The 64,827-nt window shown below is 36.9% G+C and overlaps 1 protein-coding gene across 1 annotated transcript; it reads right to left on the reverse strand.

Annotated features, from left to right (window-relative positions):
* Positions 1 to 5,143: 5,143 nt before the first annotated feature.
* Positions 5,144 to 60,573, reverse strand: SLCO1A2 (solute carrier organic anion transporter family member 1A2). Its single transcript, XM_029205870.1, has 16 exons — positions 60,514 to 60,573; positions 53,579 to 53,768; positions 53,112 to 53,233; positions 48,110 to 48,251; positions 45,979 to 46,111; positions 41,458 to 41,564; positions 38,378 to 38,524; positions 35,619 to 35,717; positions 34,834 to 35,052; positions 32,169 to 32,333; positions 30,438 to 30,633; positions 26,087 to 26,252; positions 18,621 to 18,793; positions 12,883 to 12,947; positions 12,212 to 12,329; positions 5,144 to 6,236 (listed from the first exon to the last, which is right to left on the reverse strand). Exons 3-16 carry the CDS (start codon positions 53,169 to 53,171, stop codon positions 6,020 to 6,022), a joined length of 2,007 nt encoding a protein of 668 aa, XP_029061703.1. The 5' UTR covers positions 53,172 to 53,233; positions 53,579 to 53,768; positions 60,514 to 60,573; the 3' UTR covers positions 5,144 to 6,019.
* Positions 60,574 to 64,827: the final 4,254 nt, after the last annotated feature.

Here is a 64,827-nt window from a genome sequence, read left to right on the forward strand (position 1 = left end):
AGGAAGGGTCTATTAGTCGGGTTTTCCAGAGAAACAAAACCAAGAGGAGATAGATGATAGATAGATAGATAGATAGATAGATGATAGATAGATAGATATAGATACATAGATAGATAGATAGACAGATATAGATAGATAGATAGATAGATAGGTTGTAGGGGGGTAGCCTAGAGACCCAGGGAAGGGTTGGTGTTACAGTTTTAGTCCAGAGGCAGTCTGCTGGGAGAATTTCTTCTTCCTCAGGGGAAGCCAGTCTTTTTTTATTAAGACTTTTGACTGATTGGGTGAGGCCCACCCACACTACGGAAGGTAATCTGCTTTACTCAAAGTCTACTGATTTAAATGTTAATTTCATCTAAAAAAGTCTTTCACAGAAATATCTAGAATAATGTTTGACCAAATATCCAGATATTATGTCCCAGCCAAGTTGACACATAGCACCAACCATCACAGGAGTATAAGGGGGACATCACACATGGGGCACCCTGCCGTGGGTGTCAGACCTGAATATGGTGAAGAAGACATCACTGTGGGGGAGAGCAGAGTGAAGGCCGGATGTGAGGTGTTGGAACCTGAAAAGGGTGAGAAGGGTTTCCGGGTAGGAAAAGAGCAGCCCAGCACCACATGGTGTCGGACTCTGCATGGGGTGAAGAAGGTCTCTGCAAGGAAGAGAGTGGCACCAGGGATGGGAGACTGGTTGTCAATATCACACTGGCTTAATTCCTTTAGCTTTATAGGTCTTAATATCTGGTGGTGGGCTTCTCCAACTTTACCCTTCAAGATTGCTTTGATTTCTTCTTGGCCCTTTACATTTCCATGTAAAGGCCAAATTAATCTTGTCAATATCCACATTTCAAAAACTACTGGGATTTTGTTTGAGATTTCACTGAACTTATAGATAAAATTTGGGAGAACCAACATCCTTAAAATATTAAATCTTTCAAGAAATGAACATGATGTAGGTCTTAATTTCTCTGAATACTGCTTTGCAGTATTGGAGGATAGAGGTCTTAGACACCTGTTATAAGATTTATTGCTAGGATTTCAATGTGGTTTTATTTTTTGTTTTTTGTGTTTTTTTGATGCTACACTAAATAATATGCTTTACTAATATCATTTCCTAATTGCTATTGATATATGAACAGCTGCATTTGATTTTGTGGATTGCCCTTGTAACCAGTGAACTTTGTTAAAATTCACTTAATCATGTTGATAGCTCATCTATAGTAACTTGTGGATTTTCTGCAATACAAACATGTCACTGATAGTTTTATTTTCTGTTTCTTTTCTTATCCTTACAAATTTTAATTCTTTTTCTTCCCATTTCTGTGGCTAGGACATAATGTTGAATAGAAATGGCAATAGTAGCAGGAAAGCTTTATTAAAATTAAATATCCCATTTAACTCTAATGTTTGCAGTAGTGCTTTTTTTAAAAAAGAAATCATGATCATGTCTGAAAGCATATCACATGGAACTTGTGAATTTTTTTTCTCATTCTAAGTAAATTATCACTTTTAATTTTATTTTGTATTCATCATTTTGAAATTTTTTATAGGCCTTCCTCTCACATTTGGTAAACTTAAAAGCCCACAAAACTCAGCCCTGCCACTGCTGGTGGCCGGGCTCTCCCTGTCTTCCTGCTACACCGTGTTTCATCATCTTTCATCCCTACGCTTTTGCCTCTTGGTGGCAAGATGGCTTCTTGCTCCTCCTTAAGGCCTAATATCTTCACTTCCAGAAGGAAGAAGGAAAAAGGGCAAGGTGTCTTCCTAGAAAGCTTTGTCTTCTTCTCTTGGAAAGAAATCCCTTACCAATTAGCATGCTTCTGCAATGTTTCCCAAAAACAGAATGGGAAGTTTTTGCAAAAAACTCTGATTACTTAGTGACTCACCATATGTCCACAGGGTTTGAAGTTACTGTGTGCTGTTATTTGTCGTTCTGTCATTGTCTTCTGTGTATGTTTATTCACCCTAATAAAATGACACCCGCTTGAATTTTACAGCCTACAACTTAGTTCATCACCACTTTCCTTACATACACACACCAAGACGCATATCCTCTAGAAACAAGGACAGAAATGAGAAAAAAATTGCTCAATAAACATCCATTGGACGAAGTGAGAGAGTGACATGGACATATATACACTACCAAATGTAAAATAGATAGCTAGTGGGAAGCAGCCGCATAGCACAGGGAGATCAGCTCGGTGCTTTGTGAGGACCTAAAGGGGTGGGATAGGAAGGGCGGGAGGGAGACGCAAGAGGGAGGAGATATGGGGATATATGTATATGTATAGCTGATTCACTTTGTGATACAGCAGCAACTGACACAATATTGTAAAGCAATTATACTCCAATAAAGATGTTAAAAAATAATAAACTAAAAATATAAGTAAATAAATAAGCACCCATTGGAGAACCTTTGAAAATCTCACAACTGGAGGACTCAGTTCTTCCCTTTCTGTAAAATGCCCTATTTTATTTCTTTTATTATTATTGTTTTTGCTGATGTGTATTCTTTATGAAAATTTTTTTCATTTTATTTTACATGCACAAGAGAAAAGAAATCAGAGTACAAAAGGGACAAAAATGAAAGGCAAATGCATTGTTCTTTGCTTTTCTTCCTGCTTCCAGCGCTACAGAGACAACCACTTCTCAGCAGTTCTGATAAGATGTGTTTGCCAATTTTATCTGAATTTATTAAGCTTAAAATATATTTTAACTCCATGCTATAAAATATGAAGCATTCCTCTCCTTCCCTTTATGTTTTTTCCCAATTTTTGTGGTTTTTCTATGTACTTATTTTTAAAGTTCCCATAAATATCAATTATATTGAGAATTATAAATAATATATTAAACCATTTCTAATTCCATAAACTTAGACTCCTCACAGTATTAAATAAGACAATGAACGATCCTAGACTTCCCACTACCAGTTTTCCTGCTGTTTCTCTCCTCTACTTCCGTCTGCTGTGCCTTTACTTCTACCCTATCCTGAGGGAAGACAAATGCTCAGAATAATAACTGACTTCCCCAGGCCTCATGGACTTGAACAACAGAGGTCAGGAGAGGTCACAGAGCACTCCAATACTCACTTTCTCTGATTTTCTTTCCTCCACCAAGAAGTGTCAAAAGAGAACCCTAGAGTAAAATGCCATCATTCCCAGCAGGGGATAAGAGTGAGCCCAAGACACTGGGTCCAAAATCATGTCTCTCTGGGCCTACCCTGCTCCATTGAGGGTATTCAAGTGGGTGAACTGTGCACAGAGTTAAGACTCAGCTTTCTCTGATCAACTTAAACCCATCAATAGAAGTCAAGAAAGAGCCACAGGTACTCAAGTAAGATTTTGATTCTCCAGTTTGCCTCCATGACAAGGGGTCATGAGGAAGCCCAGTCACGACCCCTCCTAACTTTGACACTCACAGTGTCACCAGCACTATCTGCCTTGAAATCTATCGGGACTAACCTCATTATATCAGTTACCTAAAAAGTCCCAGAATTCCAGATGATCTCTCGTTCCCCTTCTTCTAATTTTCATTCTCTAATTTCCATATACCTCTAATTATCAATTTTTTCTCTCAGACTCCAATTTTGAAATCTGCCCCCTTTCAGTTTGTCCCCTGGAACTCAGAGTCCCTCATCTCTAAAACTGTCCATATTCTCAAACTCATAAACCAGCATTCTCTTCACGGCTGCAGCCTCACCAAAATCTGGGTTTCTCCTGAGGACAATGCTTCCCCCAAAAGCATCTCATGTGGTAACTGTTGACTTTTTCTCACAACTCTCTGGATATAGGGTGAGTCCTTGCTCCTCTTTTAGCTTCCAGAGCATTCTCCCCATTTCCTCCCTTCCCAAATAAAGCAGCTCCAAGTTTCATGTCATCTGACCCTAACACACAACTGTCCCTCATCTGCCACACGTCCCCTGAGTTGGAACTCCTCACTTCCAATGGTTTTAGCTCCTCTCTCCAGTGTCAACACTGTTCCTGTCTTGAATCACAGTCTTGATGAAGTCTCAGACTTCGTGAGCAGAGAACTGAACTCTTAAATCTTCCCCTCAAACCTGTTCTACCCAGTCCTCTCTGTTGCTTTCTCCTTAAATGATGCATCCAATTCTCAGGAAATCATATTGGTCTGCAAAGTATACGTAGACAGTCCTTCAGTTAACTGGCCTATTTCCTGTCTAGCTTGTGGTCTATTTTCTGTCTAACTTGTATTCTTTGAACTTTCAATTCAGAGGTTCCTACCTACATCCCAGGCTCCTTCTAAGTGCATCCTGAATGACAGCTCCTGCCACCCTGTTCTATCCCTGGAGACACTGCCATTCCCTTTATATGACACATAAATAATCAGTATATTGATTACTCTGAGTAAATACACATAAAAAATCAGAGTATATTGATCACCCACTTCTCCAATCCTCCCTCTCCACATCTTCCTCACCCTTAAGGGAGTTGTATCATTGCATCTATATTGACTGTCCTTTCAGTGGGAGGGAGAATAAGAAGTAGATAAACATGGCTGTTCATTCTACTCTCTTGAACCAGAAACTCCATATCATCCATAAGTCCTCTGTGTCTCTAAAATCGTTTCATACTTTTATTGTATCCCTAAGCCACAAAATAATAATAAGGGTAGATTTAGTTTTAAATGTACATCTTGAATTTTATTAACCTCAGTTCCATAACAGAAGCTACTTTTTAAACACTTCATTCTCTAAGAGGACGTAAAGAAAACTCGTGTTTGTGTTCTAACTTAGGACACCTTGGGTGACATAAACATTAGACTAAGGAGGCCTCCTGAATCTGGGAAACTGATTTTTTGGATAACATCTGGCAATACAAACAGCCTTTAAGGACTAGTGTCTTTCGGGACTTCCCTGGTGGCACAGTGGTTAAGAATCCGCCTGCCAATGCAAGGGATACGGGTTCGAGCCCTGATCTGGGAAGATCTCACATGCCACGGAGCAACTAAGCCCATGCACCACAATTACTGAGCCTGCACTTTAGAGCCCGCCAGCCATAGCTACTGAGCCCACGTGCCACTATTACTGAAGCCCACGCACCTAGAGCCCATGCTCTGCAGCAAGAGAAGCCACCGCAATGAGAAGCCCGCGCACCGCAACCAAGAGTAGCCCCTGCTCCACACAACTAGACAAATCCCATGCACAGCAACGAAGGCCCAACACAACCAAAAATAAATTAATTAATTAATTAAAAAATACTGAAAAAAAAGGACTAGTGTTTTTCTAATATTGACCTTTCACACTTTGACTTAGACATTTGTTTTTAAGAGAGAGTTCAGTTGCCAGGTTTGAATTGCTGAAAAAAAAATCCAACAATCTTTGCTACATGATTTTTAATTACCTGATTAAGTTTGTCAGTACTCTGAACAAAATGAGCAAATATATGACATGAGTCAAAAAGCAGGGAATGAATTGAAATCAAGTGATGGCATATTAGTGAGTAATCTATTTTTAAAAGAATCATGTCTGGAATGAATAGGAAGAGGTAAAGAACAATTCCAAAATAGATTTAAAAGATTTACTCCTCTTTCACATGAAGTGATAAATTTGAATAAAATACTTAAATATTCACATAAGGAGATAAGAATTTCAGTCTCGAAATAATCCTGATATCAAAGCAGAAATTCAATGGAATTAAATAGATTTTCATAATAGGAAATTTTTAGAATCACTTGGCAAAGATGTGGGAAATATGCCCTTATTTTGCATGAGTGAAAAGAGAAATTGCTGTTTTAACAATTTAACATAAAAATAAAGCTGGTTCTAATATCCTACTTTGAAGGTTGTTTATAAATGTCCCTCTGAGGAAAATCTCAAATGCCATTGTTCCTTCAGAAATACCATCAGTGAACATTTTTTTACCTTGAGTAAAGAAAAATGTTGAGGTTCTTAAAGACAAGGAAATATTACCTGCAGTAAGTACCTCTATTGATTTTAAAAACAATTAAGTTGTAGTGTGTTCTCCAATTCTGCGAAGCATGATATAAAAGAGCGTTATAGTTTAGTTTTCAATTCATCATCATTCAAAACTTTGGAATTTTGGTCCGTCTCTTTGCCCTCATTTTCCTTCCCTGTAAACTTGGCCTCAAGCATAGTTTCTGAAGAGGCATTTTCCTCTGGCAGATGATACTTCCTCAAAATAATGAGGATTAAAAAGGCTGGAATATAGCTTGATCCTCTTAGCGCTGCTGGCAATCCAAGGTAGATGTATCTATCAAAAAAAGTTAAAACATATTAAAACTTATAAAGATAGTTTTGCATATTGTTAATTATTAATATTTTACTCTCATAAGGAGAGCAGCAGCTAATTGTTTTGCACGTCAACCTTATGAATTAACCTCATGAACTCACTTAGGAATTCTAATGTTTGTTAAAATGAGTTTTGGGATTTTTTATCCAGACGATCGAAATTTATTTCCATCTTTGCTAATCTTTTGTTACTGTTTTTATTTTATCTTTTTACATTGAATAGACTCCTCCACTTAAATTTAATACTGACAGGGATAGCAGTTTTATTCAATATTTAATAAGGATGCTTCCAAAAATCACCACTAATTATAATATTTACTCGTGTGTTTTCTTAGATGATCTTAATCAGGTTAAGGAAGTTTCTTTCTCCTCTTTTGAGTTTGCTCAGAGTTTTAGTTGTGAATTTGTAAAATATCACTAAATCATTTTTCTGTACGTAATTAGCAGAATATCCAAGATTATTATTATAATTCTATAACAAACTCTATTTGTTAGTTTTTATATCTTATTGGATTCAATTTGATAATTTTTTGCATGTATATTTACAAGTAAAATCAGCTTATGCTTTTTTCCTTATACTGAACTTGTCTAATGTCAATATCAAGGTTGCACTAGCTTTGTAAAATGAATTGGGAAATTTTCCCTCTTTTTCCGTTTCTAGGAATAACTTGTATAATGCAGGAATCATCAGTTCATTGAAGGTTTGTAATACTTGCCTTAAAAGCTTCTGGACTTGATGTCTTTGGAAGATGAGAATTTTTGATTCAAATTTTTTAAATGGCTATGAAAATATTCATGTTTTCTATATATTTATAGTAAAATTTGATAATACATATTAATCTAGAAAACTATTTAACATGTTTCCAAATTATTATGTATAAAATTCCTAAGTATCTGTACTTACATTTCCTTTTTAGTTCCTAATAGTGTTTATTTATGCCTCTTCTCTTTCTTTATTTGCCTTTCCAGATTATTGTTATTATTATATTTCAATCTTTTAGAAAACACAGGTTTTTTGGGGTTACCTCTATGGTGTGTAGTCTATTTATTAATTTCTGCTTCTTATATTCATATTCTACTTCTAAAATTTTCTTTTATTAGGAAACATTTCAAGAATACAGGGAAAAAAGAGTTAAGCATACTTGTACTCACCTTCCAGGTTTTTTAAATGATTAAATTTTGCCATTTTTGTTTCAGACCAGGTTAAAAGAAAATATTTAATTCCTGTGATCCTACTACATTCTAACCCATCCCAGGTGTAACACTATGTTGAATTTTATGGATTTTGTTCCTAGTTTATTTTTATAGCTTTACAAAGTATGCATCTATCCATTCGTAATTTATACAATTATTGTATATATTTTTACATTTTAAATAATTGGCATAATACTACATTTTTATTTTGAAAGTTTTTCTATCAGCCCACCATTTTAAAACTAGGCACATACATGTAGTTCTACATCATTTATTTTTAACTGTTGAACAACATTGTGATGTATGAACATGAAAGCAACTCTTCTGCCCTTTTCCTGTTTACCCATTTCTGTCCCCCTCTAACTTTAAAACCCTAATTATAGGAATGAAATCACTAAACAATTGAAACTAACTCCTGACTTAAGGCTTTCTTTAACGCACACCATGCTGTGCCTAGCCTGTTGATTCTTTTCCTAGTTAAAAAGAAGTAAGAGTGAAGAATTAAATAGATAAAGAATGGTTAGCTCTCTGCTCTCAACAGCTCGCTTAGCAATCCTGCAGGCAGATCATTCAGGCAAGATAACATCCGAAGACAGAGTCAGCCAGTCTGCACTCGGTGGGAATGATGCAGAACAATCTCCTGCCTCCATGATTCACTGAGATTCTTCCCACCCTCCCACCCCCCCACCAACACTTTTTCCTTTAAAAACTGTCATGGCTAAGCAGAATCTTCGGAGTTGGTCTCCGGACACGAGTCCACCTTCTCCCCAGATTGGCAGCTTTTCTGACTAAAGCACCTTTCCTTTCTACTGACACTGCCTCTCGGTGTATTGGCTTTTGAGTGGCTAGCAGCTGAACCTGAGTTCGGTAGCAAACACACCACGGCTTATTATCCATTTTCCTGTGGGACGCTTTTGTTCAAAAGTTTTTAAATATCAACAAAACTGCAACAAACCTTTGTTGCCATGTCTCCTTGTGCATGTGAGGAAGAGTTTCTCGAAAATATGTGTAAGCATCTTAGAGGATGCGGCTTAGTAAATATTGCCCAAAGGTTCTTTTCAATAGTTTTTATTCACCGCCAGCAGTGTATGACAGTTCCAGATGCTTCCAGTTTGTGTTCTATCATTCTTCACTGTCTATGGTGTTTTCTGTTGCAAACATTTTAAAAAATTTTATATGTAGTCACATTTGATAATTTCTTGCTCTCTGGTTTGTGTTTTTGTTTCAACCCAAACCCAAAGCAATAAGGATCATAAAGATATTAGGATCTATGGTTGTTGACGACCTATCTGCTATTGGTCTAATTGTTATTTCTTTATAAGCCACATATTTATTTCTCTGGGTAGTGTTTATGTTTTTTCTTTATCTTGAGCATTTGTAATTTCACTCTGATATGTCTATTTAATTTATTCCATTAGGCATTTGAAGTGCACTTTTGATCTGAAAATGTATGACTCTATTAATTCTAACGAATTCTAAGCCATTAGTTCTTTAATTTATCTCTGCCATTTCCTCTATTCTCTGTTCTAGAAAATTTCTGAGATATATCCTTTAATTGCTAATTGGTCTTTAACATTACTTATGTAGTTCATTTTTGTTGAATCAGTTCAAATCATTGATTTACATTCTAGATAAATTCTTCTGTACTCTCTTCCATTTCACCAATTCTTATGTTGACTCGAAATTTATTATGTATTTAGGATTCTTTTTATTTCACTGCTATCCATTTAATCTCTAATATTTCCAAGAGTTCTTTTTGATATTCTTATTTCTGCTAGAATTTTTTCATAATTTCTTATTAATTTTTTAATGGGTATTATGCCATCAATTTATTATTTTTAAACCTATCGAGCTGGTTAAACATACTTATTTTAAAGTCTTTGTCAGATTCTTATCTTAGATTAAATTTAATCTGGAATCAAGTCATGTTTCAATTGGTAGTTTATGTGCTTGTCTTTCTTACTGTTGGATTTATTCATGTATTTTAACATTTCAGTTTACAAGCTCTTCTTGAGTCTTTTGTTGTTGTTCTTTGTTTATTTTGGTTTTCTTTGCTGTTCCATTTCTCTGTATTTACTCCTCCAAATTTGATCATTCTCCCTTTGCTTTTCCCTGTCCCCCAGGTTCTTAGGCCTTTCCTAGTTCTTTTCATAGTGATACTGGGAATAATCACAGAGGGAGTAGATCACTCGGTCTAGTTCTTGGGTGTATCTGTATCTTATTCCCTCCTTAGAATCACAGCAATAACGTGCAAAAGGGTTTCTTTTTAAATCTCTTTTACAATGAGGTTTGCATTATTTTCCCATGGTTGCTGTTAGTTGGGTTAAAAAAAATCACGATAGGGCTTCCCTGGTGGCGCAGTGGTTGAGAGTCCACCTGCTGATGCAGGGGACATGGGTTCGTGCCCCGATCCGGGAAGATCCCACATGCCGCGGAGCGGCTGGGCCCGTGAGCCATGGCCGCTGAGCCTGCATGTCCGGAGCCTGTGCTCCGCAACGGGAGAGGCCACAACAGTGAGAGGCCCACGTACCGAAAAAAAAATCACAATATATCTACCAATAGATAATTTTTGCACGATTGGATGGTTCAATCTTCTATATTCTCACTAATTTTTCATCTGTATTTTATATTCACTTGTTGTAGAAGTGTGTTGAAATTTTCCTAATTGTAGATTTCTTCTTGTAATTTTGTGAATTTTTGTTTTATATATTTGAGTTTATGTTGACAGATTTATATGGATTCATGATTGCTATATATTTTTGGTGAAGTGCTTTTTTTATTATTAAGTAATACCCTTCTTTAATTCTATTAATTCTTTTCACTTTAAATTCTACTTTGTCTTACAGTCATTAATATAACCACAGAAGCTTGATTTAATATTTGTCTGGTATACATTTTCTGACCTTTATCTTCAACCTTTCTTTGCATTATATTTTTAGGCTCTCTCTTGTAAACAACATGTAGCTGGAATTTGGAAAACTTCAATATGAAAGACATTATCTTTTAAGAAGCGAGTTCAATTGGTTTACACTTATTGTGAAACCTGGTATATTTAGGCTTTATTTTCAATTATTTTGTGTGTTTTTATTTTCCTATGCCTTACTTCCATCAAATTTTCCTTAATCCTTTCCCCACTTTTCATTAGATAGTAATAAATGTAAGTGATCATCCTTACATTTTTGGCCAATTTTTAAGTTAATCAGTATTTTGTTCTCAAGAACTGTAAAAGAGTCCTAGATCTTACCTGGATTTTAAGCTAACAAGTTAGCCTGCCAGAGCTGCATGGAAACTGGCAGAAGATACAAGCCTCCTTGGTCAGAGACAAAGGACTTTTTTACAGTAATCAGCACAAGCTTCATGTTCAGGTTAGTTTTCACCCCCCAAGTCCCGAAGTGGGGACACAGGAGACCCAGGTGGATGTTGTGCACACACTGCATTCGGGTCACAGCTAAGCAATCCTGAGTTTAGGAAATCCCTATCATTTAAATGGGTTGCAAGCAAATCTGCCAACATTTGCCCCAGAGGGGGATGCTACCTTTATCATCCTGGACAGAAAACTCTGCTCCAGAGGAAAAGACCATTTTTATCTTCCAAGGTCACTTACTGTTCAAACATCTTTGAAAAGATAGTTCAGAACAAAAGCTTCTGCTGACAAGATATGCCAAAATTCAAGGAACCCATGAAGAATTGTCCATCAACATGTAACTCTTGTTTCTACATTGTATTAGTTTCTGATGAATTTTCTCATGAGTTCACTTCATTGGTCACTCTAATTCACCTGACTGACAGAGGATGGTACCAAATATAATAATTTTGTCTGAAATATCATTTAATCAAAGCTACTATAAACAGGAATCAAAGCAGCAGGATGAGGCCAACCTACACTAGGGATCCTTGGCTTTCCTCAATTGTGATGCAAACCCATTGCATGCACAGCATGTATCTGTGCCCACCTCCGTATTACCCCTGTGGAACTTTAGGGGAAAGGGGAACTGATGAAAACATGAATCACATTCTGTCTGCTCTCTTCACAGTTCTTGACATATATCCTTTTACTGATCAAGAGAAGACCTTAGACTATTTTAAATAATGCTAAATCATTTTTAGAAAATGAGTTTTCTTACCTCCCCATAAGGAGAAATTAATATAAATTTAAACAAAATCCAGGTCTCCAAATGGAAAAGAATGTGAAAATAAAAAGAGAAAAATGGAAGAGTTTTGTTAAAAAACAGGTTAATATTATCATATGAGGTTTGTTCAAAATCACGTCTGTTATTAAAAAAAAATAAAGCTTTAAGAGACATGAAGAATATTGTGTCAGTGAAATTTAATAAGGGAGAAAAAATACCATTTTAGAGATCAGAAGTGGATAGTGAAAGGAAGTAAGGATTTAACCTAGTAAGATGTTGAAATGATGTAGGATTAAATGGGGATACTTGAGAGTAATATAATTTAGATAGGTAGCTTTTGTACAGCCATGACCTTCAACAATATATTGATTGCAACCAATTTAAGGAACAAGCTTTTGAAAGCCACCCATGCTTATATTTATCAAGTACTTTGAAAATATTGAGGAAATAAAATTCTAGTATATAAATAAGAATTGGAGATACAGTACCACTATCTATTCTGGAAACAAAGGCAAAAGTAATCTAGTCCCTTGACAAAGAAAATGTTAGATATGAATGGTACCGTTTTACACACTGCCCATGCTTAGAAAGCAATTTAAAAAATTATCTTTACCTGAAGTTGGTGGAATCATATATCCTACATGCCCCTGACTCACCACATTTCAAAGTACCCCAGTGTAAACATGTGGAGTCCACTAAAGCTCCAAAATATATAGGTGCGGGAATTCCAGCTACAGTTAAAAGGGAGAAAGAAGAATCCGTTAGCAAGATAAGAAGATATATTTTGTTTGGAAACATTTTAACTTTATTCGTAGAACAAATAAAGTTTAACAAAATATACATCTATTGCTTTAAATTTTACTTTTAGAAACTGGAAGTTACTTTTACTGTAAAGTTTTTAGATTATAAAAAATAAGTAATCTGAAGGATAAATGCAAAATAAAAATCATCAGTAGAGAAAAACACTGAATTAATGATTCTTTACATTTTTTTCTGCAATGTTTTGGGCCAATCACATGCACATTATACTTTAACAAAGCATTTCTTGTTCCTTTGCTTTTCAAATTGCATTGATGAAAAGTAGAATTAAGGTCAGATAGGTCTTTTTCAAATAAAAAAGAGAAGTTCTCTATTTCTTTTTGTTCTTCATTCTCACACTAATTACAAAGTGCTGTTTACAAGCAGAAGGGATATTTGCTAGACTGTTACTCCGAGGGAGTGATTTCATCTACTTAGTATTTAATAGTGGTCTGATGTGATGTTGGGAAAAATAACTATTTTTACCTAATACCCTTGTGCAAAATGCATGTAATCCCACACCAAGAGACTTCTCTTCAGGCTTGATACACCTAAAAAATAAATGAATTCATAAATTTAAAAAGTAGACATTTAAAATCTACCACAGTTTCTTAAAAGAACTCTTTGTGTGCTAGTAACACACTGAGCCTTAGAAAATTTTCCTGCCTGCTCAGGTCTTGGTTATTCAAGGCCTGATTATCCAGTTCATAACCTTCACAGGAGCCCCACCTCTGGTCCTTGGCATTTTATCCATCACTTTTTGCTCATTCATTTCTATCATAAAGTTATCAAGGAAGAAAATGTTTCATATCAGTTGATTTCTACCCCAGTATCCTCTTCTTGAATAGTATTTCTTGATTCTGATGGTTAAAACTTTAGCTTAAAACAAGAACAGTACAACCCTAGGTGTATTTAAATGATTTCTATTAACAAAATACAGAAAAGCCAAGAATTTAAAAACATAAATGTAAGGAGAAAAGAAAGCCAGAATACAAATTTTCAAAGGAAAGTGATGAAAACAATCCAAAGCAAACATATTTTAAGTGACTTGGTATCTTTTCAAGAGTGGCACAGATTCCTCCATTCTCTCCAGAAATTCCCTGATGTTTTCACTGTTGCCTGAAATTCCTATGAGTAGAAATGAAGACTATAATTCCCCAATGGCACTTTTTGTGCTCCACTCACTTCATCAGCAGCATGGCTACCTGCTCCAAGAACTCACTTGGAGAGTTCCTCTGTATTCCCTTCCCTTCTTTGATTAACTCAAAGCTGAGAAAATGAAAGCAGCTTTCTTCACAAAAGGACGTAGTACATTTTTAGCAAAAACATCATATTATTGGCGTTTTCTTGGCATAAGTATTTTACCAATTCAAATAACTCTTCAGCTGAGATACAGTTGATCTGGTCATTATCTATCTAACACGTAGGTTATTTAGACAGCATCAAGGATTTTACTGAGAAGGAAGTAAGAAAGGCCAGGAGACCTAGCATGACCCTCTTGCTCCCATAGTTACCATTTAATACAGAAAATAGGGCATTTAAATTTCACTGAAGAATTTTTCTTTCTCCTCTATTTCTAATATACCACCTTATGATCTCACAAAAGTATGAAATCCTTATAGCTAAGAAATTGTAAACATTTAAACTGTTCTCCAAACGCTGTCACTATTTGACATTGATAACAACATTAATTCTAGAATCCAGAAATAAGAAAGAAAAATTAAAATGCAAATTATGGGAAAATGCTGAGAGAAATTAAAATAGTTCTTAAAAACTGGCAGAGTAGCATAGATGTTGCATCCCTCTACCATCATGGTAGGAGATCCATGAAGATTCCACAAAAATAGAGAAAAGCATAAGTATATCCATAAAAATTCAGGGGTTAAATCCAACAATGTGATCTTGGCAAGAGCTGGAGGAAGAGAGTAAAGATATGAAGAGATATGAGAGCATGATTAAGTATTCATCTTAATAGAAAGTAGATATTATTACTGAAAAGTTTTGAAATTGATAAGTAAAACAGAAATGTAGCTAAGAATTTCAATAATCAGGCTGGCCATTGGAAAGATTTGACTTTTAAAGCAGCAGAAGAAAATCCAATAAATACAATGGAAAGCAAAAACAGAAGCAAAAAGTCAAATAAACAGAATATATGAAATAAAGTGGCAAAAGAGCCCTATCACATTAATTACAATAAATATAAGTGGGTTAAACTCACCAATCTGAAATTACAAAATCAGATCCAGCATATTGTCTATAAAGTGAAATAGAAGATTGAAGATTGAAAAGAAAGGGAAGGAAAAAGGTGTAACAGGAAGCAGTGAACCAAAAGAAAGCCAGTACTGCAATTTTAATAAGAGACAAAATAGAATTGCCTGAAAGAAATGACTAAAAGATAAAGAAGAAAATTAAGTGCTGCTAATAATAGAAGTATAATGATAAAGACACATTTACATCCTACAATATAGCCTCCAAATATATAAATTAAAAAACTGACAGAATTATAGGAAGAAATACATCAGCAATTTTAAAAGATTTTAACATCCATCTTCAAAAAACTGTTGAATTAAGCAGACCAAAAACAAGCATAGATCTACAAAATTTAGATAACACAGTGATTAACTTCAATCAAAGAAATATGGAAACTGTATATCCAAAATGCAGAAGTTACACTTTCTTTTCAGAAACACATGAAACACTCAAAAATTGAATATGCATTATGCCTCAAAGAAAGCCTCAATATTTCCCCCCAAACCCCACATCTGTCAGATTATATTCTCTGAACGTGAAAATGAAATAACAATAATAAAGGATACCTACAGAAATTTCTCATAGATATGGAAATTATATAACACATAAATAAATTTTTGTGTGGTGGAGCAAATATAAAAGATATTACAAAAGAGTTAGAAGTAAACTTCATGGAAAATACTAGTTCAGATATAACTAAAGCAATACTTGCAAGGAAATGTATGATTTTATTTACATTAATCAAAATGAGCAAATTATCTAAGTGTTAAACTCAAATAGTTGAATAAAGAAAAACAGAGCAAGCCCAAAAGGAAAAAATTTTTTAAATAAATAAAATAAAGAGCAGAAATAGATGAAATAAAGATTATCAAAGCCAAAAACTGGTTCTTTAAAAAAGAAATATATATATATATATATATATTCTCTGATATATATATATATATATATATATCAGAGAATATCAGAATGATAAAAGAATATTATAAACACCATACACTAACAAGTATACAACTGGTGTAAGCAGATATGGAAAATATGAATAGACACTAACATTAAATAAATGAAAATAATAACCAAGTATCACTGACCAAATAAGCCCAAAGTACAAATAGTTTTACAGGTGAATTCATAAAACTTTCAACAAGCAGATATTTAATGCAAGTTGTTCCAGAAGTTTAAAAATAGAAAATTTATTAATTTATTTTGTGGGCCTAGAAAGATTCCAAAAAACAAACAAAAGAGAATAGAAAATAAAAGGTACGTTTTACTTATCAACATAGATATAATAATTTTAAATAAATTATTATTTAAATCAAATCATATATAAAAATATATTGTGATTAAGTACGGTTTTTCTTAGATATGCAAGCAGTTCAATGTAGAAAAAAACTATCACTTTTTTCCACTACACTAAAAGTACTGAGTTGGAAGATTATATATAAATTTTTTCCTAGATGAAGAAAAATATATTGATAGTTGAATACTGATTCTATTATTAAAAACTCAGAAACTAGATGAAAACTCATACTAAAAATCTATAGCAAGCATCATATTTAATGGAAAAATTTTACATGGTTTCCATTAAAATTAGAAAAGAACAAGAATACTCACTATCACCAAATAGTTTAACACAGTTTTGGAGGTCCAAGCTGATGCTGTAAGAAAATTTTTAAAACCTAAGATGTGTAAGGTTTGGAAGTGAAGAGATAAAACTCTCCATATGTGCACATATTTCTACATAGAAAACCTAACAAAATCAACAAGTTATTAGAAAAATAAGAAAAGTTGCTGGATAAAAAGTAAACTTTAAAAAATCAACAACATTCCTCTAAACCAACAATAACCAACTAGAAAATATAAAAGAAAATAACACCATGTTAAATTACAAATAAGTACATGTCCATATATGTATGTTTGGATATATATGGGTACATATATATTTGCAATTGTACATGGTAACATTTTGTGTGTGTATATACATACTATATGTGTGTGTGTGTGTGTGTGTGTGTGTAGTATCTATAAAGGAAATTTTAAATAAATGGAAAAATATTCCATGTTCACAAGTATTTGATGTCAGAGTTTCTCCAATTAATATATAGAATCCATACAATCAAATTCATATGTGAGTATAAAGATCCATGCATTGATAGCTAAATCAATTTAGGAAGAAAAGAATAAGGAAGAGTGAAGGTGAAAGTGTTGGGTGGGTGAGGAAGAGCTACTGTATGAGACATTAACATATGCAATGTCACTGGTATGAGAACAAATAAACTGTGGAACAGAATAAGAATGAAAATGGCCCATGTTATATAAAAACTTTAAATACGATAAAGATGGCACCACAAATCAATGGAATAAAGACCTCTCATTTGTGCTATGATGCTGGGAAAGCTACTTTATTTTTTGGAGAAAAATAACACTGAATATCTCTCTCTCTTGAGCCACACATAAAGATAGACTTGTGATGACTTAAAGAACTAGGTAAAGCTGTATAGCTGGTAGGATAAAATTTAGGGGAATACTTTTATAAATTAGGAATATGGGAACCCTTTTGAAATGTGACTCCCCAATACACAAACCCTAAGGCAAGAAAGTTGTTAGATTTCACTACAACAAAATTTAGGATTTAATTTCATAAAAAATACTATGAAAAATTTCAAAGGAAAGATGAGAGACCAGGAAAAGATAATTGTAGCAAGTAAACAATATTACATTAATGTCTATAATTCACCAAGAAAAGTATAGGAATTATAATGAAAATGGGCAAAAATAATGAATAAACATCTTGAAGCAGAAGCATTAATAGCTAGAAAAAAGTTTGAAGAAATTCTTAAACTCATTGAATTAGGAACATATTAAAACATCAGTGAGCTACCATTTTACACCCATTGGAAGAGTCAAAGTCAGAAGGTTCAATAATTCTAAGTGTTGGTGAGGCTATAAGGAAGTAGAAATTCCCATGCATTGATGGTACAAGAATAACTCATAAGTACTAGCAGTACTTGGTGAATTTATGTATCCATGTGCCTTTTGAACCAAAACAAATTTATGGCACAACACTAGTTGTGTGAATATAAAACACAATACACAAAAAACTTAATATTTTACAAAGGAAAATACGTATTTAAGAACATATGTCTATCATATTAATATAGATGTCGGTGGTAATAGGAAGTGGGGAATGGAATGAAAAAAATTAAAATAAAGTGAAATAAAACAAGAGGGAAACCTTACCTCACCTAGGATAAACTATGAACTGAGAATTATGATCAACTTAACTCTGCTTCAAGATGAAGAAAAGAGAAAACTATGCACTTTGCTTACTAGGCATGTTTAGAATTGTTTACAAGGCATGAAGCTGCTGTAATTGGAAAAATACATGTAATAAACCTAAGTCTGAATCCTAGCTCTGCAATTTCCTATTTTCAGTAAGCCCTTCAATGTTTGTGTCTCACAGTAGCCTTATAAGACAGTTGAGCATTCATTATATATCCATTTTTTAATTAAAGATAAAAGGAGTTCAGAAAGATCAATTGACCTGCCTTTTGCCATGTGGGTAGTAATTGGTGAAACTGAGACTTCCGACAGCTTTAAACTCTGCTGTCCTATAGGTTGAACTATAAGAAATGACAGCTAGGCAACCACTCTGTACCTAGGAAAATGATCATTTCATATGGTTTACCCTAAAATATAAATGTGTCTCTTCTTGTGTTAAACAATGAGAGGTTCACGAATTTAACTCTAAGAAATAAGGTAGGAAAGATAGGGAGGGAAATACCAACAGATAAACATTTTTATTGCTAACTTTAAAATTTGGTAAAATTCAACAATGCTTAATGGGAAAATCTTAATAACTGGTATATATAGAGCACCAGGTTCTTAGATACTGTGGACTTAAGTGGATTTCTTAGAAAAAGCTCCCTTACTAAATAACCAGCAATAAATCTAAATAAAGAAAACAATTCTTGTACCTCAGGAGAACCATATATCCAGGGATGGCAGATAAAGAATAGATGAAACTGCTGACCACCGACAAGATTAAAAAGTACTGGAGCATCATGGAACAGTCCTGTCCCTTGTCACATAGCCCAAGAACTGCAGATGAATTTCCTGGTGTTTGAATGCAGCTACAATTTTGGAACACCTGTCAAAAATAATATATTATCCTATTTAAGGAAGGAAAGTTTTGAATACAAATCTCAAATATTTTCTGCATGCCCAATTAGGTCAAGATAGACAGTTTATCCCTTTGTTCTCATATCCTTTATTGTGTCTCAGGATTATCTCGTGAAACAAAACATAGAAGGTGGTTTCCGAAAAAGGGTATTTCTAAATCTGAGTACATTTGCAATAGCTCTGTTGCCTAAAAGTCATGCTTTTTAGAAACACATGCTGTTTTGCCACATGCTAAATATGACAAATAAAATTTGTTTCAGAATGCTCAGTTGAAATGTTTACTTACCAATAAACAAAGTTTTATTTCAAAAAATATAGTTTATTTCACAAACAGAACAAAGTCAACCCTTTTTGAATTCTTATGTTCCCAGATTTCAATAAGAATCAAATTTGGAAGGTGGAGCTTCAAGATGGCAGAAGAGTAAGAAGTGGAGATCACCTTCCTCCCCATAAATACATAAGAAATACATCTACATGTGGAACAGCTCCTACAGAACACCTACTGAACGCTGGCAGAAGACCTCAGACCTCCCAAAAGGCAAGTAACTCCCCCACGTAGCTGGGTAGGGCAAAAGCAAAAACAGAGACAAAAGAATAGGGAAGGGACCTGCACCAGTGGGAGAGAGCTGTGAAGGAGGAAAGGTTTCCACACACTAGAAGCCCCTTCGCGGGCGGAGACTGCGGGTGGCAGAGGGGGAAAGCTTCAGAGCCGCGGAGGAGAGCGCAGCAACAGGGGTGCGGAGGACAAAGTGGAGAGGTTCCGGCACAGAGGACCGGTGCCGACCGGCACTCACCAGCCCGAGAGGCTTGTCTGCTCACCCGCCGGGGCGGGCGGGGCTGGGAGCTGAGGCTCGGGCTGCAGAGGTCGGATCCCAGGGAGAGGACTGGGGTTGGCCATGTGAACACAGCCTGAAGGGGCTTAGTGCAACACGGCTAGCCGGGAGGGAGTCCGGGAAAAGTCTGGAGCTTCCGAAGAGACAAGAGACTTTTTCTTCGCTCTTTGTTTCCTGGTGCACGAGGAGAGGGGATTAAGAGCGCAGCTTAAAGGAGCTCCAGAGACGGGCGCGAGCCGCAGCTAAAAGCGCGGACCCCAGAGACGGGCATGAGATGCTAAGGCTGCTGCTGCCGCCAGCAAGAAGCCTGTGTGCAAGCACAGGTCACTCTCCACACCTCCCCTCCTGAAAGCCTATGCAGCCCGCCACTGCCAGGGTCCCAGGATCCAGGGACAACTCCCCCGGGAGAATGCATGGCGCGCCTCAGGCTAGTGCAACGTCACGCTGGCCTCTGCCGCCGCAGGCTCAACCCACACTCCGTACCCCTCCCTCCCCCGGCCTGAGTGAGCCAGAGCCCCCGAAGCAGCTGCTCCTTTAACCCCGTCCTGTCTGAGCAAAGAACAGACGCCCTCAGGCGACCTACACGCAGAAGTGGGGCCAAATCCAAAGCTGAGCTCCGGAGCTGTGCGAACAAAGAAGAGAAAGGGAAATCTCTCCCAGCAGCCTCAGATGCAGAGGATTAAAGCTCCACAATCAACTTGATGTACCTGCATCTGTGGAATACATGAATAGACAACGAATGATCCCAAAATTGAGGAGGTGGACTTTGGGAGCAACGATATATATATATTTTTTATATATTTATTTATTTATATATTACGATATATATCGTTATATATATATAATAATAATATATTATATATAATATATATTATATATATATTACAATGTTGTAATATATATATTACAACGATAAATATATATATAACACTTTTTCTCTTTTGTGAGTGTGTATGTGTATGCTTCTGTGTGTGATTTTGTCTCTATAGCTTTGATTTTACCATTTGTCCTATGGTTCTGTCTGTCCGTTTTTTGTTTTTGTTTTTTTAAGTATGGTTTTTAGCACTTGTTATCATTGGTGTATTTGGTTTGGTTGCTCTCTTTTTTTTTTTTTTTACTTTTTATGACTTAAAAACTTTTTTTAATAAGTATTTTTTATTTAAATAACTTTATTTTATTTTATGTTACTTTATTTTATCTTCTACTTTCTTTCTATTTTTTTCTCCCATTTATTCTGAGCTGTGTGGATGACAGGATCCTGGTGCTCCAGCCAGGTGTCAGGGCTGTGCCTCTGAGGTAGGAGTGCCAAGTTCAGGACACTGGTCCACAAGAGACCTCCCAGTTCTAAGAAATATCAAACGGTGAAAATCTCCAGGAGATCTCCATGTCAATGCCAAGACCCAGCTTCACTGAACGATCAGCAAGCTACAGTGCTGTACACCCTATGCCAAACAACTAGCAGGACAGGAACACAACCCCATCCATTAGCAGAGAGGCTGCCTAAAATCATAATAAGGCCACAGACACCCCAAAACACACCACCAGACATGGACCTGCCCATCAGAAAGAAAAGATCCAGCCTCATCCACCAGAACACAGGCACTATTCCCCTCCACCAGGAACCCTACGCAACCCACTGAACAAACCTTAGCCGCTGGGGACAGGCACAAAAGACCTACAATAACAAACCCAAAACAATTAAGAAAATAGGAATAGGAACATATATATCGATAATTAACTTAAATGTAAATGGATTAAATGCTCCAACCAAAGACACAGACTGGCTGAATGGATACAAAAACAAGACCTGTATATATGCTGTCTACGAGAGACCCACTTCAGACCTAGGGACACATACAGACTGAAAGTAAGGGGATGGAAAAAGATATTCCATGCAAATGGAAATCAAAAGAAAGCTGGAGTAGCAATTCTCATATCAGACAAAAGAGACGTTAAAATAAACACTATTACAAGAGACAAAGAAGGACACTGCATAATGATCAAGGGATCGATCCAAGAAGAAGATATAACAATTGTAAATATTTATGCACCCAACATAGGAGCACCTCAATACATAAGGCAAATGCTAACAGCCATAAAAGGGGAAATTGACAGTAACACAATCATAGTAGGGGACTTTAACACCCCATTTGCACCAATGGACAGATCATATAAAATGAAAATGAATAAGGAAACACAAGGTTTAAATGATACATTAAACAAGATGGAGATAATTGATATTTATAGGAAATTCCATCCAAAAACAGCAGAATACACTTTTTTCTCAAGTGCGCACAGAACATTCTCCAGGATAGATCATATCTTGGGTCACAAATCAAGCCTTGGTAAATTTAAGACAATTGAAATCGTATCAAGTATCTTTTCTGACCACAACGCTATGAGACTAGATATCAATTACAGGAAAAAATCTGTAAAAAATACAAACACATGGAGGCTAAACAATACACTACTTAATAACCAAGAGATCACTGAAGAAATCAACAAGGAAATCAAAAAATACTGAGAAACAAATGACAATGAAAACACAATGACCCAAAACCTATGGGATGCAGCAAAAGCAGTTCTAAGAGGGAAGTTTATAGCAATACAATCCTACCTTAAGAAACAAGAAGCATCTCAAATAAACAACCTAACCTTACACCTAAAGCAATTAGAGAAAGAAGAACAAAAAATACCCAAAGTTAGCAGAAGGAAAGAAATCATAAAAATCAGATCAGAAATAAATGAAAAAGAAATGAAGGAATCGATAGCAAAGATCAATAAAACTAAAAGCTGGTTCTTTGAGAAGATAAACAAAATTGATAAAGCATTAGCAAGACTCATCATGAAAAAAAAGAAGACTCAATAAAATTAGAAATGAAAGAGAAGTAACAACTGACACTGCAGAAATGCAAAGGATCATGAGAGATTACTACAAGCAACTCTATGCCAATAAAATGGACAACCTGGAAGAAATGGACAAATTCTTAGAAATGAACAACCTTCCGAGACTGAACCAGGAAGAAATAGAAAATATGAACAGACCAATCGCAAGCACTGAAATTGAGACTGTGATTAAAAATCTTCCAACAAACAAAAGCCCAGGACCAGATGGCTTCACAGATGAATTCTATCAAACATTTAGAGAAGAGCTAACACCTATCCTTCTCAAACTCTTCCAAAATATAGCAGAGGGAGGAACACTCCCAAACTCATTCTACGAGGCCACCATCACCCTGATACCAAAACCAGACAAAGATGTCACAAAGAAAGAAAACTACAGGCCAATATCACTGGTGAACATAGATGCAAAAATCCTCAACAAAATACTAGCAAACAATCCAGCAGCACATTAAAAGGATCACACACCATGACCAAGTGGGGTTTATCCCAGGAATGCAAGGATTTTTCAATATATGCAAATCAATCAATGTGATACACCATATTAACAAACTGAAGGAGAAAAACCATATGATCATCTCAATCAATGCAGAGAAAGCTTTCAACAAAAGTCAACACCCATTTATGATAAAAACCCTCCAGAAAGTAGGCATAGAGGGAACTTTCCTCAACATAATAAAGGCCATATATGACAAGCCAACATCGTCCTCAATGGTGAAAAACTGAAAACATTTCCACTAAGATCAGGAACAAGACAAGGTTGCCACTCTCACCACTATTATTCAACAAAGTTTTGGAAGTTTTAGCCACAGCAATCAGAGAAGAGAAAGAAATAAAAGAAATCCAAATCGGAAAAGAAGAAGTAAAGCTGTCACTGTTTGCAGATGACATGATACTATACATAGAGATTCCTAAAGATGCTACCAGCATCTTTGGTAAAGTAGCAGGATACAAAATTAATGCACAGAAATCTCTTGCATTCCTATACACTAATAATGAAAAATCTGAAAGTGAAATTAAGAAAACACTCCCATTTACCATTGCAATGAAAAGAATAAAATATCTAGGAATAAACCTACCTAAGGAGACAAGAGGCCTGTGTGCAGAAAATTATAAGACACTGATGAAAGAAATTAAAGATGATACAAATAGATGGAGCGATATACCATGTTCTTGGATTGGAAGAATCAACATTGTGAAAATGACTATACTACCCAAAGCAATTTCCAGATTCAATGCAATCCCTATGAAACTACCACTGGCATTTTTCACAGAACAAAACATTTCACAATTTGTTTGGAAATACAAAAATCTCCGAATAAGCAAAGCAATCTTGAGAAAGAAAAAAGGAGCTGGAGGAATCAGGCTCCCTGACTTCAGACTATACTACAAAGCTACAGTAATCAAGACAATATTGTATGGCACAAAAACAGAAATATAGATCAGTGGAACAGGATAGAAAGCCCAAAGATAAACCCACGCACATATGGTCACCTTATCTTTGATAAAGGAGGCAAGAATATACAGTGGAGAAAAGACAGCCTCTTCAATAAGTGGTGCTGGGATAACTGGACAGCTACATGTAAAAGAATGAAATTAGAACACTCCCTAACACCATACACAATAATAAACTCAAAATGGATTAAAGACCTAAATATAAGGCCAGACATTATCAAATCTTAGAGGAAAGCATAGGCAGAACACTCTATGACATAAATCACAGCAAGATCCTTTTTGACCCACCTCCTAGAGAAATGGAAATAAAAACAAAAATAAACAAATGGGACATAATGAAACTTACAAGCTTTAGCACAGCAAAGGAAACCATACACAAGACGAAAAGACAACCCTCAGAATGGGAGAAAATATTTGCAAATGAAGCAACTGACAAAGGATTAATCTCCAAAATATACAAGCAGCTCACACAGCTCAATATCAAAGAAACAAACAACCCAAATCAAAAATCGGCAGAAGATCTAAATAGACATTGCTCCAAAGAAGATATACAGATTGCCACAAAGACATGAAAGAATGCTCAACATCATTAATCATTAGAGAAATGCAAATCAAAACTACAATGAGATATCATCTCACACCGGTCAGAATAGCCATCATCAAAAAATCTACAAACAATAAATGCTGGAGAGGGTGTGGAGGAAATGGAACCCTCTTGCACTGTTGGTGGGAATGTAAATTGATACAGCCACTATGGAGTACAGTACGGAGGTTCCTTAAAAGACTAAAAATACAACTACCATTCGACCCAGCAATCCCACTACTGGGCATATACCCTGAGAAAACCATAATTCAAAAAGAGTCATGTACCAAAATGTTCATTGCAGCTCTATTTACAATAGCCATGACATGGAAGCAACCTAAGTTTCCATCAATAGATCAATGGATAAAGAAGATGTGGCACATATATACAATGGAATATTACTCAGCCATAAAAAGAAACGAAATTGAGTTATCTGTAGTGAGGTGGATGGACTTAGAGTCTATCATACAGAGTAAAGTAAGTCAGAAAGAGAAAAAGAAATACCGTACGCTAACACATATATATGGAATAAAGAAAAAAAATGGTCCTGAAGAACCTATGGGCAAGACGGGAATAAAGACACAGACCTATTAGAGAATGGTCTTGAGGATATGGGGAGGGGGAAGGGGAAGCTGGGACAAAGTGAGAGAGTGGCATGGACATACATAGACTACCAAATGTAAAATAGATAGCTAGTGAGAAGCAGCCTCATAGCACAGGGAGATCAGCTTGGTGCTTTGTGACCACCTAGAGGGGTGGGATAGGGAGGGTGGGAGGGAGGGAGATGCAAGAGAGAAGAGATATGGGGACATATGTATATGTATAACTGATTCACTTTGTTATAAAGCAGAAACTAACACACCATTGTAAAGCAATTATACTCCAATAAAGATGTTTTAAATAAATGAATAAATAATCATTATAAACGTTAGAATTTTGTATATGTTTTGACCCAGCAATAAAATAAATAAATCAAAATTTGTATTTTATTTTGATCACCAACCAACATTATAAGTGACATTTTTTAGGCAAGAAAACATGCCCAATTCTATCTTCTTAAAAAGCTGTCACGATGTAAAAACACAGAAAGTACATGTGTACATATACACAGGAAAAAAGAAAAAAAACCCAGCAAAGAGATTGACTGGATAATTGAGAGCAAAACTGCCTACTTTATCTCAGTCTAGAGTATTTTTTTTTTCAGTCTAGAGTATTTTTAAATGACATTAAATAATAATGTCAACTGTTATGAAATTAAAGATCAGAGCTCAGACATGCAGAAGAATTCAAATAAGATCTAGGAAGTAAAAGATAAATTAAGTGAGCACATAAAAATTAACTTATTTTTTCCACAAAAAAATTATAATTTTGTTTTGAGGAAAGACTTTAATTTTACTTTTGTCAAATATGGACCCAGTTCATAGTTGGAATGTGCCAATGCAGTGCATAAAACAAAAGTTCTGTATAAAAGGCCAATAAGATATGTTACCATGTTTATTCCTGTTCCAGAGGATGTCTCACAACCTGCAAGACAAGCTGACATGTATGACAAACCATCGTTTCCACATACAGGGTCCCATATTTTAGTTGGACAGTTACAATCCATGTTGCAGTCAGCAAGGATGACATTTCCCACATGTAAATCTTGTGGCACTCTGAAATGATTTAAAATAATGCCATGGATATTGAAAGAATATTAGAGCATTTTCTTTTTCTTTTCAGCTCAGTTCCCAATTATATTTCTTCTACTTCCCAAAATAGAAGCAGAAATCTTCCAACTGTCAATGTATGGCTTGGATACTATAACTCTGCAAGAAAATACACCTTACTTTGGTGACCACAGACAGGTTTTCAATGATTTCTTTCAGGTAAACAAAAGCCAATAAACAAGCATTACCTGAACACCTACTACACAGAAAGTATTTTTCCAGGTATTAATTAGAACTCAAAAATGAAGATGAACAAATCCCAGTGTTGGTCCACATCTTGGAAAATAACAAGAGAGATCATATTTTATAAAAACAATCTCAAGGGCTCAAAATCTGTAAGAGCAAAGTCTGTAAGTGCAATTTATAATGTATATAATACACTTAGCTCCAGAAACAACTACTTGAGTAAACAAATATATTCTTCTAGTATAAAAAGTGTTCAGTGATCATCAAGAAGACCAATTAGCAGCTATCCATAAACAAGACACCACTGTGAAAATCCCAGAACACAGTTGTGAGGCTGAAGCACCTCCTGAGCCACAGAGACTGAGAAGGATGACCTTAGAAGGATAACAGGAGCAATAACACTCTGAGCAGATTGCCCCTCCCCCTGGCTAGCACAACACCACATCAAGACAGTCCCCCTAAGCCTATGGTTTCTCCAGTGGGAAAAGAAAGCCCAGTGCCCCCAGATTGTTGAATGCTTTCCAGGAGGCCCACTCAGATCTTTCCACAAGGGGATCACTGGGAGAATCTGGGGGGTTTGACCACTGGAGAAGGAGAGGGGGGAAGGACTTACAGCAACCAGCAGTCAGATCTTGGTAAACTGAATTCCTGCTTGCAGCAGTGCCCAAGCAGGGATCCCAGCTAGTGCCTCTGCCCATCTGCAGAGCTGAGTGGTGACCCCATCTGGCCAGAGAGCTCGGATGGCAGTTCTGCCTGGTTTGGGTTCCCAGTCAATGCACCACCCTGGCCATGGAGCTCCACCCAACTGCTAAGTATAGCCTCCAGTCCTACCCATCCAGAATGCCTGGCCTGAGAGCCTGGGCAGCCACAGAGCCCATCCTACAGCCACAAAGACCCTGAATAGTCAAAGGAATCTTGAGAAAGAAGAATAAAGGTGTAAATATCACACTTCCTCATTTCAAACCATATTACAAAGCTATTGTAATTAAAAGAGTATGGTATTGGCATAAAAACAGTCACATAGATCAATGGAACAGAATAGAAAGCCCAGAAAAAAACCTGTGCATGTATGTCAATTAATTTACAACAAAGGAGCTAGGAATATATACAATAGGGTTGGGAAAGTCTCTTCATAAATGGTGGTGGGAAAACCAGACAGCCACATGCAGAAGAATGAAACTGGATCCTTATCTTACACCATACACAAAAATCAACTCAAATTGATTAAGATTTAAATTTAAGACCAGAAACCATGAAACTCCTAGAAGAAAACATAAAGGGTAAGCTCCTTGACTCCAGTATTGGCAATGAGTTTTTTGGATTTGACAACAAAAGCACAAGTAACAAAAGGAAAAATAAATGAGTGGGATGACGTCAAACTAAAAAGCTGCTGCACAGAAAGTGAAACCATCAACGAAATGAAAAGGCAACCTATGAAATAGGAGAAAATAGTTGCAAATCATATATCTGATAAGAGGTTAATTTCCAAAATATAAAGAACTTATACAACTCAATAACAAAAACCAAATGATCTAATTTAGAAATGGGCAGAGGACCTGAATAGACAGTTTTTCCAAAGAGGACATACAAACAGCCAAACAGGTAAATGAAAAGGTGCTCAACATCACTAATTATCAGGGAAATGCAGATCAAAACCACAATGAGATATCACCTTACACCTATTAGGATGTTTAAGGGGATGTCTGTTATCAAAAGGAAAGAGATAACAAATGCTGGCAAGAATGTAGAGAAAAGGGAAACCTTGTGCATTTTTGGTGGGAATGTAAATGGATAGAGCCACTGTGGAAAACAGTATGGAGTGTCCTCAAGAAATTAAAAACAGAACTACCATATGATCCAGCAATTCCACTTCTAGGTATTTATCCAAAGGAATGAAAATAGACGATTGAAGAGATATCTCTATTCCTGTGTTCATTGAAGCATTATTCACAATAATAACCAAGACATGGAAATAACCTATGTGTGCATTGACAGATGAATGGATAAAGAAAATGTGGTATATGTATACACACACACACACACAAAATGGAATATCACCCACCGTAGAAAAAGAAGGAAATCCTGCCATTTGCAACAATATGGATGAGGCTTGAGGGCTTTATGCAAAGTGAAGTAAGTCAGAAAGAGAAAGAAAAATGCTATATGATCTCACTTATTTGTGGAATCTAAAAAAACTGAACTCATGGAAACAGTAGATTGGTGGTTGCTGTGAGGTAGGAAAAGGAATGGGGAAAGGTGGTCAAAGGGACAAGCTTGCAGAGATGAGGTGAATAAGTTCTGGGGATACGATGTACATCCTAGTGACTATGGTTAACAATACTGTATGTTTTAAAGTTCCCAAGAGAGTAGATCTTAAAAGTTACCATACACACACACAAAACTGTAAATATGTGAGGTGATGGATGTGTTAACTAACCTTATTGTGATAATCATTTTTCAATATATAATGTATCAAATCATCAGATTATACACCTTAAGCCTACATGATGTTTTTTGTCGATTATATCTCAATAAAACCAGGGAAAAAGAGTTTTCTAAAAAGGGTCTAACACAGAGAAAGACAAATATCATATGATATCACTTAGGTGGAATCTAAACAAAATGATACAAATGAACTTATTTACAAAACAGAAACAGACTCACAGACGAAGAAAACAAATTTATGGTTACCAAAGTGGAAAGAAGGGAGGGGTAAATTAGGAGTTTGAGATTAACAGATATACACTATAAAAAAATAAATAGAATTGTATAAAAAATGAATTATATTCAATATCTTGTAATAACCTATAATGAAAAGAATCTGAAAAAGAAATATATATATATATATTTATATATGTGTGTGTAACTGAATCACTTTGCTGTACACCTGAAACTAACACATTGTAAATCAACTATACTTCGATTTAAAAACAGATCTAAAGGTCTAACAAGATTACTTTTCTTATGTTCAATGTAATATGATGAAAAGAACGCTAGCATGGGAGTCTAGAAACTGAATTAAAGTCCTGACTCATGATTAGATTATGCCTTTTTACGTATTTGCTCTGGGAATCAGGATAATTGGAGATGGAGATAATCTTTAAGATTTTACCAATTTTAAATTCTATTTTTATATATTGATGGAGTTGAAGAGGTTTTCCATGACCTCCCTTTGTCATTTAATCTCTCTGAATCTCAATTCTTCATCTGTAAAATGGAAATAACAACAGCTATCTTAAATGGAATTTGCAAGACTCAAATAAGATAATATATAAAATTACTTTTATGATTATATATTTAATATTATTCCAATTGTATAGTCCTTGGTAATTTTAAAGGGATCATTTTAGGATGCTCTTCATTTCAGCTAATCATTCCATTATCTAGACATGTCCTACAAATGACTTTTAAAAATTCATATCACTATGCAAAACCTTCCTGTGAACCCAGGTAACCCTCAAAATGCAAATCTAAAACCATTCAACAATATAGATATACCTGTACAAATAAAATATATAAATTTATATAAGCATCGATATATCATGTATTAGGATTCAGTTACATTAAATTTAAGCCCATTGTGGAACCATATAAAGGTGATTGAGACTGTATAGTCAACTCTTAATTTTACCTATTTATGGTTGTATAAAATGTATGAATAACACATCCTAATACAACCTAAAACCATAACTAGTTTCTGTGATATTCATTTTACTATCACTAGGATATCACAAAGACAAACACACACACACACACACACACACACACGCAATCATAAGCTCACTAACTCTGTGATATATTCCCAACCTCTTTAATAAGATGGAGAAAGACCACAAATTCCTGCCATTAACTCCAATTAGCAAATAATCTGGTCATGAGTAATCACTGTAGAAAATACGTTATTAACTTTTGACAGAGTATGACATTCATTAGAAAACAACATACCCTTCATAAGAGGTGGTTATGCCAGCAACTGAAGAATTATCACAGATCATGAGAAAACACAAAAAATAGAGAAGGTACTCAATTAAAGATAACCAACATCCTATGTGGGCAGCTTGTATGACAGTAATCTTGAACTTCTTCATAATTAAACCACCAACTATATATCCAATGCATATTGGAGGTAAGTTATAAATACCTATAAATGCAAGTAAAATATTATGTACAAAGTGACTTAGCAAAGGAAAAAATATGATAACACATTTATCTAATATGTCTCACATAAAAAACCATTTAGGTCCAACTCATAGTGAAGAAGGCTAATTTAAATTTATCCCCACTTAGTTATGTATTACATACAGAGAGATTTTTAAATGCCCCACAACATTGAAATATATTTTGGAAGACTGTTATCATTGTCATTCATTTAATTAATAGCAGTAAGTTGTAAATTTCTTGTATGCAGGGATCAAGGTCTATATCTCTTTTCTTAGGATCTAGGTGGAAGTGACAAGTCAAAGTCGACCAGTCATTTACTGCTTTCCATTCTTTCGGGTGGGATTATATATATAATGATTTGTATATAACATATTCAGTATTATATAATCATACATAGAATGATTTGTATGATTCTGCAGCTTTTTATTCCCACTCTGATTGTTAAGAATTTAACTCAGCTCAAGGTATTTTAGAGGCACTTTGCTGAGCCTGTGATTGTCAAGTGTCTTTACATTTCATGTCTTGCTGCTACTGACTAGCACTCTCCCTCCCCCAATCCTCCCCCCCAAAAAAGGGAAAAGACAACCCTAGGTTTCATCCTTACAGTGCCAGGGTCTGTTCACTGAATCACACTCTTGGAGAGTTTGTTTAATATCCATTCTCAAGTCCCATTCCAGAGAGTCTAATTTAGTATATTTGAGATGGGTCCCAGGTATCTGAACTTTTAACAAACACTCTAGGTGGGGCTTCCCTGGTGGCGCAGTGGTTGAGATGTCCCCCTGCCGATGCAGGGGACACGGGTTCGTGCCCCGGTCTGGGAAGATCCCACATGCCGCGGAGCGGCTGGGCCCGTGAGCCATGGCCGCAGAGCCTGCGCGTCTGGAGCCTGTGCTCCGCAACGGGAGAGGCCACAGCAGTGAGAGGCCCGCGTACCGCAAAAAAAACACTCTAGGTGATGTAGGTACATGTAATCTGGAAATTCTCTTTTCAAAACAGTAAAAAAGATCCCAGGAGAAACTCAGGGTGGAATAGAACCACCGAGGTTAGTGTGGCTGCAGGAAAATCAGAATGTATGGGCTGCAGAGACATCTCAAAACACCAGGGAGCCAGGGAACTAAATTAGAAACCACGGAATTCATGAATTGGAGCCAAAAAAGTAAAACCTGGATGTGAAACAAAATTCCTGATGAGTTAACTCTGTCTGCTTTTTTACATAAATGAATTACCAATCTGAAAATTGTATCTAACTTGTACATTCCCTAAACTTTCCACAAATATTTCAGATTTGCATTCTGACTACAAAAAGAGCCAAAGAAAGAAGAAAACCAGGATTTTCTGGCTTCTTCTCTTCCTTACCCTCTCTTGATTTCCCTGGAGAGCAGACGGGGGGATATTACCAGGGGCAAAAATATCCTAACAGATTTCAATTGAGGAGTTTCCTAGACCCATCATCACACTGTTCACCATTTCATGGGAAAAAAGGTGGGCTACAATTGCAGAGAAGAACAAACATACCAATGAGAAAGATTGCATCTGAAGCTGATTTTCCATAGTGCTGTTCCAGATATTTAGGCATGAAGGAGATCATATTGACAAATGCATTGAATTGCAGCACACTTATTAGTATGAAAAGCATGTAAACTGGGTTGCATAAAAGACTTTTCATGAATGGTAAAAAATCTGAAAGGAAAGGATGACAACAGTGTCATACAAACTTGGCTTTGCATTTTATGATTGACTTTTTCTGAAACATCAACCTCCCCTCTAAAGTATGTTTTCCTGTTTTATAATGCACTTGTGTTTCTTGATTCTTTTTGCCCCTTGAAAGCTAAAGCTGTATCATTGTTTTGGTAGCTTCTGCAAGACAGTGAGGCAGCTGAGTGGGAAGGGATCAGAACACAGTCGTTTTGCCTTCACTAAGTTACTAACATGTCTTAAGGAAAAAGTATAACTATTACATGACAAAAATATTGTCCGAGTTCACACCATTTCTTTCTTATCTTCTCCCGTTGCAGAGCACAGGATCCGGACGCGCAGGCTCAGTGGCCATGGCTCACGGGCCCAGCCGCTCCGCGGCACGTGGGATCTTCCCGGACCGGGGGCACGAACCCGTATCCCCTACTTCGGCAGGCGGACTCTCAACCACTGCGCCACCAGGGAAGCCCTATCCTTCTCTTTTACTTGTACTAATATCCTCTCTTCTCTAGAGATCATCTAGAATGAAAGATGCTTGTTCTCCTGTTCTGTCCTCTAAAGCCAGGAAGGAAAACAATTTGATAAAGAAGTTCACACTCACATATTGATTAATCATTCCTGAACATTTAAAATGTAGTTACATGTGGAAATTCATGACATGTAAATTTTCTCAAGTACTAGGCATTTCTTTGCTTCCTGAGGTCTCGCTCCCTGAGATCCTGATTCATTTGCTATATATTAAAGACCATGTGAATGTTTTCCTGTTCGTGTGGACAGACAAAGCTCAGAGCCAAATTTGTGGCCAGCTCTAGCAAATGTTCTAGGTCACACTGTCTCCATTTTGGGTCAAAGTCTCACTTATAGTTTCTTTTCACTTTTCCTATCTTCATGTTGTCTGCCTTGACTTCCTTACTTATTGTGTATTATCCTGGTTTGCTTAATAAACAGCCTAAAATCCAATCTAGCAAAGTATCAATCAGTAAACAACTTGGAAGAGGAGGAAGCATAGTTTAATGCAAAGAAATGAATTCTAGTTGCAGAATTCATATTTATGAATAAAGTACATGGCAGAGAAGTGACTTGTGTTCACAGCTCTTTGGAGCTTTTGAAGTCACACATGTTTGTTGACATACTGTCCTAATAGATGAGTCTCAGTAGTTTCAATTTCTTTTCTAGATGTCATATACTAAGTTAAGCCCTTTCCTAGTTTATCTTGCAGACTATAAATGATATTCTGTGTTAAAATTCCCTACCAGTCCATACCGGCCCTTTGACAAGTGTTGTGAATATAATCGTAAGGACTCTGAGAATTTGTAAGATTCTGAATTGGCTCCTAATGATATGAGAAGTATTAAATTATGTTCAATTGTGGTTTAAGTGAATTTGTAACTGCTAAAAATTCTGTGCAAATTGATATTATAATTTACGGGTGACGGTAGAAGTGGCAACATCAACAATAATAATACTAGTAAGCAGTAATAATAGTAATATGTGTCAGAACTCCTTTTACCTTCACCCAACAACTTTATAATAATAAATAGTATTTTATCCCTATCTTTGAGGTAAGGAAACTAAGCCCCCCACCACCTTCCAAATGGACACTCTTTAAGAATTCCAAGGCCCAGGCCATACCTTATACTAATTAAATCAGACCTCTGGGTAATACTACAAAATTTCCATGCATCAGTAATTTTAAAAATTCCCTAGGTGATTCCAATATGTGGCCAAGTTTGAGAACCAGTATTCCTGAATAATATACATAGATTATCTTACTTATTTTCCCATAGATACACCTTCTGTAAATTATGCTTTGAGTTTTATTGAGGATCTATACCAAAAAAAAAAAACCTGTTACATGAAATATGCTCCTGAATTTGCTGGAAAACAACTATGTGACTCAATATTACCTGTATTGTACATCATATAATTTTTTCTTTTTTTTACAACTTGTTACTTGGGCAACAATTTCTCTTTAAGAATTGTTATCCTTTCCACTCTCAAATATAGATAATTATATGACCTATAATTGAGGTGCCTTTTTTCTTTTCTGCCTTAACTTCCAAGAAGCTCACAGCTCAGCTAATACTTTTGGTTTCAGACCTATATGGTACTTATTTGGATTAGCATATATTTTTTCCTCCTTTTGTTCTTGGTTTGAGTTTCATTTTTAATTAGACCTATGCTCTCTGTAAAATAGATTTTTTAAGGCAGATGGGACCTAATTTATTTATTTATTTATTGAGTACCCAGATTGACATAAAATTTCATATAAATGCTGATCTAAGTCAGGTTCTAAACTATATCATTCACTCCCATGTGGTAGCATGGGAAAACATTATTGTAGTAGCACAGCTAGACATTATTGACTGCTGACTGTCAGTGACAAATTGTTTTAACTCAGCCTAGCATATTGTAATAGACTAAGATACAGACATGACTATAGAAAATAAAAAGTAAATTGTAAAATATAAATGTTTATATTTGCCTTTAGTGATTCCAACCCTTTTCTTCCTGACTTCGCTTTGTTTCTCTTCTTTGTCATTTTTAATGGTCTCAGCAATATCCTCTAGTCCTTCCTTTGGAAGCGTTTTGGGCAAAACGAAAAAAGGAATGGCAGTAAGCACATTCACTCCTGCACAAACCAAAAAGCCAAACCACCATGCACCAACCCAACGAGTATCAATGGGAGTTATGGTCAGATCATCTGTAAAGAGATACACACAATTTTTATTAGCTTGAGTCATTATTTCCTTTATGAACTACAGAAAGTTATTACAATTATAATTGTCAGGTTCTATCCAAGTACAGAATTTGCATATAATTCAGACATTGATAAAACTTGTCTGAAAATATGTGGTGTTACAATACTGTCTAGCAATAAGCTCGTTTGACTATCTGTCCTATCATGTAAGGAATTTATAAATAGGTACATATTAAAGAGCTACAAGTTCTATTTCATTATCCTCAAATGATTGCTTGATTTAAAAAGAATTCAAACCTATGTGCTTAAATCTTTTGAAAACAAGAAATATGATTAGTGCAGTAGAAAGAGCACTGGATTTTGAGTCAGAAGATCAGCACTGTATCTTGCTCTCCTCACTGGTTTGAAATATTGAAAATTATTTAAACTCCTCAACTTCAATTTGGTCACCTGGAAAGTGGAGATTCTATCTAATTGAGGGTCAGATAAAGTAACAATTAAATGTGATAACATACCTGATGATGCTTTGTGTACTTTAGACACTGTATAAATAGATTTTATGGAGTTACCTGTGTTCACCGATCCAGTGTCAACATAAACATTTGCACAGAATGACGCTAACGAAAGTCCAATCAAAGGACCAATGATAGCTCCTGTTTCTATAAACCCTAAAAATAAAGGAAGATATAAAGTTATACACACACATAAAGAGTTCTAATCCCATGAAGAGTCTGAAGATTGAATTGTTTTTACCTTAGATATTTTTGCCTTATGTGTTCAATCTGTAGGAAAATTAAACTTGGTGTATGTATAAGTAACAAGGATGTTTGTTTAAATGTTGAAACAGGAGCCTCCTAATTTGAAGCCACTTTCTCTAAGCCTCCAAATTCTCTTTCACACTCGGTTACAGGTAAAGATCTGCAGTTAGAAGCGACTGGCTGCAGCAGGGTGACCATATTGTGTGCAAACGCCCTTCTCGAAGATGAAAATATTCCTTTTCTCTTATGAAAGACTAACTTACTTAAAATTATCAGTGTGTATGTATGACTTCATTCCTTAATAATAATTTTGAAATAAAACTAAGGAAATGGGAACCTTTAAATTCTATGGGGCTTCCCTGGTGGCGCAGTGGTTGAGAGTCCGCCTGCCGATGCAGGGGACACGGGTTCGTGCCCCGGTCCAGGAAGATCCCACATGCCGTGGAGCGGCTGGGCCCGTGAGCCATGGTCGCTGAGCCTGCGCGTCCGGAGCCTGTGCTCCGCAACGGGAGAGGCCACAACAGTGAGAGGCCCGCGTACCGCAAAAAAAAAAAAAAAAAAAAAAGATGAGATTAGTGGGACTGTCCCTATTATGATTCAAAGCCATTTTCTCTTGTGGTATTAGAGACTGGTTAAAGTGATGGCCTTTTTCGGTGAGTTTTGTTGTGTCTTGTGAGTAAACTATTACTGTGTCCGGTATTGGAATAGAATTATCACTACTGTATCATGGGTGGATATTTTGATTCTGTGGTTCCTTCAGTATTACAGCTGGGATCTTACTATTAAGAAAGTCACAGTATAGAGCAAAATTCTTTTGTTGCCTTCCACAGTCATGTTTTTGGAGGATTTTTAAAGAAATGCTATGTTATGATAAATATCTTGTGGCATATTCCTCAGGAAAGCTTCACTCCCAAATCTACCACTTGATACAAAACTATACATTCATTTATTGTCTTAGTCTTGTACCTTATGACTACCCCTTCTTTGAGTTTTCTTCCTCTTACTCTATTCACTTAAGTAGAAGTATTCCCTAGTATTTTATCCTAGGGCTCCTCACTATGTAGCATCTGACCTCCTATGGCAACCTCATTTCTCCCTCTTGATTTTATTTTTTGTCTCTGTATAGATGATTCTTAAATTTCATGTCCAGCTTTTATGTTCTCTCCTAAACTCCAGAGCCATACATGGAATTGTTTTCTTGATGTATAGTTAATTGACTTATAATTATTTAATTATATACGGATTATTAATTACTAATTATTACTTCGATTTTCAAATTTAATTATACACATATTTATCAGATTTTATTGATATATAATTATGTAGTTATTTATATACTAAACTTTATATGGACAATGTCTTATTCATCTTAATACATATAGAGATTATCCATTGTTTCTATGTGTTATATACCCTAATACTTGTTGAAAAAAGAAACACATATTTTAACAAGGTGTTTGCTAATTTATTGCAGGTGAGCATTCTATAATCTTTCAATATAAGTATGTGAATGGATTTCAAAGACTGAATAGAAAAACACTGAAAAAGATTATTGCAAAGTCAGTGAGTCATCAAAATCACCCAAAGTTGCTTGGGATAATCATTCCTAAATATTTTAATCTCCTCATTACATGTAGCTCTGTTACTATCTTCTCTCACCCACTTTGACTTTTCTGGTTTTAAAAAGATATTTCTACTTTAACAGAAAAATGTCCCTGTACTCAAAGTTATGATTTTATAACCAACAACAGATGGAGTAACTAAGGAATATAAGCAAGTTATGCATAACAAATTAAGAATATTCAGGAGATTGTAAGACAACATACAAGGTGGATCTTAAGTTGCCTATTGTGGGAGATACTGATAGATTTTAGAAAATGAATTTTCAGGAAACATTACCAAAATTATGAAGACAGATATTTGTGAAAAATATGAAACAGCCTGGCTATTATAAAGAAATTGTGATAAAGAGAAACTATATAGGAAACTAAATAGATAAACTGAGTGTAGAGCTAGTAATAAGTAAAGAGCTCATATTTAATAGACAGAGTCAGTAAGTTTCATCAACATTAAAGAGAAGATATTTAAAATAGTTAAGAAAAATTATACTGCAAGAATTTTTATAAGAAGTTGATTATAAATACTACAGATAAAATGACCAATATAGAAATTATAATAACATATACATGAAGTGATGAAGACCTGAACAAAAACAGAAGTAATGAAAATAGTGAGAAAGGTTTTGAATATGAGACATTTTGGAGAAAACATTGCTAAATCTCTTAACAGATTGGGTATAGAGTGGTGCCCAGCAAATGGAGGAGTCAAATAGAACTCCAGGGACACTAGATTAATGGCATTTTCAATAGTGAAAAGCAGGTTTAGCAAAGTGGCTTATTTGGAGTCAGCCCATAATTGCTCCACTCAACAAACTTTAAATGAGGGCCAGTTGTGCCAAAGCACTCTGTTCATCATTCTGTTCATCACTAAGCATCCAAATAAATAACTAATATCCATGCTCAAGGAGCTTACTGTCCTGAAAAGAGGCTAAGGCAGATTTTCCAACTCACCAATATATAAAGGAGAGTTTTCAGATTTGGCAAAATCCTCTATGTAGGAAATACCCAAAGGCATGATGGGAGTCTCACCAATTCCACGTATAATATTTCCAACTAGTACATACACCCACATTAATGATTTAACTTCCTTCACACATTCTGCATTAAAAGAAAAAAAGACATTACATTAGTGTTTTGGTAGTGAAATATTAGCAATACTTAATTCTAAGTTTTTGGTAGGTAAGCATTTCACAGTTCTTATGTGACCATGGCACCTTGCCAACAATTTACTATGCCAGCAATGACTCACTGGGCCACCCCCTTTGCACTTTCTGACAGAGTACTTACGTATGGCCAACAATAAGTGGTACGCTGGAGCCAGTTCCTACTGGCTGGGGAGAGATGAGTATATACATCTCTTCCCAATTCAGTATTTAGTGATAACATGCTGGTAGTTTGATGAGAGTATTTACACCACAGAAATTGACAAACACTAAAAATCAAGGCTTTTTTTTCCCTCCAGAGAGTTAGTTTACGAGCAACTACTAAACTTAGCTAGCTGTTATAAGTGCTACCCAATATATATACTAACTTTGGGGAGAGGAAAAAACACAAATATCTCTCCCTAGAATTGAGACTATATTTATAAGATTTATGTAAGAGGCTCACTGAGTTTTGAATTCTCTACAGTTCTAATTATAGAAATGAAAAATATTTAACTGAGTAGTAATCACATTTTCTCTATAGAGCCCACTGTATACTGTGATCACCAAATAACTTTTTCAAATTGAAGTACAGTGACTTACAATACTATATTAGTTTCATGGGTACAACATAGTAATTTGATATTTTTATAGATTATACTCCATATAAAGTTATTATAAAACATTGGCAACATTCCCTGTGTTGTACATTACATCCTTTTATTTATTTTATACCTAGTAGTTTGTACCTCTTAATCCCCTCCTCCTGTTTTCCCCCCCTCCTCCCACCCTTCTCCCCACTGGTAATCACTAGTTTGTTCTCTGCACGTATGAGTCTGTTTCTGTTCTCTTATATTATTCATTTGTTTCATTTTTTAGATTCAACATATAAGTCAAAACATACAGTATTTCTCTTTTTCTCACTTATTTCACTAAACACAATACCCTCCCGGTCCATCCATGTTGTTGCAAATGGCAAAATTTCATTCTTTTCTGCGGCTGAGTAATATATTCCACTGTGTATGTATTCACCACGTCTTCTTTATCCATTTATCTGTTGATGCACACTTAGGTTGCTTCCATATCTTGGGTATTGTAGATAATGCTACTATGAACATTGGGGTGCATGTATCTTTTTGAATTAGTGTTTTTGTTTTTTTCATATATGTATATATATATCCAGGAGTAGAATTGCTAGATCCTGTGGTAGTTCTATTTTTAATCTTTTGAGGAGCCTCCATACTGTTCTTCATACTGGCTGCACCAATTTAGATTCCCATCAGCAGCGTACAAGTGTTCCCTTTTCTCTACATCCTCACCAATGTTTGTTATTTGTTACCTTTATAAGGACAGCCATTCTGGCAGGTGTAAGATAATATCTCATTGTGGTTTTTGATTTGCATTTTCCCGATGATTAGTAAACTGTGCCACCCACAGATGTGAGGGTCCTGAACACAGCTGAGTCTCAAAATTTCTTGTGAGGCTATCTCTCAGTCATTCCCAGTCCAGAAAATCATAGTCTCCGTTGCTGGATATTCATATTTTTATCTATGATGAGCACAATGTTTATGTCTACAGATCATAGGCAAACTCCAGGTTTCCTCTAGGGCAAAACTGAAAATATCAGGTGATTAAGGAATCAACACATTTCCCTGGAGATACACCCACTGGGAAGGTTTTGTTTATCTACTACAATGCACATTAGGAAAAATAGGAAACAGGACCTGAGTCATTCTTTGGCAAAAGCCAACTCAAGGAGAGAACGCGGGCTATTGCTGATGTCACTGTTTTCTTTTGCTTCCCCAGGGGGTTCCTTTGATTTAGAGTTTCTGAGACAGCTATTCTTATACTCATTTGAACTATTTTGATTCCCTCTTATCCCATGCTGGAGGTGAAATTCCCAGCTAAGGAACCACCGTAACTTCCACTAATATGAATCCAGCCTGAAAATGTGCCCATCACAGGAAAAGAAGTTCTGGTCTGAGGTAAATTAACAGTGTCACCTATAGACTAAGTATCACCAGATTATACAGGTCCTTTAGCACATGAAGGGGCAGAGGCAGGTATGCTGGTGCCTGGGACTGCAAGAACCTGGAAGAAACACCATTATTGTACACTATCGTGCTGGATTAGGAAGTAGTCTCTCGTAAAGAGGGACAACTGGGCAAAAAAGACAAGTTCCTAGTTCAGCAGAAAGAGACTATTCAGAACTATAGCATATTTGCCTGCTTTCTCTGCTATAGAATATCAATAATATAACACAAATCTTTTGAACTTTGTTTCTACCTCTGTTTCCTATTTAGATAATTGTATAGACCAAATCATCAGTATAAATCCATCCTTCTAAGATGTTTTCCTCTAAGGAATTAATTTTACAGTGGCCCTTGGGTGGATGTCTTTGACTGATTTTTAAATAACCATTTTAAAGAACAGACAAGGCGGGATTCCCTGGTGGCGCAGTGGTTGAGAGTCCGCCTGCCCATGCAGGGGACACGGGTTCGTGCCCCAGTCCGTGAAGATCCCACATGCCATGAAGCGGCAGGGCCCGTGAGCCATGGCCACTGAGCCTGTGCGTCCGGAGCCTGTGCTCCGCAACGGGAGAGGCCACAACAGTGAGAGGCCGGCGTACCGCAAAAAAAAAAAAAAAAAAAAAAAAAGACAAGGCAGTCTTAATAGGTATATTCAAATATAAGAGGCATTACATTTTCTATTATTAGCCATTCCTCTTCCTTATTCTCCTCCATGATCCCCTCTAAAATCCTTTAGAGGGGAAAAAATATCTTTTTGTTCCTCTACCTTACTTAACCAAACCCAGTAACTCATTCAAAGACCCTCCACAGAAAGTGTTCAGTTACAAATTAACTAAAGTAATAAAATGAAGCAGACAACCTGATGGATCTTCTGTTGGTTTGAAACTCTGGGTTCCGTTTTCCATACACAAGAAACTGTTTGAGGACAAATTACCAGAAACTGAAACTGTAGATTCATATTCATATCTGTATGAACACAGGGAAAACACATTTGTGTTAAGGAGGCAATGAGGACAATGTGAGCATTGTGAAGATGCTCCTGCTTCACTTAAGATACAACATCCACACCCAGGAAAGCAGATGTCTTTTCATCTTTGCCACCCAGTCATCATAGATTGATATCATCAAAAAGAACTTGCCACTCACGAAAATGTGCAATTCATTGACAGCCAGCTTTCAATTATCTGCATATGTATGGTCTATCCTTTAGATTACCTAACATCAATGCTTTGTGGTTTTTAGGTGATCATTTCCTGGAAATAATTGCTGTGGATAAGGAACTAAAAGGAAGAAAAATAATAGACTCTATGAAGTATAATAAAGAAGATAAAGCTTTGGGAGGAAAAACAACACAACAAACAAGTTTCCAACTTTGGATCCTCTGAGGTTTGCTCGTAAAAAATATACCCCACTTTCTGAGAATTCAAACAATAATCCCTTCATGCATTCATCAATCCCCAAGAAAAACAAAATATTTGCCCATCATAATGAGAGACCTTTGGAGATTCAAACACTGTGACAATGCAATGTAATGAGTTTTTCTCTTCTCATAAGGACAAAAGGGTTAATACACTGTGACCATATTATCTTAGGCAAATTACCACAAGATCCCATGCCCTTTCTCAGAAAGTAAATTATAAGCTGCAATAATGGAAGAAAATATGTCCAGCTAAGTCTCTCTTTGGTAGAAATTATGCTGGACTGGTTTCTATATTTCTAGTAGATAAGAGAAATCCAAAAACAAAACAAAACAAAACACACACACACACACACACACACACACACACACACAGACAACCTTGCCCTTCTGAGTTCCAAATGAGCTAAAGAGTGCTATGCTTGTATGTCACTGATAGTTCTGATTTCTATGCTATAGAACATAATAAAAAGGGTCAAAATGCCTTCCCCTTTGAACAATTGTCCAGTCATGGTCACAGAGTGGCTGTGAACTGTGGACAAAGGCTTCTCTCTCCATACCCATGATCCCATGAGACTTGCCAGCTTCAGACAAAAAAAATAACACCTTTGGCAGAGAGTGGAAAGAAATGTAAATAATAGCTGAATATTACTTGATGTTGTCTTGGACAGGATAGGAACTAAAAGGACAGTAAAAACTCTTTGCCTGAACACTTCTGATCCCTTCAGAAATACCTGAGAAGATAACATATCATTTTCATTTAACTTATCCACTAAACCCCAATAACTCATTCAACGTTCATTCATCCCCCAAACTTCAGCAAAATGACAGTTGATGGATTATAAAATAGTAAAGGAAAAGGCATAATGCCACAAGGATAAAGAAAATGGAAGATTTGACAAGGAGAAAGAGATTTTGAAAATTCGACAAGAAGATAAAGATTCTGAAAATGGGAAAGGAGATGAGTGGTCACTGAACTAGAAAATATGAGAAACACAAGCCTAAGTGCGTGCCTGCAGGGGAGGAACCAAACATGTGCCACATATCCCTGGAAGGTTTCAGGCAGGATACGAGATACTTCTAAAGGCGGGAGTGGGTATGATCCAAAAAATCAGAGGATTGGTTTAAAGTGTGTATAAGGAACAGTTAAAACCTTAGAATAGACACCCTCCACCATCCCAACGAACATGGCCTTAGACTGCAGAGAGTCAAAACAAGCACATTGAGGATAGGAGGCCATACCTGGGGATATTAAGTAAAAGAAAAATCTACATAGTGATAAAAGAGACTCCCACTCCCACCTGGCTGGTAGCCAAGCTGCCATGTCTCAGGCAACAGATTGGAGAATCCCTGCCTGAGTTAACTGACAGGTTATGGACAGTTCTGAGCCATCTCTAAAACACCCAGTCCCTGTGCTGGGAAGAAGCCCTCCAACAACCACGTCCTACACATGTACCACAGAACTTCTGGTTAGCTTGTTGTTGCTATTCCTCTCTCTCAAATATGAATAGCTAACCAAGGACCGCCAGGTATATGAAGGAAGCCTATAACATAAAGACAAAGACAAAACAAATAAAAAACTGTACACTTCAAATGTAGATGGAAAAGACATTGCATTCTTAAAGTAAGAGCAAGATGTTCCCTAAAAAGATACATTCAAAGAACAAGAGTCCTTAAAACTTAAAAATATGATAGCAAAAGTTAGAAATACATTCAAAGGTTTGGAAGATAAAGAAATCTCCCCCAGGGACTTTCCTAGCAGTCCAGTGGTTAAGACTTCGCCTTCCAATGCAGGGAGTGCGGGTTCCATCCCTGGCTGGGGAGCTAAGATCCCACATGCCTTGCAGCCAAAAAACCCAGAAAACTAAAACAGAAGCAATATTGTAACAAATTCAATAAAAGACTTTAAAAATAGTCCACATCAAAAAAAAAAACAAAAAATCTTTAGAAATCTCCCCTAAAAGTAACAAGAAGGCAAAGAGATAGAAAGTTGGAGAGAAAAGATGAGAAAACTATAAGCTCAACTCAGGATGTAACAATATTCAAGAACAAGTAGAAGTTCTAGAAAGAGAAAGTAGAGGGGTGGAAGAAGGGGGAATATTATCAAAGAAACAATAAAAGTAACTTTTACAAATGTCCAGATTGAAGGCACCTAGCACGATAAAGGAAGATCATTTATACCAACATGATTATCATGAATTCAAATTCTGGAGTTTAAAGGAAAATCCCAACAGCTCCTAGAGAAAAGAAACTGGTCACAGGGGTTAGAATGGTATAGGATTCTCAAGAGTAACACCGGAAACTAGAAAGTATTGGAAATGATGTCTTCAAAATCCCTAGGGAAGGGCTTCCCTGGTGGCGCAGTGGTTGGGAGTCCTCCTGCCGATGCAGGGGACACGGGTTCGTGCCCCGGTCCGGGAAGATCCCACATGCCGCGGAGCGGCTGGGCCTGTGAGCCATGGCCGCTGAGCCTGCAGGTCCGGAGCCTGTGCTCCGCAACGGGAGAGGCCACAATGGTGAGAGGCCCGCATACCCCCCAAAAAAATTTCCCTAGGGAAAAAACTTCAAACCAGAATTTTATACCATCCAAACTGTCACCGGGTATGGGAGTAGAATAGGAATATTTCCCAATGTTTAAGGTCTTAAAATTATTACTTTCCTTGCACACTTTCTCAGAAACCTATTAGATGACATTTTCCACAAAAAGAGTAAGAATGAAAAGGAAAGGAGAAGATATTACTACCCAGGAAGTAAGTAACTGAATGGAAGAAAGAGGCAGAACAAATTCCCAAGGAGAATGGTGAGTGAAAATTTCAAAGGAGCAGCCGTGCAGCAGGCCTGGAGAGTTCCCAGTTCAGATTGCAGATGGAAAATTGATGATGACAGGAGAGGTATCTCAAAGAGAAAAATGAAACCCTCTGATATGGATGAATATATTGAGAAGACACTGTCCTACCGGTAAAGAATTTGGTGATGATCAGTGAGAAATAAAAAGAAAATGAATCAAATATAAAATGAAGGGCTTCCCTGGTGGCGCAGTGGTTGAGAGTCTGCCTGCCGATGCAGGGGACACGGGTTCATGCCCCGGTCCGGGAAGATCCCACATACCGCAGAGCGGCTGGGCCCGTGAGCCATGGCCGTTGAGCCTCCGGGCCCGGGCCCGGGCCCCCGAAGGGAGAAGACAAAAAAAAAGAAAGGCCCGCGAACCCAAAAAAAAAAAAAAAAAAAAAAAAAATGAGGCAATTATTAAATCCAGGGAAAATAAAAAGTGATATAAGAAAGGGAAAATAACAGCATGGTTCAGCTGAAATATGAGAAATAGTTACATAGTCACACACATGGAATAGTGAGTATGATTTTACAGTAGGAAGTCAATATGTCTATATAGAACACTAAAGTATCAAAAACTAAAAGGATAAACATTTACTTAGAAATATGGAAGCAAACAGAAGAAGAAAGAGCTAGAAGAGTTGGGAGTAGTTGCCTCCGGAGAGGAGTAATATGAGCAATGTTGAAGGGGTGGGGGACAATGCTTTTTTCAATATAATTTTACCTTTCACAATTTTGCACACATATTACCTTGATAAAAATTTAAAATGAAAATCAACCTTCAGATTGGTCTATCCTTTGGTGACCCATAATTAAACAGAAACTCAACTGTAATTAGAAGTGTCTAAATAGTCCCTAGAAAGGAGTAATCCCAAACCTTGCCAGGTCCTAAGAATCTTTTCATCAGACTCAACTCCATAAAAGAGTTGTCCCGAATCTCTATTTCATAAATTGACGTGTAAGTGGAAGCCAGGTAGCTAAGAGCACAAAACAGGGGGTGGAACAGAATCTGAACCTTGCAGTTTCTATTACAGCGCTCTGTGTCTTTAGGAGCATTGTTCCTAGAAAGAAATCCAAGCTTATTTCCTGCAGAAAGTTGCACCTAAAGAAATCATCAGAGACTGCAGTACTTACCGGTCCATGAGGAAATGAGGTAGTGATTGTAAGAAACACCCAAGGCCCATAACCACACATCCAACACCAATCATTATAGGTCTATGCAGTTTAGTTCCAAAATAACTCACAAATATAATCAACAAAAGATTTCCTAGAAAAAATTGATGTGAAAAATGAATATTTCAATTAGTATGAACAAAGTCTAAATTAACAGCCTCAACCAATCATTGACTATCCAGCATTTATTGTATAATAAATATCTGAAATACTGGGATTGGTGCTAGGGATGCATGAAATAATAAATGAATAGGACGCAACCCCTGCCCTGAGGGAGAGCTCTGTTTCACAATGTCTTTTAACAGAGGTTCTTGACCTGCTATCTATAAACCCCAAAGGAGTCCATGGATAGAAATCAGGTCCTCCATGAACTTGAGTGAGAAAAAAAATTGCATCTTTATTTTCAGTAACTTAATATTAGTATTTCCTTTGACTGTGAAAGTAGACACAAACTACATTAGTATTAACAGTATGTATGATTTTGTCATCAATTATCACCAACAGAAGTTACAGGTATTTGCATACGACATTACAGTTGTTGCAGATACTTCAAAATATTATTGACACCAATGATTACTTCAAAATTAGTGTAGATACTGTTATTTAATGTGATGGTAAGAAGTACAATTATTATATAAGCTGCTTTTAATATTTTGATAATTTTATTTCAGTATAATTGACTTCCTTTGTACCCTTAGGGTTTTTATTTTACACAATTACATTATTCTGAGATTATATGGCATCAGATTGCCAAAGAGGTCCTTGACACAGAAATGTTAATAACCTCTGCCCATCTCTTAGTGACTCTCCATTACCTAGAGGATAAAAGGTAAGATCTATAGCACACACACACGAAGCTCTCCAATAGTCCATTTCTCACCCCTGCCCATTTCTCCAGACCTATATTCTAGGAATTGCCACCTGAAGTGTGGCCAGTCCATACACTGGGCTGAATGTTGCTTCCTACACAAGCTACCATGCTGTTTCAACATTACGCTTCTTCTTCTATTGGAATTCTCTTCACACTTATCTAACCCTGTTTCGTCACCCAGAAAACTTTTTACTTCAAGAGCCTATCTTCCTTAAGTGAGGTTGTGTCCCTCCTCTGTGTTCCTATAGGACATTGCATATACCTATGTCACCAAACTTACTGCATTCAGTTAAATTATTTGGCACCTATGCCCTCCATTAGACTGCGAGGTGAGTTTACACAGGGACTCTACAAGGAGTGACTTCTGACTCCATAGCCAGGATCTCCATAGCCAGCAAACGGGTGGCACAGAATGAGGTCTGAGAGAGCTGGGCACTAGTAGACAAGATCAAGCAACACCTGCTTCAGTTTTGCCTCTATCCCGTCCTAATTTTTCTTTCAGATACTGATTAAAAATATTAAAGGCAACTTTCCTCTTGAAGGAAGTAAAAGCCATTACAAAACTGTAAAGGAGTGACATTTGTATTTCTCTGCGGGTTTGTTCACAGAAGAAATCTTTCCCTCCTTCATTCTTTCTCTCTGTCCTCACATCTTCCCAGTCGGCCACAAAAATCAGAGCCTAAGAAAAGGCTTTATTCTTCCCTAAAAGCTGTTTCTGAAATAAATTCAGCAAGATGTGAAAGCTGTTTCTTCCTCCCTCTGCACTTAGAAAGGAGAATTGTCAACCTCCCAGAAACAATAGGAGAAGAGAAATATTTGCTTTTTTTTTTTGAAAACATATTCCTTTGTTTCCCATGATATCTTCTAAACATGAAAATAAAGCTCTAAGTGTTATCAAATAATAGATTAAATATTAGTACTCTAAACACTCTGCTACTCATGCTAGCTAACCAAAGGACTATTAGAATTAAAAAAATTAACTATTAGAATAAAAAGTCCCGTGATGGGATATGTGACGATGTTTAAGTGTTATTCAGGGATAATATTGAAATGAATTGTTTCTCAACATATTCGAAAGTGAGCTAGGCTATTTAAGTCATTTTAGAAAATACATTCAGTCAGTTAAACGGTACAAAGCGGAAAATAAGGAAAGTAAAATTCAGACTAGCTCCCTGGATAAAATAATGTATAAAAAGAAGTAATGGAAAAATAATTCATTACCAATCTCAAAGCTTCCATTAATAAATCCAACTAGAGATGTTGGGATGTTGAATTGTCTCTCTATTTGTGTGAGCATGGAATTCATATAAGATCCGGATAGTGTTTTGGATACATACGCACATGTTATTGCCAACAGAAACATCTAGGGAGAAAAAAAGTGCAAGAAAACATATGAAAAATTTATTTTTAAATTATACATTTGTCACCCGTTGGCAAAATATCTTCTATCAAAAGACTGATTGTCTCCAGCTCAAGTAACTCTTGTATTTGGAAGAAGCTTTTAAAGTGATCTCTTCTTCTGGTCTTCCATACTATGTTCTCTCTTTGAAAATCCAAAGTGGGACTAATTGATTAGTGATATTGAATTGTGCAGGTCATTTGTAGCCTCATTATTTTATGGGCACGTCTTATACATACAAAGAAGCAAGTAATCATTCTAAATAACATGTAGCAAACGATTTAAATTGATCTTCAGCATTGCAACACTATCTGTAGTACAAAAGAATATGTGTATGTTAATTTTTAAAAAGGAATGTGACGTTACACAAAGACATTATTTCTGAAAGTAGCAAATTTGCTTAAGTTCTCTCGAACAAAGTAATATGCAATTTATACAACATTCTATTGCTACTCATTGACAGTTAATTTATTTAAAGCAATATTTTAATTATAAACCATACAAAAACGTTTCTAAACTGAACAGGTACTTGCTATGATAAATGAATATGAATACAGTACAATAAATTTCTGCATATTGAATCACACTTCCTAGGTATTGATATAACTCCAGACAGCAGTCAGGCTGACACCATCTGTAACAAAAAAATCAAGGACAACTTAACAGACAGAACCATTGTGATCAGCAGAAAGTATGGTTTTACTAAAAAGTTAAAATTTTGATAGTTTTATTAAATTGGAAGTGAAAAGATTTAGGTCTTAGTAAGGGATTTGAAAAAGGAGCATTGTATACTGGGTAATCAGAAGTTAGGTAGATTAATTACTGCTTTAAAGTCAACAAATTATAGATAAATATATTTATGTCAGCCTGAATGGTAGTCTCCAATCCTATGCCATAGGGCTTTTCCATTTCCTGATGACACTTCCATCCTGAGAGACCATTCGATTTACTCTCCAGCCAGTACACTCATATCCATAAAATCCTCACCGCTCCATCTTCCAATTTCTCAATCTTGAACCAACCCCACAATTTATACTGCACTTTGTACACTCCCTTCAAGATTATTCACAATCTTTTCTTTTTGTCAGTCTCCAACTCAGCCCCGTGCTCTTCTTGACCAGCAAATGATCTCAGCAACTTCACCTTCAAATTTACCCTCCCTACCCCTCCAATTTCCCTCCTATCTTAAAAGGATGTATCCCTCCTTCTGTATAAGAAACTCCCTCCAGCCATGCTCTGGAATACATTCTTCCCATTGCTGAGATCCTGATTCATCAATTGTTGACCCCCTCCTCTATTTTCATCCTCATACTCTTTACTGCCTCTCTCCCCACTAACTTATAAATATATCCAAGACATTTCTGTCCTAAAAATCTTCCCTCATCCCTGATGGTAGCTCCAGCTACCATCAAACTGTTTGGAAGAATAGTCTAGATTCATTGCCTACACGAACCTTCCACTCACCCTTCAGTCTACTACAGTCTAGCCTCTCTTGAAGCTACTCTATAAAAGGTCATAAACAACTTCCTGATTTCCAAATCCAATAGGTACTTCTCAGTCCTCAGCTAACTTGATATCTCGGAGTCATTTAAGATCATTAATCATTCTTTTCTTCCTGAAATTCCCTCCCCTCCCCCCATGCATACCTATATCTCCACCTATCTCTAGATTCTTTCTATCCAGTCTTCTCTTCTCAGGCTTTTGTCTCATACCCTCCACTTTTTGCTATATACGCTCTCCCTAGGAAATCTCACTTATTCTCATGGCTTTAACTACCACCCAGATGCTGAAGTCTCTCAAATGTATACACTGTTTATCTTAGACAACTGCAATCATTTTTTAGTCTCCTCTAGTCTTTCCCACCTCCAATCTCCCTTCCACCTCCTGCCACCACTAATTTGGAGCTTAATAAATGTTTGTCAAACAAATGAATAAAATGCATATTTAGCATGTGACTCCACTTCTTGAAACTTTTTAGTGGCTTCCCATAAACAAAAATCCCTACTTCTTAGATGGCAAATAAAACCTCGTATATACCTTGTTATGATCTCTTGCCGCTTGTCCCTAAACATAATGTTCTATTTATAGTTCTTTGAATTCATCAAGCCACTTTACATCTCTTTTACAGGTGGTCCTCCACTTGCAATGTTTTTCTTCACCTTGTGCATCTGATAAATATATGCTCAATATTTAAAACTCAACTCTATCATTATTTCTACTGTGGTGTCTTTCTACTTCCCAGGTAGCCTTGACCACTCACTCCCTATCTCCCCACCCTGCTGTGTGCCTGCCTCTATTACAGCCCTCAGCACAGTGCACTTCATTTTTTTTTAAGGACTTTATTTATTTATCTGTTTGGCTATTTGTTTATCTGTTTGGCCGTGCCATGTGACATGCAGGATCTTAGTTCCCTGACCAGGGATTGAACCCTTGCCCCTGAAGTAGAAGCCCAGAGTCCTAACCACTGGACTGCCAGGGAATTCCCCACAGTGCACGTTATTTATGTGTTTGGATGCCTATAACCTTCTCCCTCACTATACTGTGAACAACTCGATGATAGGGCCCATATATTATTTACCTTCGTATCTTCGGGGTCTAGTGAATGCCTCACAAACAGTAGGCATCCAGTACAAGTTTACTGAATGAATGACAGAATCAGTATTCAAAAACATCTTGTAGAAGTAGTCACTGCTGAAAATAAGCTGTATATAAGATGAAATTCAATAGGATTAAATACACCTAAACCAAAAGTTATCTGTACCAATTAGTTTGGGGAAATCTGAATAGAAATGTATGTGGAAAAGACCTGGGAAATTTAAATATCAAGCTCAATATGAGTCAAAATTCACATCGTGGGGCTTCCCTGGTGGCGCAGTGGTTGAGAGTCTGCCTGCTGATGCAGGGGACACGGGTTCGTGCCCTGGTCCGGGAAGATCCCACATGCCGCGGAGCGGCTGGGCCTGTGAGCCATGGCCGCTGAGCCTGCGCGTCCGGAGCCTGTGCTCCGCAACGGGAGAGGCCACAACAGTGAGAGGCCCGCGTACCGCAAAAAAAAAAAAAAAAATTCATATCGTTATATAACTGCCAAGATAGTATAACTATATTTCTAGCTATTTATCCTTTTATATTAAATACCAGTTGTAGAAATTCTGTCTCTCATCACAATGTAAATCTTTTCAGAGCACAATGTTGAGAGTAAACAATTTTCACATGGTTTTATAATTCAGATTTTATATTTAAAAGCAAGCAAGGCCTATCAAATAAAGTACAAATCATGTTTGAGAGAATAATTTCTTTTATTTAACACTTTAAGAGAGGAAACTAGATAAATCATGATCCCAGTGCTTTTCCTGAAACAGTTAGATGGGCTTCCTAACCTGTACGGTTTTCTTCATAGAGTGAAAGCAACCAGTGGCTATTGTGACTCATGTCTAGTGCAAAATAACCTCTATATTTATAAAGCTAGTCCTACCAGCTTTTAATAATGCCCCAGAGTTTGAAGCAAATTTGTTGAAGACAGTCCTTTGATACCTTCTAAAAATGTTGCTTAATGAGCATATGTCTAAGGTCAGAGAAACAGAGAAACCCGGCTAATTATGAAGCAATTGTCTCTTACTTTTACCTGATAAACTTGTGCTTGCAGTATTTTGCTATCTCATTTCAGATCAATACCTAGTCCTGCCAAACTCCAGTCATAAAAAATTAAGGACCAATTGTTTATAAATAATACTTGACCTTTATCCACAAATGCTATTATTAATAATAGCTAATATTTATTGAATGTTTACAATATTCCAGTCATTGTTTGAAGGCTGTAAAAAGAAAAACATTCTATGGATGAGTACTGTTGTTACCCCTTTCAGATGAGAAAACTGAGCCACAAGGAGGTTAAGCAACCTCTCTGAGGTCACACAGCAAGTCAGTAGTTGAACTCGACATAAACCAAGCCTGGGCCTCAGTCCTTATTTTTAACCCCTCAATGTTAGGAGATGGACATGAGAATTAGGAATAATTTAAGGGGATTTTTAAAATATATAATTAACAGAGCATTTCAGGCAAAAGTAATTTTCTAGCTCTATATCATGATTCTCCCCTTTCCAGTACATGTGTAGATCTTTCCTACATATGTATAAAGAGAAAACAAACTTTTGATAGGAAGGAAACTGGTGGCAGTGTCATAGTTTGGAAACCACTTGCAGGCACTAGCTGTGGAATCAAGACAATTATCCAGATTCCTTGGTTTAAAATAAATTTAAATTTTGTTTGAAAGCAAAACAGCTTTGAGGCTATGCAAAAAGAATTTGCTCTGAAATAGTCAAGAATACCAGAAACCGCTAACAAAATGGGCATTTTTCTTATAAAGAATGATTGGTATGTTGCCAGAGCTTGAAGTAAACATTTGTTTTAGTGGGTCATTGTGAAGGCATCACTGAATACAGATCAACAAAGCATTTCTGTCCAGTGAACCATTTTCCAGGAGAGACCTCCATACTCCTCTGACTTAGAAGCCCCAGAAGGGTGAACGTTAAATTGGCCTTTGATCCAGGATATTAAATCCTACTGTAATATAATGTGTACTTGAAAGTGTTTAAGATCCTGTCTTCCATTTAAATCCCTCAAAACTATGTCTGATGAAATTGCCTGAATCAATAATCCTATTTAGACACACCCTCAGTTACAAACCACCTTCATTAAAGCAAGAACTTATCAATATATCAGGTAGAATGACATTATTATTAGATTAATACATGAAGATATAAGCAACTTTACAAGGTCTCGGTTTAAAAAAATATATATGGTACATATACATATATCCATCCATACCTTCAACTTGGAAAGACATCTTATTCTATGAGTTTCAATTCTTTTCTCAGTTTCTCCCATGTTGCTCTTCTGAGTGTTCCAAGGTATTTATGCTTTAAATCTTGATATTTCTTAGTTCTATTCTTTAAAGAAGACAAAAATCTATTAAATTGCTGGCAAAGTCATAAAGCGTCATTCTTTTGAAGAAAACACTGAATCTGAATAACAGAATCAGAATCCATTGTGTTACAAAAATACCTAGGAAGCTTCTGATTCATATCTAGAAAACAATGACGTTAGAAAAGATTTAGTTGTTAATTTTCCATTGAAAAAGTTACATCAAATCACTGTAGTAACTCTTTAGTGAAATTAAAGATTAGAACAATTTGTTATGATCCCCTTGCAAAATAGTGCCCACGTGGTTAAAACAAAGCTTTTCATTTCTTTAGCCAAAGCAAATAAAACTAAAGTGAGTTCCTTGGACTTACATGAAAATGCTGCTTTTAGGAACACACAGACTTTGATTTTGTTTGTACTAATAATCTGCTTTAGCAAGGCTACAAAGGCTCAAAAATCTCTATTTGGCCAGGCTCCCTCTTCAAGTTCTTTGTGTTCCAAGACTTCCCTGGAGTCTCAGGAAGGGAAACGCTTTCTGGGGCACTGCTGATACACAGGAACCTGGGGAGACATGGAATTTTAATCATGGAAATCGCCTAAGTAAAAATAACAAATAATTCTATGATCTGGAAAAGAATCCTGCAAGTTAAGAAGTGAGGTTTCAGAGAAGATCAAACATAGAAGTGGAAACCTATATGTATACATATATAATAAATACAGATATATGTGTGTCTATGTGTATATATAATATATAGGTACACATTTTTATATGTAAAGTGTGTTATATCTAAAACAAAAAGATGATTTAAACTCTATTAAATTCTACTAACCCTTTGTCAAAGATTTTGTCTATTTCGTTTCTTGAAATTAGGGCAATATTTTGTACTAAAACCAAAGTATTTCACTCTGACTATATTTAATCTAGTAAATCTACTTCAAGTTGCCAGATGCTATCTTAACAGTATCCCCAGGGTTAATTGATTAAAATCCTCTGAACAATATCCATTTAACAATATCCCAAATGGCACTAATTTTTAAAACCTGAATCCCACTCCCCTATACACATTAAGGAAATAGCCACTGAACAATTATGTATGAGCTTAATTCTCTTTACTCATTCTTTTATGAAGACAACAAATATCTATCCGAAGTCTACAATATGCCAGTCATTGTGCTAAGCACAGGATTTCAGCAGTGAACAAGACAGACAAGTTGTCCTACAGACAATATAAACTAGGTAGAGAAGTATAAGGCTCTGTGAAAGAGAGACCCAGATCCCAAGGAAATCATACTTTTATTGGCAAAGGTAAAACGTTTCAATAAACACATTGGAATAGAACTGGACAGTGTATGATCAAATACAAATTGTTTGGTATGTAAGTGGTGAAAAAAATCCATAGGTCATAAGTGAAAATTATGAGAGACCACTCTTGGCAATTCTGAATGACAATACAAATGAACTCAAGCTGAAATCCCTCCCATAAAATTCCAAGCCACCTTAAGTATAGTGCAAGTACATAACACTAGTTTTAGAAAAACCCATAGAATAGGATAATTTTTCAAAAGAGTGGAAACTGCTATGTTTTGGTCTTCATCTCTAATACCTCTAGTTTTATCATAAACCTCTCAACTGCTCTCAGTTTTTCCTTCTTGTACAGTTAGAACTCAATCTCTCTCCCTTATGTTTTTTCTTCCCCCGCTCCCGCCTGCTTATATTTCAATATATTAGAGCTCAATATAGCTACCCAGTCAAATGATAAGAGAGGGAGATAACATATTCCTCTTGGTATCAAAGTTGTCTTCACTCATCTTAGTGGCTAAAAACATCCCTATTCACCTAAGTGTCCATCATCGGATGAATGGATAAAGATGTGGCACATATATGCAATGGAATATTACTCAGCCATAAAAAGAAACGAAATTGAGCTATTTGTAATGAGGTGGATAGACCTAGAGTCTGTCATACAGAGTGAAGTAAGTCAGACAGAGAGAGACAAATACCGTATGCTAACACATATATATGGAATTTAAGAAAAAAAAATGTCATGAAGAACCTAGGGGTAAGACAGGAATAAAGACACAGACCTACTAGAGAATGGACTTGAGGATATGGGGAGGGGGAAGGGTAAGCTGTGATAAAGTGAGAGAGTGGCATGGACATATATACACTACCAAACGTAAAACAGATAGCTAGTGCGAAGCATCCGCATAGCACAGGGAGATCAGCTCGGTGCTCTGTGACCACCTAGAGGGGTGGGATAGGGAGGGTGGGAGACGCAAGAGGGAAGAGATATGGGAGCGTACGTATATATATATAACTGATTCACTTTGTTATGAAGCAGAAACTAACACACCATTGTAAAGCAATTATACTCCAATAAAGATGTAAAAAAAAAAAAAAATCCCTATTCTAAATGCCTATTTTTCCTATATACCTGAGGAGGCATAGAAGTTGGAGTTGGTAACACAGAAAATCACCACATCAGGGAATTCTGTTTTTCCTTCTATGCATTGTGATATTGTGCAGGTTTTATCATCATGTCTCAAAGGTTTGTTTCAAAATGTGTTTCCAGCCCTGAAAGAAGTTTTTAAACAGTTGTCTTTTCACTGTAGTGTTTAAAGCTAAGCACTTGGAAAGAATTAAATGCGATTCAATTAACACTAAACTTTCCTTAATTTGCCAACTTATACAGTGAAAACATTTTAGCTTTTCAGATACTTTTGAAAAATTTTAGTGGAGGAAAATAAATAAATGAATGAATAAGATCTATTCTTTTTACTTAAAATTTGTAAATTCCAATAGTTAATGTCACAATCATTACTGAGCACCTTGGCCCCAAATCAGCGAATGCACACGTTGTTTCTTCATATTCTCAACGCCGCGCTAGTGTCAGCTTTGTGAACAGTCCCCTTTTGTCAGCACAGCTTTGTTTACACGGTAACTTCTGCTCCTGGGATCACAGCATCATCGACAATCTCCATCAGTCATCACTGCTAATGAAAACGACTTGCTGCAGTTTTATGAAGCAGAGAATCAGTTTATTTCTCTAACTCCTTCTCGACATTCAAATGGGAGCAGATAATTCTTCAGCACAAATGTAGTTGGGTTTCTTCCATGTCTACTGGTCACGACTCTGCTTTCTGTGTTTGTTTTTATTTTTGTTTTAATTGTGGTAAAAGCACATTACAGAATTGTTCACTCCCTGCACACTTTTGGTTAGTGGATTTCTAGAACTTTTTCGTCTTGCATGACTGAAACTCTACACCCATGCAACAGCAACACTCTCGGGTTTTTGACACCCCTTGGTTTCCAGTCCTTAATGATGTGTCTCAACGACAAGAGAATACAATTTTTTATCAAACAAATAAACGGTCTTATTGTGTTATTTCCCCAGTATTAAATACATAGACATAGCTTTTATGATTATAAATCACCTGGGAAAATGCCTACATTTAATTTTATATTAATCTCTCCTATTGAATTAACAAAATAAAGGCTTTACTTTATCATGGCAAAACTAGTAGTACATACATGAAGAAGATTTAGGAGAACGTCCTTTCCCTGGGATAAAAGATAGGGTCACGCCAGCAAAGATCTTATGAAAATTATTTCCAGAATCTTCAAATGGCTCCTAGCTCTGCAAGAAGAGAACAGCCTCTTGGTGGTATCCAGCTGAAATAATTTCAACCAACACCAAACCAAGCAAGTATGTGCCAAAGAAGCACATGGAGAATTAACAATGACTCTTTGTATGACGCCTACCAAATTATTTTGCTTCTATTAGTTACTTTTCATCAGAACTCAAAGAATAAGACATGGATTCTGCAAATCAGCCTTACAAATATAGGTATTATTTTAAGTCCAAGCTCAGAGGAGTTACTAGAAATGCATCACTCTGGTAAAACTAAGGGAGAAACTTAACTGGGCCATAGACTCATGCATATGATTTTACCATGCAAAGCAAAGTATGGAACACAGAGAAACACAAGTGAAAACCATCATCAGCAATCCAGCAATAAAAATACCTACCCAGGTACTTTGGAAAATTACTGGCTCGTGCTGGATAATAAACCAAGACATGGAAAAGTAAAGCTAAAACCTGACTTCTAAGTCTTTAGGAGAGCTAGTTGTGAATATCACCAGGGTTACATCTCATGCCAAGTAACTCTAGAGAATGATTAGGTAATTATGGGAATAGCCAATGTTTTCCACATTGGCAATTTAAACCATTCCATATTTCAGATTATTATCCCAATTTCTCTTCCTTTTGCCTGAATAGGCATAGTTTGAGATACAAAAACTTGTTTCTTCATTTAATTATGGCAAGAAAATACAGAATTCCTCTTTCTTCTCATAGAGATAAGACTTCACCTGTTTATGAAGTTCCTCTAATAACTGGAAATCCAATAAGATGTTAGATTTTTTTCCAACCCAATTATTTATATATTTGTTCCTTCATACTAATGGAAGCAGCTAGATGTAGACAAAAGGTCAGACTTTAAAGCCCAGTTAGCTTGGGTTTAATTCTAGTTTAGTTGTGAATTGTTTAAACTCTGACCCTATTTTCCCTTACCTATGATGTTGGAATATTTATGCCTACCTTGCAAGATTGTTATGAAGACTGAGTTATAAATTTTACATAAGACCCCTAGTATGCTTGCTGGAATGAAATAGTCGCTCTGTAAATGACAGTGATTATTATTCATTCATTCCACAAATATTTATTAAGGCTCTACTACATTCCAAGCACAGTAGTTGGTGCTAAGACTACAAAGATGAATAACATATGTGCTTGCTCTCAAGCAGTCTCACAAGCTAATGGGAGAGATAGACAATTAAAGGATAATAATAGCTGCTTCGTGCCATCATGCAGACAATTTGAACTAAGTAATAAAAATAAGCAATTCATGAAAAGTATTTATTTGGACATTCACTTGGAATATCATTTCGATACAGCATAGTAGTTTAAGGACTTGGGCTTCGTAAGGAGTCACTACTGGTTTGAAAGCCTGTTTGTTTTTTTTTTCCGTGGTACACGGGCCTCTCACTGTTGTGGCCTCTCCCGTTGCGGACCACAGGCTCCGGACGCGCAGGCCCGGCAGCCATGGCTCACGGGCCCAGCCGCTCCGCGGCACATGGGATCTTCCCGGACCGGGGCACGAACCCGTGTGCCCTGCATCGGCAGGCGGACTCTCAACCACTGCACCACCAGGGAAGCCCTGAAAGCCTGTTTTTAAACTAGTTGTGTGATTCTGTACAAGTCACTTAATCTACCCATACAATGAATATAATCTCTATCTTTACATAAATCAAGGTTCAGACAAGAAAACAGAACCCGTGACAGGTAGTTCAATAGAGGATTTAATTACGGGAAACTAGTTCTAAAGGCATCGGAAGAGTTAAAAAGCCAAACTGGGCAGACGGTGGGTAACCCAGGGATTTATGTCAGTGGCAAGTCTCTCTCACTCCTGAGAATGTATCAGAAAGGGAAAAGGGCTGGGTTGCAGGAGCTCGAGCCACTACCAGAGGCACCACTTAATGCATGGAGCTGGAGAAATGGCTTTTCCCCTCTACAACCCCAGTCTCACACCAGTACCTCCCACTGACAACCTAACTGGAAATCAGATGCAAGGGAACCTGGAAACTTTAATTTTCTGAAGTCAGTCCCATGGAGGACAGAAATGATCAGAGGGCCCAATACAAGTGACCACGACAACAACAATCAGTTGCAATAAAATTAAATAAGATAATACATAAGAAGTGTGTAATATGACGCTAGCACACAATCAACATTCAGTGAAGGGTACCTATCGATGTTATTGATATTATACCTTCAATCCTTAATGCTCTTTTTATTCTCAGTAACAGAAGATTCAGGAGATTTAACTAGTGTGCATAATTGGCCAGCTCTTGACATTACATATGCAGTCCCTGCAATCTCTATGTGATACCAAATGAGATTTTGTCATCAAATCAACTGATTTTTAACTGGTCAGATATATTAACCAACTGCTTTCACATCAGGTAAAACACAGCCATTGTCACCAAATCTTCACTTACCAAGGTATATCTAGCTCTCTTATTTAAGTTATATGTGGGGAAAATGTCCAAAGAAATTCGAGATGCATAGTCTCAATTACCACTAAGTGCTTTGTTAAAATGCTTCAACAAGCAGAGTAAAAACAGTACATTAAAGTCAGAAGGAAAACTTTTCCATGGTGGGAGGAGAAAAAGGGAAAAGGATAATATTATTATTCCTCATTCTTATTATTTCCTTCTATATAGATGGAATTCCATGAGCATGACATGTCCTTCCTTTCCATACCCTCACTCACTCCATGTGGAGAAGGCTGATGTGGGGAGGTTGATCTATTTGGAGGTTAACTGTAAGAAAGCCTGCTTGCCAGCAGAAATAAGGCACATTCCCTCACATCAGCTTGTCAGTGCTAGAAGTGATGTTTTGAAATCTGTGTGTCATACGTGTCTCTTATTTTTCAATTGATTCACAGTTAGGATGGGGGGGCACTGGTACTTATTGGTATTTATTGATTGGACACTCTCAAAGACTCCAACATACAAGAAAAGCATGTAGAAGCAGATTGTCCTAAAGGGCTATGACCAGATTAGAAAAACACAAACCCTAATATATTACATAAAATGTGACACTATTTTTGTAAAACTATATATAACTGGAGATAATAATACAACATAAACACATTATATACTACTTGCTATAGTCCAGACACAGTTTTAGAAGCTTTAGAGTTGCCAATTCATTTAGTTATCATAAAATCTTATGACAACATTTCTCCAAAGAAGATATACAGATTGCCAACAAACACATGAAAGAATGCTCAACATCATTAATCATTAGAGAAATGCAAATCAAAACTACAATGAGGGCTTCCGGGAAAATGGCGGAAGAGTAAGACACGGAGATCACCTTCCTCCCCACAGATACACCAGAAATACATCTATATGAGGAACAACTCCTATAGAACACCTACTGAACGCTGGCAGAAGACCTCAGACCTCCCAAAAGGCAAGAAACACCCCAAGTACCTGGGTAGGGCAAAAGAAAAAAGAATAAACAGAGACAAAAGGATAGGGACGGTACCTGCACCAGTGGGAGGGAGCCGAGAAGGAGGAAAGATTTCCACACACTAGGAAGCCCCTTCGCGGGCGGAGACTGCGGGTGGCGGAGGGGGAAAGCTTCGGTGCCGCGGAGGACAGCACAGCAACAGGGGTGCGGAGGGCAAAGCGGAGAGATTCCCGCACAGAGGATCGGGGCCGACCGGCACTCACCAGCCCGAGAGGCTTGTCTGCTCACCCGCCGGGGCGGGCGGGGCTGGGAGCTGAGGCTCGGGCTTCCGTCGGAGCGCCGGGAGAGGACTGGCGTTGGCGGCGTGAACACAGCCTGAAGGGGTTAGTGCGCCACGGCTGGCCGGGAGGGAGTCCGGGGAAAAGTCTGGACCTGCTGAAGAGACAAGAGACTTTTTCTTCCCTCTTTGTTTCCTGGTGCGCGAGGAGAAGGGATTCAGAGCGCTGCTTAAAGGAGCTCCAGAGACGGGCGCGAGCCGCAGCTAAAAGCGCGGACCCCAGACACGGGCATGAGACGCTAAGGCTGCTGCTGCCGCCAGCAAGAAGCCTGTGTGCGAGCACAGGTCACTATTCACACCCCGCTTCCGAGCCCGGCACTGCCAGGGTCCCGTGATCCAGGGACAACTTACGTGGGAGAATGCACGGCGCGCCTCAGGCTGGTGCAACGTCACGCCGGCCTCTGCCGCCGCAGGCCCACCCCGCACTCCGTGCCCCTCCCTCCCCCCTGGCCTGAGTGAGCCAGAGCCCCTGACTCAGCTGCTCCTTTAACCCCATCCTGTCTGAGTGAAGAACAGACGCCCTCAGGCGACCTACACGCAGAGGCGGGGCCAAATCCAAAGCTGAGCCCCTGGGAGCTGTGAGAACAAAGAAGACAAAGGGAAATCTCTCCCAGCAGCTTCAGAAGCAGCGGATTATAGCTCCACAATCAACTTGATGTACCTGCATCTGTGGAATACCTGAATAGACAACGAATCATCCCAAATTAAGGAGGTGGACTTTGAGAGCAAGATCTATGATTTTTTCCCCTTTTCCTCTTTTTGTGAGTGTGTATATGTATGCTTATATGTGAGATTTTGTCTGTATAGCTTTGCTTCCACTATTTGTCCTAGGGCTCTATCCGTCCGTGTTTTTTTTTTCTCTTAATAATTATTTTTTTATTTTAATAACTTTATTATATTTATCTTACTTTATTTTATTTTACTTTATCTTCTTTCTTTCTTTTTTTCCTTCCTTCCCTCCTTCCTTCCTCCCTCCCTCCCTCCCTCCCTCCCTCCTTTCTTTCTTTCTTTCTTTCTACTTCTACTAATTCTTTCTTTCTACTTTTTCTCCCTTTTATTCTGAGCCATGTGGATGAAAGGCTCTTGGTGCTGCAGCCAGGAGTCAGTGCTGTGCCTCTGAGGTGGGAGAGCCAACTTCAGGACACTGGTCCACAAGAGACCTCCCAGCTCCACATAACATCAAATGGCGAAAATCTCCCAGAGATCTCCATCTCAACACCAGCACCCAGCTTCATTCAACAAACAGCAAGCTACAGTGCTGGACATCCTATGCCAAACAACTAGCAGGACAGGAACACAACGCCACCCATTAGCAGAGAGGCTGCCTAAAATCATAGTAAGTCCACAGACACCCCAAAACACACCACCAGACGTGGACCTGCCCACCAGAAAGACAAGATCCAGCCTCATCCACCAGAACACAGGCACTATTCCCCTCCACCAGGACCCCTACACAACCCACTGAACCAACCTTAGCCACTGGGGACAGACACCAAAAACAACGGGAGCTATGAACCTGCAGCCTGCAAAAAGGAGACCCCAAACACAGTAAGATAAGCAAAATGAGAAGACAGAAAAACACACAGCAGATGAAGGAGCAGGATAAAAACCCACCAGACCTAACAAATGAAGAGGAAATAGGCAGTTTACCTGAAAAAGAATTCAGAATAATGATAGTAAAGATGATCCAAAATCTTGGAAATAGAATGGAGAAAATACAAGAAACGTTTAACAAGGACCTAGAAGAACTAAAGATGAAATAAAAAACGATGAACAACACAATAAATGAAATGAAAAATACTCTAGATGGGATCAATAGCAGAATAATTGAGGCAGAAGAACGGATAAGTGACCTGGAAGATAAAATAGTGGAAATAACTACTGCAGAGCAGAATAAAGAAAAAAGAATGAAAGGAACTGAGGACAGTCTCAGAGGCCTCTGGGACAACATTAAACGCACCAACATTCGAATTATAGGGGTTCCAGAATAAGAAGAGAAAAAGAAAGGGACTGAGAAAATATTTGAAGAGATTATAGTTGAAAACTTCCCTAATATGGGACAGGAAATGGTTAATCAAGTCCAGAAACCACAGAGAGTCCAATACAGGATAAATCCAAGGAGAAATACGCCAAAACACATATTAATCAAACTGTCAAAAATTAAATACAAAGAAAACATATTAAAAGCAGCAAGGGAAAAATAACACACAAGGGAATCCCCATAAGGTTAACAGCTGATCTTTCAGCAGAAACTCTGCAAGCCAGAAGGGACTGGCAGGACATATTTAAAGTGATGAAGGAGAAAAACCTGCAACCAAGATTACTCTGCCCAGCAAGGATCTCATTCAGATTTGATGGAGAAATTAAAACCTTTACAGACAAGCAAAAGCTGAGAGAGTTCAGCACCACCAAGCCAGCTCTACAACAACTGCTAAAGGAACTTCTCTGGGCAAGAAACACAAGAGAAGGAAAAGACCTACAATAACGAACCCAAAACAATTAAGAAAATGGGAATAGGAACATACATATCGATAATTACCTTAAATGTAAATGGACTAAATGCTCCCACCAAAAGACACAGATTGGCTGAATGGATACAAAACCAAGACCCATATATTTGCTGTCTACAAGAGACCCACTTCAGACCTAGAGACACATACAGACTGAAAGTGAGGGGATGGAAAAAGATATTTCATGCAAATGGAAACCAAAAGAAAGCTGAAGTAGCAATTCTCATATCAGACAAAATAGACTTTAAAATAAACACTATTACAAGAGACAAAGAAGGACACTACATAATGATCAAGGGATCAAGCCAAGAAGAAGATATAACAATTGTAAATATTTATGCACCCAAAATAGGAGCACCTCAATACATAAGGCAAATGCTAACAGCCATAAAAGGGGAAATTGACAGTAACACAATCATAGTAGGGGACTTTAACACCCCACTTACACCAATGGACAGATCATACAAAATGAAAATGAATAAGGAAACACAAGGTTTAAATGATACATTAAACAAGATGGAGATAATTGATATTTATAGGACATTCCATCCAAAAACAACAAAATACACATTCTTCTCAAGTGCTCATGGAACATTCTGCAGGACAGATCATATCTTGGGTCACAAATCAAGCCTTGGTAAATTTAAGAAAATTGAAATTGTATCAAGTATCTTTTCCGACCACAACGCTATGAGACTAGATATCAATTACAGGAAAAGATCTGTAAAAAATACAAACACATGGAGGCTAAACAATACACTACTTAATAACGAAGTGATCACTGAAGAAATCAAAGAGGAAATTAAAAAATACCTAGAAAAAAATGACAATGGAGACATGATGACCCAAAATCTATGGGATGCAGCAAAAGCAGTTCTAAGAGGGAAGTTTATAGCAATACAAACCTACCTTAAGAAACAGGAATCATCTCGAATAAACAACCTAACCTTGCACCTAAAGCAATTAGAGAAAGAAGAACAAAAAAACCCCCAAAGTTAGCAGAAGGAAAGAAATCATAAAAATCAGATCAGAAATAAATGAAAAAGAAATGAAGGAAACGATAGCAAAGATCAATAAAACTAAAAGCTGGTTCTTTGAGAAGATAAACAAAATTGATAAACCATTAGCCAGACTCATCAAGAAAAAAAGGACGAAGACTCAAATCAATAGAATTAGAAATGAAACAGGAGAAGTAACAACTGACACTGCAGAAATACAAAAGATCATGAGAGATTACTACAAGCAACTCTATGCCAATAAAATGGACAACCTGGAAGAAATGGACAAATTCTTAGAAATGCACAACCTGCCAAGACTGAATCAGGAAGAAATAGAAAATATGAACAACTTTCTGAACTGTTTTTTTTTTCCCTTGGTTCTCTAATTATTTTGCTTTCACTAAGAACCTTTGTCAGTCTCCTGTTTCTTTCCCTTCTCTTTGATTAGTTGGACTTTAATTTAGCAAAACAGCCTGAGGCATCTGTAACTTTCCTGACCAGAGCCACTGAGCGTTAGACTGGCTCCGTGTGCTTCCAGCCATAAGGGTATCAATTCTCATTTCTACTTTGGTATTAGTAAATAAAACACTTGTTTAAATTATATAAAGGGAACAGTTTGGAGCTCTGAATAAATATCAAGTGAGATGCTCAGGTCTAGTGTTAATCAGATGAGTGAGTGAAGGACTAGCCTCTCCTCCGTTTACCACTCAGCTGAGTACCATTTGTCAGCAT

This window comes from Monodon monoceros, unplaced genomic scaffold, assembly GCF_005190385.1.
Source record: "Monodon monoceros isolate NGI ecotype Baffin Bay Population unplaced genomic scaffold, NGI_Narwhal_1 Super_Scaffold_6, whole genome shotgun sequence".
NCBI classification, from domain to species: domain Eukaryota; kingdom Metazoa; phylum Chordata; class Mammalia; order Artiodactyla; family Monodontidae; genus Monodon; species Monodon monoceros.

Excerpts from the sequence above, each read along its gene's own strand:
- SLCO1A2 (XM_029205870.1), bottom strand. The coding sequence starts at position 53,171 with ATGGGAGAAACTGAGAAAAGAATTGAAACTCATAGAATAAGATGTCTT. Across the intron at positions 48,252-53,111 it reads GATGTCTTTCCAAGTTGAAG|ATGTTTCTGTTGGCAATAAC; the intron begins GTATGGATGGAT and ends TTTTCTCCCTAG. Across the intron at positions 30,634-32,168 it reads AGATGCAATCTTTCTCATTG|GTATTTATAACTTACCTCCA; the intron begins GTATGTTTGTTC and ends TTGCATTTATAG.